Source organism: Malaclemys terrapin, chromosome 10 (genome assembly GCF_027887155.1).
Source record: "Malaclemys terrapin pileata isolate rMalTer1 chromosome 10, rMalTer1.hap1, whole genome shotgun sequence".
In the NCBI taxonomy this organism is placed as follows: Eukaryota; Metazoa; Chordata; order Testudines; family Emydidae; genus Malaclemys; species Malaclemys terrapin.
In genome coordinates this window covers 49,423,707-49,495,257 of record NC_071514.1, presented here as the reverse complement: position 1 = coordinate 49,495,257, position 71,551 = coordinate 49,423,707, and the positions used below count along the sequence as shown (strand labels likewise).

At 46.9% G+C, this 71,551-nt stretch overlaps 2 protein-coding genes across 2 annotated transcripts in view; both read left to right on the top strand.

Annotated features, from left to right (window-relative positions):
- Nucleotides 1-23,523, top strand: part of ATP6V0C (ATPase H+ transporting V0 subunit c) — a 26,034-nt gene extending 2,511 nt beyond the window's left edge. The window contains exons 2-3 of the mRNA XM_054042927.1: nt 20,772-20,955; nt 22,683-23,523. Coding sequence (XP_053898902.1) covers nt 20,772-20,955; nt 22,683-22,887 — 389 coding nt within the window. The 3' untranslated portion in view covers nt 22,888-23,523. The remainder of the gene's footprint in view (nt 1-20,771; nt 20,956-22,682) is intronic.
- A 23,701-nt stretch (nt 23,524-47,224) lies between these two features.
- AMDHD2 (amidohydrolase domain containing 2) lies at nt 47,225-67,331 on the top strand. The gene is made up of 13 exons (XM_054042926.1): nt 47,225-47,547; nt 49,354-49,472; nt 51,960-52,064; nt 52,893-53,029; nt 54,893-55,032; nt 55,675-55,729; nt 56,772-56,984; nt 59,228-59,316; nt 59,837-59,981; nt 61,084-61,191; nt 61,930-61,998; nt 65,464-65,565; nt 66,199-67,331. Exons 3-13 carry the CDS (start codon nt 51,982-51,984, stop codon nt 66,285-66,287), a joined length of 1,230 nt encoding a protein of 409 aa, XP_053898901.1. The 5' UTR covers nt 47,225-47,547; nt 49,354-49,472; nt 51,960-51,981; the 3' UTR covers nt 66,288-67,331.
- Nucleotides 67,332-71,551: the final 4,220 nt, after the last annotated feature.

The window sequence follows — 71,551 nt, the reverse complement described above, 5'->3', positions numbered from 1 at the left end:
TTGCAAGATACACAAGTCATCCTTGTTTAGTTCAAAATATATGCAGATATTCCTTAAGTAGGCAGGTGAATTAACCTCTTTTAAAATGAAGATCATTACACAAGCAGAAACTAGCAAGCCTCTCCATACTTCCATTTGTAGATGAGTGCCTCCAAAAATCTTTAGATAAAATTATGCTTGGAAGGATTAGGTTTTTATTTTTAGATGTCAAACATAAGTTTCACTGTGTACACAAATGGACAAAATTCCATTGATTGAAACTTAGGCAAAGTGGGAGATGCTGCTTGAGAACGTCCTACTTCATTTAAAAATATTAACTGTCTATTTTGACATGATTTGTTAAAGGTTATAAAGCTAACTTTTTGCATTTCATGTGCTGCCATTAAATTCTGACCCCCCCACCCCAACTTTGTACAACTGAATTTAAATCAATAAAAATGCTTAAGTATCTGTTGCAGCTCTTCTGCAATGTACACTGGGCAACTCATTCCTTATTTGGTCACCAACACAACATGATCTGGATATTAAACACCTAGGTCTCTGCTGTACCAGTAGGCTTGTGGAAGATCAGCCTGCTGGATGGGAGGATTTTTGGTATAAAGTCCAAAATGTCATACCTACACTTGCAAGCAGTAGACAGAGATCTTTATTGATTAGGTGGTGTCCTTTAGTTTCCCCTATTGGCTACTTTCATGGGTTCTGCACGTAGATGCTATTCTCTGCAGTAGAGTGTTATGATGTAGATCAGTGGTCACCAACTGGTCAATCACAATCTCCAACAGCACAGTGGGGCTGCCGCTAAAATAGGCTCCCTGCCTGCCCTGGCCCCACACTGTTCCTGGAAGTGGCCAGTGTGGCCCTGGGGGGAGGGGGCAGAGGTCTCCTTCTGTGTGCTGCCCCTGCCTGCAAGCACTGACCCTGCAGCTCCTGTGGGCCAGGAACAGGGAGCTGTGGCCAATGGGAGCTGTGGGGTCAGTGCTTGCAGAGGGGCAGTGCACAGAGCCATGTGCTGGCCCCCCCGACCCCAGGGCTGCAGTGACATGTTGCTCCCTTCTGGGAGCAGCATGAGCCTGGATAGGCAGGGAGCCTGCCTTAGCGGCAGCCACACTGCATCACTGACCAGGAGCCCCAGGAGGGAAGTGCTGCCCGGTAGAAAGCTGCATCCCAGCCCTGAGCCCCCTCCCAGAGCCAGCACCCCAAACCAGCCCCGAGCCCTCTCCTGCACTCAAACTGGAGCCCTCCCAGAGCTTGCACCACTCACCCCCTCCACCCCTGCCCCATGCTCAGTCCAGAGCCCCTCCCACAGTGAACCCCTCAGCTCCAGCCCAGAGCCCATACCCCACCCTCTGCCCCAGCCCAGTGAAAGTGAATGAGGGTGGAGGAGTGAGTGGGGTGGGGCCTTAGGGAAGGGGTGGGGTAGATTTTGGGTTGCCCTTAAATTCAAAAAGTGATCTTGGGTGTAAAAAGGTTGGAGATTACTGATGTAGATGGTTGGTATTGCTCTTCAGTCATTGCTGAGAAAGTGCTGGAGCATAGACTTAAGTTGCCTGCAGGACAGGGTGGGCCAGTAGGTCATCGCCAAGTCTTGAATGCTGTTGTCTGGATCAGCAGTGATAGTCCTGTTAAGGCAGTGGGGGAGGGATAGCTCAGTGGTTTGAGCATTGGCCTGCTAAACCCAGGGTTGTGAGTTCAATCCTTGAGGGGGGTCACTTAGGGATCTGGGGCAAAAACAAGTACTTGGTCCTGCTAGTGAAGGCAGGGGGCTGGACTCAATGACCTTTCAGGGTCCCTTCCAGTTCTGAGAGGTATATCTGTTTTTTATTATTAATGTACTACAGTCTTGGGTATATAGAAGCAACTCTGCCCACAGTCAGACTCCTGCATAATATAGCTCTAGATGGCTGTCTAACCCTCATCTGCCAGAGGATGGCTTATAAGGCTGGAGGAGGAAAATGGTGGGCATGTGGTCTTTCCTTGAGAAAGAAACTGAATTGGGATGAAGAGGATTTCACGAATTTGAATAAACAGAAGGTGGTGGTCTTAACAGCTTGGATAGCCAAACCCTACCAAGTGTTCAGATTCATTTGAAAACCCAATGACCTACCTTTTTAAACCATTGGCACCCATTTTGGAAGAGTAGGTGGTTCTGTTGAGTTGGAAGGAATTGAGCCCCTAACACTACTCAACCTGTGCTTATGCTGCTGAAGTACAACAATGGTGGAAGGCTTCGTTCTGTCTCTATAGTAAATCCACCCCCAGTAGAACCTGTTACAAACTGACCTGTCACCCACACACCTCATTTGGAACCTGATGTATGCAATCAGGCAGCAGCAGAGGCCAAAAAAGCAAATACAGTACAGTAAAGTTTAATGTAAACTACTTAAACATTTTTTTGAAAAGGTAAGGAAACTGTTTCTCTGCTTGTTTCATTTAAATTGACAGTATTATGCAGAAGAAAAATGCTGTTTCAAAGCTTTATTGAGTCAATGTTCATTTGTAAACGCTTGAAAGAACAACCATAACATGGTGTTCAGAGTTGCATATAACCTCCATTCCCAAGAGGTTTGTAACTGTGAGGTTCTAGTGTAGCTATGATGACAGAACTCTTGCATAGACACCCAGGTCAATGGTAAGGCTTAGGTGGTGAGAGAAGCTTTTAAGCTTACGCAGAGCTCTTCTTTGGGTCATTCTGTGTAAGCTCAAAAACTTGTCTCTGTTGGACCAACTTCTGTTGGTGAGAGAGATTACCTCAACCACCCTGTCTCACCAATTCAGGGGTGGGCAGACTTTTTGGCCTGAGGGCCACATCTGGAAATAGAAATTGTATGGCAGGCCATGAATGCTCACAAAATTGGGGTTGGGGTGCAGGTGAGGGTTCCAGGGTGGGGTTGGGGATGAGGGGTTTAGGGGGCTCTGGACTGGGATCAAGGGGTTTGGAGAATGGGAGGAGGATCAGGGCTGGGGCATGGGGTGTGGAGGAGGCTTGAGGTAAGCGCTGCTGGGAGCCTGCGCCCAAGTGACTGCATGCTGCGCCATCAGCAGGCACTGCCTCTGCAATGGGAGCTGCAGGGGCGGCGCTTGGGGCAGAGGCCCCTGGCTGCCCCTACATGTAGGAGCCAGTGCGGGGGCCATGTGGCTGTGTTGTATTTCTAGAAAGCACACCAGATGTTTTTCAGGGGAAAGGGCGATACACTGCATTTATTGAGAATACAGCAGTTAATATATGCTTTTCAGTCTCTCTCGCTCATGCACACAGTCCTGCCAGTCGATGTTTATAGTTTGATCCAGACTCTGGACTGCTATCTAGTGGCCAGCCAGATTGGTTGCAGAGGGAGCTCTGTTGGTCGCGATCCAATGCTCCTGGAGTTGTGGCAAGACGAACCCAAAGTTCCATGGCAAAGTACCCTGTCCTTTTTCTCTGAAGTCAATGGATTTTGCTGTGTCATTTATGACTGGTTACTCCTTAATTGGTATCTTTTTGATGTTAACACTTCCAAGCACTTCAGAGAGGCTCATCCTGTCCTGGTTTCGATTTAATCAATCATCTTGTCTTTAGGGGTGCCAGCCTCCACCACAGGGTGGTCGATCTGCCCTTCCTCAATTATGGATGTGCGTTGATGGTTCTCTTCACTCCTCTTTTCTTCACCATCTGACTTTGCCTTCAGACCTTATCTTTTCCTGATGCATACACTCCTCATTCACACAAAGTCTTTTAGAGACCTTCAAGGGTATACAAACAGCAGTGTTTTATGTTGAGCAAAAAAGACATTGTAAATTAAACCTTAATAAATATTATGACCAAAACAGTTCACATGGGGGCCCAGGCCTTCAACATGCCTCTAATCTCATTAATATAGACACAATACAAGATCCTGTCTTACTAACTAAACCTTAAAACAAAGAAATCTATATTTAACTAGAGGGTCTAATTCCTAATGCATATAGGAAACAAGACCCCATCTTTTATACAACTTCACCTAAAAGAGGGTGACCATAATCAGCCCTAAGGATTGTTCTGGTCTGTCCCTGCCTTAACATCCGTACAGACATTGGCAGTCTGTCAGATGCATTTCTACCAATGTCCTAGAGGGTCATTCCTTTCTGCTATTCAGAAAGGGTGGCTGGCAGGATGATCAGATCATACATTAATACATACTACATTATAACAGTCAATCATAACCTCTTATACAAATATAAAATCCTTGTCCTACAGCTGCTTCTGGGAGCCACAGGGCACAGCACCCAGTCCTGTTCCCCGGCTGGAGTGCTAGAGGGGGTCAAGCAGGAGACCCTGCTCCCCAGCGGGAGCTTGAGGGCCAGAATAAAACACCTGGTGTGGCTGGATTCGGCCCACGGGCCATAGTTTGCTGACTCTACTTGAATTGTTTCACTTTTACACTTCAGCTCACTAGATATGCCTCAACACCCTTCAAGTAACTTGTTAATGCCTAATGTTTGTATCCTGAATGCTAGATACCTACTGCAGGAAGATGATATTGTGGCATTGAGCTCTTCACTTTTACATAATGACTGCGTCTTGAAACCTGCTCTTGATGTGTGAGCATATACAACTGAAGTGAAGGAGTACTAGAGACTATCTGGCTGTGAACTAGTCCTGTCAACAGATTAAAGGGATTACTTTTTGTGAAGACTAGTAATATTTTATTACATCTGATGAAGCTTTATATGAATGAGTCCTAAAGCTAACAAATTCATACTACTGTTAGTTCCCTTCTTTAAGAGATTGGTAAACTAGGCTCTGGAAAGCTGCAATCATTTTATACAGACTTAGGCTGGGCATAGATTTGTCACTCATTCAGAGTTACTTTTCTAGTTCCATGTTTGCTTCTGAACTGCTGGTCGTCAGCTGAGTCTTGCTGACATTCCTGTCAATTCAGGGTACACAGACAGCTCCCCGAGTTATGTAAACCCAACATGTGCAAATCAGAGTTTACGGAACTTTTTCCGTAAGCTAGAAATGGTTGGGTTTTTTTTTTTTTTTTTTTTTGGCATAATGGTTGGAGATGTGCAAAATTAGAGTTATGCAAGGCATTCCGAAATGGAACGCTTGCATAAATTGGGGAGCATCTGTACTAAATGAGGCAATATCTTGTTCATTTGTGATCTGTTACTGAACATGCAGACTTAAAGTTAGCATTAAAATTGACAATGTCATGTAGCACTTCTAACTGGGATGTAGCACTACAGTATGTTCCAGTGCTTCTTGCCTAAGCGTTAATTGTTTCAAAATAAACTGATTTTAGAGGTGAGAAGCTACCAAGCCTCTCTGGGGAGGGAGGTGATGGCTTTAAGACTCTGCATAAAGAACATCTGAGCTCCGTGGCAATTAATGTAGTAGACTTGCTATGTTACACAACTCTTTTAAAGTCATACATTTCTAACTTGAATAAGTCTTGTGTACTGTTTTTTGTGAGGCTTGTATTTCAGAGACTTTTTATTAATAAAAAAAAAAGTTCAAGGCTTGTTCTGTCCTGGCAGGCTTGATGTGGAAACAGTATTGCATATAGTCTTTTGTTTTGGGTTTGAACACTGATTTCTGATTATAGTAAATAGCTAGCAGAACTTGTTTTGGTCAGCTAATACTGTGGTGGCCACTAGCCGCATCTGACAGGCTACTGTGACCTTGATGTATTTGGATATCTTAAGACTGCTTACTTAGTGGTCAAATCTAAATTTCTTGTGGTTTAAATAGCTTCCCCCTCCCCCCTGTTTCCAGTCTGTAAAATGTGTGGGTGGCTAAATGTCAGATGCTGTTGAGTGGTCAAATTCTATAATCCTTTCCATGTTCTGACTCCTACAGCACATCCTTACCCATCAGAAAATGAAATAGAGGGTTGGTTGGTTTCAAGACCAAATGGTCTGCTTCTGCATTTAATCAGTGGAGACTTCACATTGGAGGGTTGCTGTGTTAAGAGTTATTGGGAGTCTCAAACACTTTCAACCCTGATCATAATTTAAGGCCATAATCCTAGATGCAGTTTCACTTAATCTCCTGAATTTGTCCTAAAACAGGATCATGCTTTTGTTAGACTGCAAGCAGATGGAAGATTTCTGATGGCGGAAATACTGCTTTGCTATATCTCAGAAATGGCAGATGGCTAGTCTTGTGCATGTTGGTTCCTTTTATCATTGCTGCAAGACTTGTATCAAACAAGGGCCCATTTACAGAATTTCTCTGCCTGTTGGGTTCTTTCACTACCATAAATTCATAGCATCTATGGACTGCCTTGGAATTATTTTCACACTTGATAGCTAAATTTAAATGACTCTGCCTGACTAACGGTGTGTGTGGTCCCCCCCTCCACCCTCAGGCTCACATTAGAACTTATCTTAGTATTGCCACCAACTCAGAATCCTAGAAATGCAGGGCTGGAAGAGACCTCCAGAGGGTCACTTAGTTCAGTCTCCTGCACTGAGGTAGGACCAAGTAAACCTAGACCATCCCCAATGTTTAACTGTTTAAAAACCTCCAATGATAGGGATTCCACAACTACCCTTATAATTATAAAGTTTTTTCCTAACATTTAACCTAAATCTTCCTTGCTGTGGATTAAGCTAATTACTGCTTCTCCTATCTTCGGTGGATACGGGGAACAATTTATCACTATCCTTGTTGACATCCAATTAACATATTGGAATCCAAATCTGGAGATTTCCATTACTTCAGATTGCATCTGAAGAAGTGAGGTTCTGACCCTCGAAAGCTTATGCTCCCAGTACTTCTGTTAGTCTCAAAGGTGCCACAGGACCCTCTGTTGCATATTGGAAGACTCATTCTTTTCTTCTCTTCTCTCCCCCCCCCCCCCCCAATTTCTTGGGACTAAACATACCTAGTTTTTAAGCTTTCCTCATGGGTTAGGTTTTCTAAATCTTCTCTCATTTTTGTAGTTCTTCTCTGGGATGTCTCCAGTTTGAGCTTCAAGGAAGATCTGGATACCATATTCTAGGTGCGGCCTTTCTGGTGCTGAGTAGAACAGGACAGTTAGGTTAATAAATCCTAGAATGATATAGCCTCTTACACAATTGCATCACATTGTTGATCACAAGTTGCATGAGTCCACCATAACCCCCAGATTCAAGAGTTCAGCAGTATTTCATGCTATCCCCAGTTATCCACCATATTGTATTTGTGCATTTGATATTTTTCTTTCCTTTCTAATTGTAGTACTTTACCACTTGCTTTTATTGAATTTCATCTTGTTGATTTCAGTCTGATTCTCTGACTTGTCAAGGGCACTTTGAATTATAATCACTTTGGGGAGTAAAATTAGAACCTCTTCAAGATCAGTGTCATCTGCAGATTTTATAAGCATACTCTCCACTCCATTATCCAAGTCAGTAATGACAATGTTGAATATACTGCACCCAGGACAGACCTCTACAGGACTGTACTGCCCCTCCACCCCCCTCGGTTATATATCAATAGTTTGCTATCATTTGAGTATGATTTTGCAACCACCCTATAGTATCATCTAGAAAGATGAAGTTACTTCACTAGTTACATTGAGACTGTCATGTGGGACTGTGAAAGCCTTAATAAAATCAGTATCACATCTACAGCTTCCCCATCCACTGCCTTCCAGTATCCTGTCAAAGAAGGAAATCAGGGTGTCTTGGTATGACTGTTCTCGACTTGATCATGTTGCTTACGAACCTATTTCATGTTTCCTACTGTCCATTGTCCTTATCAGTCAAGTGAAACTGATCATGGGTTTTCACTCTGATCATTTTGAAGTGATACTCGTATGGACCCATCACTGTAGTATCTGAGCAACTGATGAAGTCTCTTCCTCCCTTGTCTGTACAGATGAACTGGATTAGTCTGTGGAAGTACTGCAAGTGGGTGTAACTTTTAGAATATTGTTTCTATGGGGAGGATCCTCTAAAGCAGACCAACCTGGGAAAAGTTGAATCCACTCAAAGTAAGATGACTTTGGACTGAACATGGGCATTGGTTCACACCAATTAGAAGTGAATTTACAGTACAGAAATGTGTAACTACTGTAGGAAAACTGAGATTGAAGGAATGGGTCTCATGTCTAGTTCTGAATAAGCTATGGCTGGTGGTAAGCTTCATAGTCTACATCAGGGTGGGCAAACTTCAGCCCACAGGCTGGATCTGGTCCACTAGTTGTTTTAAGCTGGCCCTCAAGCTCCTGCTGGGGAGCAGGGTCTAGGGCTTGCCATGCTCCAGCCAGAAGTAACAGCATGGCCCCCCTCCAACTCCTACGTGCACCAATGGCCCCGTCTGCACACCAATGACACCCCAGTGGGAGCTGCGGACGGGGCAGCGTGCAGAGCCACCTGGCCGTGCCTCTATATAGGAGCTGGAGAAGGGATATGCCACTGCTTCTGGGAGCCACTTGAAGTAAGCGCTGCCCAGTGCCTGCACCCCGAGCCTCTCCCCAACCCCCTGCCCCAGCCCTGATACCCCTCCCATCCTCTGAACTCCTTGGTCCCAGCCCAGAGCACTCTCCTGCACCCCAAACTCCTTATCCCCATAGCCCTCCTCCCCCCAGCCCAGAGGCCCCCTACACCCTGATCTCCTCATTTCTGGCCCATCCCCAAAGGCTTCACCCCCTTCCACACCCCAACCCCAATTTTGTGAGCGTTCATGGCCCACCATACAATTTCTAATCTCAGATGTGGCCCTTGGGCCAAAAAGTTTGCCTACCCCTGGTCTCCAAGTCTAGATGAAAGATCTTACACTTTGCTCTTCCCTGAGGGGGAGCAGAATGCCAGACAAATGGCTTCATGATGGCCTGTGTTACTTAGTAGATGGGCTGCTGTCCTGTACCAGGTACAAGCTGTGAGTCTGCAGGATTGTCAAGGGAAATTTCCAAAGAAGGAAACAGCAAAAGGATCCAGCATCTGACTTAACATACTTCATGGTAGCATATGAAAGTTTAAAAAATTGGGGGGGCCAGTATAATTGGGGCAGCCCGTTTCTGAGACTTGGCTTTAGTTTCTCTTTACCTCATCTGTTGTGTTCAAGTTTACTCCTATGGTGTAACCCTTAAAGCTTTTACCATACCCTGTCTCAGCACTTCCAAGCAGGGCTTTGGAGAGGAGCCTGGAGCAGCTCCAGGGCAGGGGAGCTGCAGGTTTTTGCCTGGAGCTGGAGCACCGCTCCAAAGCCCTGCTTTCAAGCTTATGGTAAATCACATGAGCCACCAAGTAAGCTGTAAAATGCCAGCCCCACTAGAATTTATGCTTTCTTACTAGTTGTGTTGTGTGCATGTTGGATAGGACCATACAGTTGCTATTCCTGAAATGGGAGAGAACTTTGCTTTAAAACACTAACTGGAGCAAGGCATGGTTGCTAGTTTAAAGTCTCTGAGTTGTAAGATTATAGTTACACTACTGTTTTAATTTGTTACTAATGGCATTTACTAAGTGTGCACTGAATCCAAATGATCTGTTGCTTATGACTTTGAATAACTTAATTTAAATACCAGAACAGGGACTGAGGATCTAAATTACTCTGTTTCCAAAATTGAGATTCATATGGAGATACTTCCTTGAACCTAGCTACTGTCCAGTAACAAGACAATATATTCAAGATACCATATCTGCAGGATTCTCACTCTAGTCTCTTCTCCTGGGCAGAAATCCAAAATTCTAAGCAGTACCTCTTCAAACACAACACTCTGGCCTTCAGAGGTGAGGGGCCTTGAGATTGCTACTCAAAGGCAGACTAAGGCCCTCTCCTAGTCCACTCAACTCAGGCTTTTTTAGATGTTTGTGCCCTTGGCAAACTTATTAGAGAACCATGTTTAGAACTCTGAACAGCCTAGGACTTAAGTCAGTCCTTTAGTTTAAAAAAAAAAAAAAAAAAAAAAAAAAGATTCCCTCTTTCTCCTCCCCACCCCATGCTTGCCTCTCCTAACTTCTTCCTTTGAGACAAGTTACTTGTTCTCCATGAGTGAGAATCCTGTATAAAGGGCCTTCAACTGAGTAGAGAGGGGAACATGACGTCTTGTCTTTCTGAAAAGGGGGGGGGTCGATTTAAGATACGCAAATTCAGCTACATGAATAGCATAGCTGAATTCGAAGTATCGCAGCCGACTTACCCCACTGTAGATGGTGGCAAAATCGACCTCTGTGGCTTCCCGTCGACGGCGCTTACTCCACCAGCAGAGGTGGGAGTAAGAGCGTCGATTCAGGGATCGATTGTCACGTCCCGACAGGATGCGATAAATCGATCCTCGAGAGGTCGATTTCTACCCACCGATTCAGGCGGGTAGTGTAGACCTAGCCTAAGAAATAGCAGATGAAATACTGGATAGAGAGGTGTCTGAGGGTGGAGGCTTGCTTGCTTAGTGTGTGGTAAGTGAGGGCCTTTCCCACACTATTGCTCACACATCATGCTTGACTTGATAAGTCTGACTGCCTTTAAATAGAAACTGAGTGTTCACTGACTCTAGTTTAGAAGTAACTAAGTCTGTCACAGATTCCATGACTTCTGCACCCTCCACTGCTGGGCCAGTCTTGGGCCCCCACACATGCTGCCAACCCCCCCACACACACACACACACCCTCCCCAGCAGCAGAGTTTGGGTGTGTGAGGGGGCAGGGGATTGTGGCACAGCACAGGATGGGATGAGGCAGGCTCTGGGTGGTGCTTATGTGGGGGACTCCCAAGAAGCAGCTGTTACACCCCCAAAGGCCCCCTTTCTTTTAGGGTTTTTTTGAGGCGGCAGATCAGTATTGTATGTTAACGCTGTTGCAGGCATTGCAAAGTATTTTGGGAAGTGTTAAGTGTGTGTGTGTGTGTGTGGTGTTTGTTCCGCAGGTTGCAAGAGGGAGGAAGAGAGCAGAAAACAGGTTAACTTAATGCTTTAGCTAGCTTAGTTTAAACATAAGACATGGCCCCAGTTTAAGGTTACGGTGCTCCCCAGAAGCAGCAACAATGACATCCCCTCACTCAGCTGCTAGGTGGAGGCATAGCCAGGCAGCTCTGCATGCTGCCTTTGTCCAGGGCACTGCCCCTGCAGCTCCCATTGACCAGAGACCACCTTGCCCCCTACCACACCCAAACTCTGTGCCCCTCCCCTCCCCCCTCCGCAGCAGCAGGGCCAGGTAGGGAGCCTGCCAACACTAGTGGAGGTCCCAGCCCCCCTCCCCAGCACCTGCAGGGCCCCCAAGCAGCCCCCCAAGTTTTAATCACCAGTGTTTTTAGTATGACTGGTCAGGGGCCATGAATTTTTGTTTACTGCCCATGACTCATGTGACTTACTAAAAATACCCATGACTAAAATGTAGCCTTAGTTACAAGCAACTGGCTTCCACTTCCCTCAGTACTTCAAGGGGGAACTAGTGTGTGTTGCACTCATACTACATTTGAGAAACTCTTTTTAAAACAAAAGTAAATGCAGCAATCTGATTTTATCTAAACCTTGTTAGAGCAAAGGTTGTGATAAATGAGACATCAGGCTTCCAGCATTTTGTGGAAACAAGTCTTCACTTGTAGTCTAACTTACCTACTTACAGGCAGACTACATACTGTCCTAAGCATTCAGGCCTTTGACTGTCAAATCCTTTCCTAGACCCACTTATGATGTAAAACAACCCAAATGTGAAGTGGGATCCCTTCCCTCTAAGTCTCAATATATAAACTGTAATCCAAGTTTGCCTCAGTTGAGTTCCATATGTAGCTTTCATTCCAGAGTCCTGACGAAAATCCTTCATCAAAGAACATAAGTGTGCTCTTGCCTTCCAATGAGCTATTTTGGGGAAAATCTTAATTAGCACTGCTCTTACAAACACTCAAGATTTCTTTACACGTTCTAAAGAAATGAGGTTTCTTCTGGTCTGATTAAATGAGGAACTTGAGACTTGATGACTAGTGGTGGACAGAAGTAAACTGCGGAGTATTGTAATTAGGTCTGATCACATGTTTATACATTAGCAACTCAACTTGCATCCATATTCTGTCCAGGAGAGTAGTCAGTAAGCCTGACTGATGAGAGATATTGCAGCTCTGAGAATTACGGTATTACTACTATAGCTCTGTACAGTTTGTAGCCTATTTACCCATTAGCCTGGACTTCAACTTTTAAATAAGATAATTTAATATAAAACTTCTAAATGGCTGCCTGCCATGGAATTGCTCTTCAATTCACCTCAAACTTGGAGCATTTTGGGGTCTGAGTCCTGAAATCTTGAGAAGTATCTTTAGATCTCTTGACCTAAAACTCAAAATGGTTGCTTAATTGAACAAGTGAGTAGAATGTGTTTGGGATGGCTGGTCTGGCTATGTAATTGGAATTTGTGGTGACTGGCTCCTAATCTTCAAAGTCTGAACATCCTTGCTGAACTTCAAGGTGTGAAGTCTCTTATGCTTCCAGGTGGCCTGTACTGACTATCTCAAACTCTGCAAAATTGAACCTCTTCCACAGATCAATAGAGGCTACCTGTATAAATTCACTGAAGTCTTCAGCAGATCAGGTGAAAAGACTCGAGTCTCAGGCTAGATTCAAACTTCATGTAGCATTAACATGGGATGCAACTAACATTATGGTGACTTCATTTGCACAGTTGGTGAAGAATCAAATGTCTTCTGACCACTTCCCAGAACTGCAAAGTTCTGCAATTCAAACTTAAACTAGTTAAGGTTGTTTGTACAACCTTAATGCAGAGATAATCCTTCCACTTCATACTGCTTATGCTTTCAGTATGGTCTTGCTGTGAATAATTGAACAAGTCACAATGGCCATCTGCAGTCTGATTCTCCAACTACCTAGCTGAATATCTCATCCACCCAAAAGTATACAGCACTTGTAATAGCCACAATGAGATCCCTTAATCACTTGAAATAGTTTTTTAAATATTGGATTATATCTTGTCTGTGAAACTAAGCCAGGACTTTCCTGGCCATAAATATGGATTCAGACTTACGACTTCTTTGCAAGTCACTTTAAGCCCTTGATGTATAACAAGGGCTGATGGGTTCTGCCCCCCCCCCCCCCCCCCCGTGCAACTTTCCCTGGTGTTGAAGATACAGAGGGATATTTGTGTGATCTCAATTAGCAATGGATCAGAAGCTGTGAAAAGCTTCCTTTTCTTAACTAGTCACTGAAGTTCTAAAGTAGGACTAAAAATACCTTCTTCCACCCCACCCCACCCCCAATTGCTGGAATCATTCAGAGTTCTTGACTTGACAAGTTCAAATCCTCTTCCAATATAGCCAGGACCTGAATTTCTAATCTAAAACTCTCAGGAATACCCTTCTTGCATATGCATCAAAAAGCAAATGGCACAGACCACTCCCCTGGCCATGAATCATAAAAGGTGATATGCAGATTGTCTTAATCTGGCCCTAGGCCTGCTACAGCATGGCAGGGAGATGAGGTAAGGCTGTCTCATGGGATAGCCATGCCCATTTGGAGTGGCAGAGGCTCCTTCCAAAGATGCAAGGACAGCAATATGGGACCACCTTTCATCAGGAGCGGCAAGGATGGCAACTGAGTGCCCCCACCAAAAGTAGGGGTAGCAGCAGGGATGTCCCAGATACCTACTCTAGAGCCAAGGTGCTGAGGTAGGCTGGATCTTCTGCACTTCAGCTGCTACACAGTCCTGCCAGGATGGCATTGGCAGGGGCAGAGGTTCCAATCCATCTCAATGGAAGGGAAGTATTGGTCTCCCCCACTCCCTCAGTGCTATCATCTCCATCAATCTGCAGACCTCAGCAAACACTGCTGCATCAATTAGGTCTCACTGCAAAGGCTGGAAGACTTAGAAATGAGAGCTAAAATTTGGAGATTTGAGTGACTTCAGGGCAATGCCTAAGGCCCTAGATCTTGAAGTACCTCTAATATTTAACTTTTACCCTAACATCTTTCTACCCCTCAGCATTCCTGACCAGTGTCCACACTGTGTGGATAATGCAGTGTGACTTTCTTTCTTACCTTATTCTGCTTTAGAACTCTGGCTTTGCCCAACCCTTCCCTGAAGTCTTAGCCCTGTAAAAAGTCTGCAGCAACAGATGAGTTGGCTATGAGAACTGAACTAAGCAGTTGACAAAGTTGTGTTGCAAAACTAGTTTCCAGAAAGAGAAACATTGCCAAACTGTTCAAATACGGAAATGTTCTAAATAGATCCTCAGACTTGTAGGAACAGAAAGGCATATTTGGCTGTCCACTGTGAATTCTTCCTCATTCCCAGAAGCTACACTTTCCTGCAGAAGATGCAAAAAGTCTGTCCAGGCCAGACTCTTCCCCCCGCGCCCCCCCCCCCCCAAATGTTGCTTTTATATAGTTCTTGCTTTCCCCTATTTGTGGACTTGTCATACAGCAATAGGAGGAACTCTTCCTAAAAACTTAAAAAAAAAAAAAAAAAAAAAAAAATTCCTACTTTAATCTCCCTGGGAAGACTGGAGGAGGAAGGTATAGAAAAAGGAACTAGAAAACTGACAGTTCCTCTAAACTTAATCCTAGTTTCAGAGTAACAGCCGTGTTAGTCTGTATCCGCAAAAAGAAGAACAGGAGTACTTGTGGCACCTTAGAGACTAACAAATTTGTTAGTCTCTAAGGTGCCACAAGTACTCCTGTTCTTCTTTTTAATCCTAGTTATGTGCCTGTCAGATATGGTACAATTTACAGTAATTACTTTCACTTCTAGATTCAATACTCTGGGGTTGCAAACAGCTGCAGGAAACAGTTATCTGATTTTAAAATGCAGACTTCCTCTAATGGCTCACACCAAGCAGTGAAAAAACCTAGTGCAGGTAGAACTTATTCCATCTCAAATGGGTAGGAGGGGGAAAAATTTCAATATTGCATCTTACCATAGGTGCAGATTCATGGATGCTCTGGGGCAGGAGCACCCACAGGGGAAAAAATGGTGGGTGCTGAGCACCCACTGGCAGGCCCTGCGGATCAGCACTTCCCACTCTGGCCCCACACCACCTGCCTGCCACAATTAGCTGTTTTGTGGCATGCAGGAAGCTTTGGAGGTGAGGGGGGCAGAGCAGGGACATGGAGGGGGTGAGAAGAGGTGGAAGGGTGGGGCCTGGGGTAGAGCCAGGGTCACGCACCCCCCCCCAGCACATTGGAAAGTCAGCGCCTGTATGTCTCGCTTCTAAAATATCTTTGCTACTAGTTGACTCTCAGTAGGTCTAGGGCCCCAAATTTCATTAATCTGTCCCAGTAAAGGCCTGGGGGTCAGTCTGCCTGCAAAAAGCACTTTAAGCAGTTGTAAATAAATTATCTAATCAACCTGAAACAACTGCTGTACACTGAGTGATATTTGGGCAACTTGTGTCCTGCATTAAAGCACCAGCTTGCAAGTGGCGTGTACAGTTTTACAGCGGTAATAATTTTGTAATGGATCTACTAAATCTGGTCACTTGTGTTCCCTATTCTGGATTAGCTTTGACCCACTCCAGAATCTTTCAAAGACTTGAATGGTTAGACAAAGTTTGACCCCAGCTTGCAGTCCAAGCATAGCCCGCCCCCCCCCCCCCCCCCCCCCCCATTAATTGGCTTAATCGTTGCTGAATCAGTTGAGCCAATGCTGAGTGACTTGGAAGCTGTCCAGGATGTTTCTCCTGCATACAGATTCTTTCAGTATACAGAAGGATGGACCACTCTTACAACTTGAGTATCATTCCAAAGTAAACTTTGATGACCAATATTCTGGAGAAGTTGGAACTCTTGGCTAAGCTGTGCTTTTGCCTTCCTGCTGGAATTGTGCACTGCATTGCAGAAAACATAATTGGACTTCTGCAAGATCAGCACATTCTCAGCCACTGTGTGGCTTAAGAAACTCAGTGGGAAGTCTTGACTAGTAAGCTAGTGAGCGTATCTGCACAACTTTAGTACTCCCTTTCTGCAATCCCATATAAAAGGGTGTTCGGACCAAGTGGAATTCACCCAAGAGTTCTGAAGGAACTCAAATATTCTGCAGTTTCATCTCTCTGGTATGTAACCTGTCACTTAAACCAGCTTCTGTACTAGATGACTGGAGGATAGCTAATATACTGCTGTTTTTATTTAAAAAAGTCTCCAGAGGCAAGCATGGCAATTAGACTGTAAGTCTAACTTCAGTACCAGGGAGACTGGTTGAAACTATAGTAAGGAACAGAATCATCAGAGATAGATCAACACATGTTGGTGAGTCCATGTGGCTTTTGTAAAAGGAAATCATGCCTCAGCCTATTAGAATTCTTTGAGGGTCTCAGCAAGCTTTGATCCAGTTGATATAGTACTTGGATTGTCAAAAATCCTTTGACAGGGTCCCCCATCAAAGGCTCTTAAGCAAAGTAAGCTGTCATGGAATAAGAAGGAAGGGCTCATAGTAATTGGTTGAGGCAGGAAACAAAGGGTAGGAATAAATGGTCCATTTTCACAATGGAGAGCAAAATAGGGTCCCCCAAGGAGCTGTAACAGGACCTGTACTTTACTCTTGTCCAGATCTAGGACTGTTGAAAACAGTGATCTTAAGGGGTAAACAAAGCTTGCAGGTGATACATCTGCTCAATGTTAGCTTTGACTGCTACTACAATCCTAGGAACCACTAGGAAAGGAATAGATAAGACAATCATTATACTAGTGTATAAATCCACAGTACACCCACATTATGAATAGGGCAACCAGCATGGCATGCTCTATGTCAAGATATATTAAAATTGCAAAAGGTGCAGAGAAGAGCAACAATGATTAGGGGTATGGAAGTTGTTTTTTGTACAAGGGGAGATTAAAGACTGGAACTGTTCCCCTTAGAAAATCGACTAAGGGGGGGAATATGATGTCTATAACTATGTGGAAAACTAATCGGGAAACATTTACCCTTTCACACAATACAAAAATCAGGTCCCCCAATGAGGTTAGTAAACAGCAGACTTAAAACAAATGTAAGGAAGAACTTCAACCAATGCACAGTCAACTCGTGGAACTCATTGCCAGGGGATGTTGTGAAGGCCAAAAATGTAGCTAGTGGGGTTTTTTTTATAAACATAAGTCTATGAAGAATATGTCCATCAGTGGCTATTAGCCAAGATGTTCAGGGACACAACCCTATGCTCTACGTCTCAACCTCTGATGTCCAGAAGCTAAGACTAGGGGATGGATCACTTGATAACTACCTTGTTCTGTTCACTCCCTCTGAAGCACTGGCCACTGTCAGGATACTGGGCTAGCTGGACCATTGGTCTGACCTAATATAGCTGTTCTTACTTTCTCAGTCTCAGCAGAAAGTTGTGCCATCTCCTAAGGCATGCCAAAATCAGAATCCAGTTTTGAATACACTAAACTAAATACTCTAGCTTACTACATCCTACCAGTGTAGAATTTTCCTATTACCAGCCAAGGGCTGATTAAATCTAAACCCCTTATCCATCTATAACTACAGTAGCAAGAAACTGACTAGTTCCTGTCCATATAACTAAAAAACCATGCCTTTCAAAAGCACAACTTCATACAATAACATGCTTAAATACTCACATGAGAGGATTCTTTAGTACTTCTGTGATTACAAGAATATGGCATGTTAACTGATCTTGTTAGCAGGTTGAAACTAACAGAAACCTTCGACTCCCTATCAGTGCTTCTCTTCTCTATGCTCCTGCAAAATAGCTACCCCAAAGTATTTTCATTGGGGGGGCGGGGCAGGAATGTATCCTAAAATCATAACACAGCGTGGTTCTAGAAATGCATTAATTTTAAGGCTCTTGGATTGTATCCTAAGGCAACTAGAAACCTAGTGGTGTAATTATGGTTTGAAGCAAAAACCTATTACACCTATGCCTGGGTAGGGGAAGGTCAGAATTTACATGTCTGAGTCTGATAAGTAACTAGTTACAATATTGCTGACTTTTTGCATAAAAAACAAATGTTAAGAAGTGGTGGTATAGCTGTCTGGGTCTATCAGGAACCAACAATCATAAATTCAAAGGTCAGTTACACTATAGGATCAAATGGTCCCAAGCTTTATAATGCAGGCCATAGAACTTCCCCAAAATTACTAGAGCATATCTTTTTAGGATAGTATCTAAATCTTGGACTCAATGCCCAGCAAGACTCAAGGTTCATCTTATAGCCTGCCTAGAACACTTCTAGGAGTATTGATGCGTGCTAAACCAAGAATGTCAAATGCAGTGATGAGGAATTTGGAAGCAAAGGCTGAACAAGTTAATAATGTCTAGGTGCCTGGTGTTTTCCTAATCAAACTTCAGGTTGGCCTCTAAGAGCTGGATTATAGTATCTTTCTGAGTTTGCTGGTAGAAGGCACAAACTTAGTTGAGACTGTTAGGGCCAATTCCTTTTGGATATTACATAATTAAACTTGGCATTGTTTGAAGTTGTAGGTTATGCCTTACAGACTGTAAAAGATGGTATGAACCAAATTACTGTAGACTACATGGACTCTTCAAAACTAGATCTTTAACAAGACCACTCCTTTGTCAACTTGTATACTTACCATGATAAATTCAGCCCAGGGCTTCAGTTGACATTTCTGTAATTTGTAAGAAATGATATTGCAAAGAATAAAGTAGAACTTCTAATGACAAATGTGAAAGATGTTCTTGTAACAACTCACTGGCCTTCTTGAAGTATTGAACCACTCTACAGCATAGCTGTTGCCTAAACCTGCCGCTACACTGAAGCATGAAGAATTTCACTAAAGTACCAGCTCTCTAAAGGTAGAAAAGGACTTTATTTGAAATCCTTTATTCAGAAGCTCTGTAGTACTGAGATCACAATGTCCTGAGAAGCTCCTATGTTAGTTTGTCAAGAGTCAACAAAAAGCTGGAGTGTGGGGAGGCCTAACCCAGAATCATGGACTTACCAAGGCACTAAGTGAATACCAGGAAGATGTCCCATATTTGCATCTTATTACCCCATGAGTTGTTTTTTTGAATAACTATTTGCACTTAATAGAACAGCAGTAAAAAGAACCAACAGCTGTCAGCACCTGACAAGGAAGAGATGTAAGGCAACCTGAATCAGTCAGGGAATTTTAAATAGTGAACAGTTACCTAGACAGCAACTGTTTCTTGTTTGTAAACAGCATGGGATTCCTACAAGCCTCTGTACAAATAGCCTGCTGTTGCAGACACTTGCTCTATAACAGTTTCTCACTTCAAGAGGAAACCATAAAAATCCTTACACTTCTAAGCACAACTGTGCTTCAGTTGCATCAGCCTGTGTAAACACTTGTAGTGCAGTTTCAGGTCTCTGAACAGATGTCTCTGGGGCAATGCAGATAACACCCTGACTTGCAGGAAGCTTCCCCTTAGCAGAGATCCAGATCATCATACTTGGGCAAGTTTTAAAATTGAGTGCAATAGTCTAATGTGAATTAGCTAAGTTAACTTTCCTGCAGTGTGGGTTGGACTCTTCAATTGTATGCACTGTTGAAACATCTGAAGACTACTCCTCTGTAAAGGAGAAATATGATATGGCAGTTGTAAAAAGCAACAGAGGGTCCTGTGGCACCTTTACGCTCCAATACTTCTGTTAGTCTTATTCTTTCGTGGGTGAATGCCCACTTCATCAGACACAAGTAATGGAAATTTCTAGAGGCAGGTATAAATCAGTATGGCGATAACTAGGTTAGGTCAATCAGGGAGGGTGAGGTGCTCTGCTAGCAGTTGAGGTGTGAACACTAAGGGAGGAGAGACTGCTTCTGTAGTTGGATAGCCATTCACAGTCTTTGTTTAATCCTGATCTGATGGTGTCAAATTTGCAAATGAACTGGAACTCAGCAGTTTCGCTTTGGAGTCTGGTCCTGAAGTTTTTTGCTGTAAGATGGCTACCTTTACATCTGCTATTGTGTGGCCAGGGAGGTTGAAGTGTTCTCCTACAGGTTTTTGTGTATTGCCATTCCTGATATCTGACTTGTGTCCATTTATCCTCTTGCACAGTGACTGTCCAGTTTGGCCAATGTACATAGCAGAAGGGCATTGCTGGCACATGATGGCATATATAACATTGGTGGATGTGCAGGTGAATGAGCTGGTGATGTTGTAGCTGATCGGGGTGTCTACAAAGTCTTCAAGCCATAAAGCTACACGGGATACTTTTTAGTATGCCTCTGGCATTAATCTTAAGTGCCTTCCTAGACACACTTAAGTAATTATAGATGTGTAGCACCTGTAACTTCTTCCTATGCCCTTCTACTGAAACCTCATCCTAACCTGTTTAACCATCAGGTTTCAATGACCATACAGTGAGGTCTGAGATTTACTGCTGGTTGTTAACTCAACACATGCTCAATTGTAGTTGCTGGGAGACTTAATTCACTGTCATTGCTTGGGGTGAAGGCTGGTAGCCTGACTAAATGCACTGTGGAGGAGACATTGATTCAAACCTTAGGCATGGTGATGTCCTAATTCTAGAGATGCTAAGTTAAACAGTAAATCAAAGGGAACAGAACACTGATTATGCCTATGTTTGAGCCAGTGCCCTGTAACTAGACCATCCTAAATGTAGGAAATAGCAGTTTCCAGATAACAGCCTTCTGTCCCAAGCATATGCTAACTAGCCTTATAGCCTAGCTACAGTGTGTTGGGTAGAACAGGCTCAATTTGGAAGAACTCTAATCTTACTGTTGCCTTGAGCAAGTCATTCCTACTTCAGCATTCCCCACCAAATGGGAGATCAGGGAAATATTTGAAGTTGGTGCCTGTTTACCTACTAGCAAAGCCCTGTGCAACTTAACAGGGTACAATAGCCTAGAAAACCATGCTCTCATAAGTGAATATGGTCTAGTAGGGATACCACTAACATTGTTTTCCTCTCTTCCAGCTTTGGGAGCTGCTTATGGAACAGCAAAGAGTGGCACAGGTATTGCAGCCATGTCTGTCATGAGGCCTGAACTGATCATGAAGTCAATCATCCCTGTTGTCATGGCGGGTATTATAGCTATCTATGGCCTGGTAGTGGCAGTCCTTATTGCCAACTCCCTTGCACCTGGCATCACACTATTCAAGTAAGTTTTTGCTACACCTGTCAATAGCAGTGTTGGGAGTGTTAACCTGAAACTCTTGACCCTGGTCAAATGACTAGGTACCACTTAAACACTACTGCAGAGAAGCCACTTACTATGGAGTACTTGGAATCTGTGGTGATATGGGCAATGAAGTACCTAGAGAGCATTTTATAGGTATAGAATAGCTTGTAATCCTGTAACAATTGGGTCCAAAGTTCAGATCCACTTTCCACTGTCCTATTAGGAACTCAGTCCATCATACAAAATGGAGAGCTTCAATACATGGTCAGACAACCTTGCCATTCTATTTCTCCATCTATTACTGGCATTTAAAGCTGTCCCACTATGGCCCATAAGCAGTTCAAGAAAGGGGTCATCAGACAGTGAGAGGAACTTAAACAGTCCCTGTTTATGGTACAGCTCCTGATTGAACAAAGACTGTTTAAAATCCATACCCTTTACAAGGTGTGCTAACTTAATTAGGCTGGTCAAATATGCAAAATTTGAGCTTTGGTATGCACCAGTTACCCAGGAGACATTTGTGAATAATTCAAGTTACTGCTTATTTCAGAGCATGCCAGCATGTTGGCAAATCCTTTAGCTATGCTAACCTCAACAGTTGCCTTTTTGCACCTGGAGCAATCTCAGGAAGCTTGGAAGAGACTGGATTTTAGAAGGGCTGGAACTAGCCTAAGACTTGGAAGCCTGCAATAATAACTGAAAGCCCTAAAGGACTGGCTTAATGTGGCAGTAACACCTGTAATTCTGTAACTTCCTAAAATGTCTGTCCTACTAAGGACCACTAAAATCTGTCTTAATCCTAACTGGGTAACACAAGCGGACAGATCTTCAGATACTGAAATGAAGGCATGTCCCCTATCAAGTGGCAACTCTTCTGCCCTAACAAATTAGGAATCTGTTTAAGCACTCTTAGTTTGGGAAACCATCTCTATGCAAGTTAATGAGGGACTGGCAGTCCTCAACTGTCCAGTGTGATAGTGTTTAAACTCCTTGATTCTAGAAATGACTGCATCACAATGCAGGAGTTACTGTGCTATGCTGTCCATCAGCAGTAGAAAGTGAAATTATGCTCTACCTTTATTCTTGGGAGTAGGGAGTTGGCTATGCCAGGTGTCCTGACAAATAGAATTACAACTTTTTCTCTGAATTGTTCTATCTGCAGCACAGTATGGCAAACACTTATATTGGAATAGAACTTAATACCAAAATGACTCCTTACAGTACACATTAGCTGTGCATGTGTTTTCTAGGCAGTTATAGTTGCCAGAGCCTTGAATGTTTAATGGACAGTCTGATTCTTACATAGCTTCATTTGCTACCAGTATTTGGAACTGACTGACTAAATTACTAATGCTCTTTCAGAAGCATGCTTCCAGATAGTGTATGGGCTTGATGTCCTGTCAGGGTCTGCACGCACCCAAAAAAAAAACGCCTGAACATGAGATTCCCAATTATGTTAAACATCCGTCATCTTCCAAGACTACACCCACATGTGTAGTGGGAGACAAAGCTAGGTGTACAGTTGGGAAGTTCCCCGCTGAGGTTGTGATGGAATATCTATCCCTTTAGGAGGGTGTGGTTCCCCCTTCAAAAGTGGTGGTGGAAGTGCTGTATCTACAGAGAAATGGCAGTTACCTTTTTTGACCCAGCCCTTGAACTTGAGATTTATCATTCATCACTAAACGTGTCTCATCCTTGATCTGCAGGAGCTTCCTTCAGCTGGGTGCTGGCTTGAGTGTGGGCCTCAGTGGTCTGGCTGCTGGCTTTGCCATTGGCATTGTGGGTGATGCAGGCGTACGGGGGACAGCGCAGCAGCCCAGGTTATTCGTGGGAATGATCCTGATCTTGATCTTCGCTGAAGTCTTGGGTCTCTATGGCCTCATTGTTGCCCTGATCCTTTCCACAAAGTAAACACCACAGAGTATGATGTAAAGAATTAAACAAACAAACCCACATTTAAAACAAACAAGCTCCAGAATGAAAATGGTCTCTCAACAATGTGTACAGTTGTCTTAATTTGGTAGTGGATCTCTTGTAAATGCGCAATGAATGTTAGTGACTTGTCTGTCCTGTGTATACTTCAATATTAAACTGGATGGGCTGCCCAAAACCTGCTTCAGGGTTTGGCATGACCTATGTGCAACTTTCCACCCATTTGCCATTTAGAGTACTTTTATGTATAAATAGGAACTAGAAATGTAATTTTTTTCTCTTCACTGGATGTTTATTTATGAAAGACTTGACATGTTCATACATTATGGAGCAAGAATTTTCAATTTCCCATGCTATATAAATCATATATGTAGATTATTGCACTGTGGGGTTAATTGTAAGTGCAGAGAATTCCTTGGATGTAACTCGATTCTAAAGATTGCTATAGTGTCCTGGTATTGGAGTGTGAGAATTGTTTTGTCTTTTACTTATACAGCAAATGTCCAACACTCCCATGTTTCCAGTAGTAAAATTTATGCTCTGGCATCAGTCGTGCTCCCAGTGTTGGATTTTGCAGTTATACAATGTTTCCAAATAAAAACTTCCTCCACTACACTACTGTAGCAGATCTTGTGGCTTATTTTTTTAAATCATGTGAAACAGGCCTGCACTCCACCTCCTAGACATCTTCCCCTACCCCCAAACAGTGTCTGAATCATGGGAGTGCAGGCAGGATTCCAATACAATTGAGCATATAGTAATGGAAGAGTTAATGCTGCAGTGCATCAAATAAAGCTTGTACATGAAAGGAGCAATATGTCCTATTACCGAGGATAATGAGCTCTTACCTAATGGCTGGGCACTCTGAAAGCACTGGGCCAGAGCAATGCTTCATGCACTCAGTCCTTCCAGCCTGCTGCATATTAAGTCAGAGCTAACAGGATGTTGTGTGCTGAAGGCCCAGTTTCACAGTGCCATTGTTAGGTCATAGCTGTGGCTTACTTGGTGCAGGTGCAATGGAAAAGGTGCAGGACTAGCCCTAATTAACAATTGATACATCCCTCTACTTCCCAGTGTGCAAGCTACTTAAATTTAGCTTTTCTGCTGTAAACCTGAGCCTAAAAATGGATAATAAAACACAGTACATGCCAAGAGAACAAAATTGTCTGTGCTTGAGTTCTCTCAAAACAAACTTAACAGAGGGAGGCAATAGCCCTTAAACAGACTATCCATGGTTCAGTCCCTGCTTTGTAGAAAGAAATATCACTGGGTAGCTTACTGATTATACTGCAGCACCAGCATGAAATTTGAAATGTACATGCTTCTGTGGGTGGTGGCAGGAATGGCTTGCCCATCCATGCTGGGAATGGGCAACAGGATGGATCACTTGATTGCCTGTTCTGTTCATTCCCTCTGGGGCACCTGGCACTGGCTACTGTCTGCAGACAGGATACTGGCCTACATGGACCTTTTGTCTGACCCAGTATGGCTGCACTTATATTCTTATGCTGTGGAAGCAGCTTTCAAAGAGCATACACTTGAGACTTCTTCGAACTGAGCCAAAGTCTTCAGCTACTTCCTTATTGTTGCTTGCCCTAAGGACAAGCTCTAGTAATTGCTTCTACTAGTGAATGTAGATCAGTGATGGTCAAACTGAGGCTCCTGAGCTGCCAGTGGCTCTTTAATGTCTCTTTGCAGTACATTACTTAAATCATGTTTTACTATCATAACCACTTAAAATACTTAATCAGTTACATCAGTTATATTCTCACAGCAAAATATATAAAAAGCTAAATACGTCCCTGTCCTGCTTTTTTGAATGAGTCTATAGCACTACACTAAATGAAGTCACACAACTGATTCATCTAAAGGTGCAGGCAGCCCTGAGCACCCCCTTGTGGCCTAATGTGGTGCTGCAGTTACCCCATCACCTAGAGTAGGGATTGGCAACCTTCAGCATGCGGTCCACCAAGGTAAGCCCCCTGGCAGGCCAGGCCGCTTTGTTTACTTGCCACGTCTGCAGGTTCAGCTGATCGTGGCTCCCACGGTCTGCCATTCCAGGACAATGGGGGCTGCGAGAAGCCATGGCCAGCACATCCCTCAGCCACCAACACTTCCCGCAGCCCCCATTGTCCTGGAAGAGAAAACCATGGCCAGGGGGAGCAGTGATTGGCCAAATGTTCAGATGCAGCAGGTAAACAAAAGGGCCTGGCCTGCCGGGGTCTTACCCTGGTGGGCCGCGCACCAAAGGTTGCTGATCCCTGACCTAGAACAATCTATTCACTTTACTTCCACTATGGTAGAACGTGTGGTGGCTTCCCAAGGGGGGGATCCCTTTTGAATCAGGTTTGGTACAGGTCAGAAGTCACTACCAACTGTTCAGTTGGAGCCTGGTTCAGGGCTCCCACATGTGCAACCCCCACCAAGTTGCTGATTATCTACATGCTGTAGGCTCCAGCCTGCTCCTCCAAGGAGTAGCATATTTTCCCATGCACTCTTACATCTGAACAATGAGCTAACCACCTGGACCACTTTAATCTTTTAACCAAGGTATCTTAAAATCAGTATCTGCAGTGATGGCTCTGAAGTAAACCTTGCAGGAATTTTGGCAAACCCAAGCCTTTTCTATCCTGCCAATTTAGAACAGTCTGTCACTTGCATGTGTTTCTCATGAAACTTCTGCAAGCTTCTAAAACTTACAGAAAGTTCATCTGGAAAACATCCCACCCTCCAACAAAGATGACAACCCAGATTAGCAAAACTAGAGCTGTATTTCAAGTGTTATCAGCCTTAAATTATTCCAAATTCACCAATTTTCAAAGGTAGAACTTGAGCTAATTTTTGGTTAAAACTTCAACCAAATCTGTTCCTAAACTTCATTTAGACCCAACCTGGGAGTAGAAGCAGTTTCACTGACTGCTAGTGACTCAGCTATGATCCACTTTTAAAAACCAGAACAGTGGTATCACCTCCATTTTTACCTTGGTTGTCAAGTGAATCTCTGAGCTAGCCTGGCAGAACCTCTGCCACTTGAGGGTTTGTCTGTAGTGGGTGTTGTGCACCTATGGTAGCAGTGCTGCACCAGTACAAACCAGATTAAGTTGCACTGGTTCAAACCCTGCTTTTATATGCATGCAGCTAATGTATCAAACATGGACAATCCCTGAGGGTCTGTACATTCTGAATCCAATGTACATAATATCTCTCTAAGGATGGCTGCAGCTTCCCAACTGGCTTGCTCAGGAAGCAGCAGCTATCTGAGGTATTTATCTGGACCCATCTCTATAGTATCTGAACACCACAGTCAATGTATTTATCCTCACAACACACCTGTGAGGTAAGGCAAGGTAGTGCTGCTATCCACATTGTAGAGGTAGAGAAAGAGAATTGAGGCAAAGTAATTTGCATACAGTCACATGGAAATCTGTGGCAGAGCAGGGAATTGAACCCCAGTTTCCCAAGTTAGAATCCTACCCACTGGCCCTGCCTTCAGCCAAGATGCAGAAACACTTACTGCATTTAAAATTTGGAACTCCTTGTACATCCTAACTCGAGGTCTTAAAACCAAGCTCTACTTCATCTAAAGAATAACACAGCCTTATCACAAAGGTATGTTTGAGATTGTTACAAACTGCTCCTGACTTGAAATCAAGTCTTTGCTAAAAGCTGACTTGTGTCTGGCTTCATTGAACTGACCAGATACCCTATAACCACAACTTTAGGGGTATCAGGGGGTAGCCGTGTTAGTCTGTATCTACAAAAACAACAAAGAGTCTGGTGGCACCTTAAAGACTAACAGATTTATTTGGGCATAAGCTTTCGTGAGTAAAAACCTCACTTCTTCTCTATGCATCCGAAGAAGTGAGGTTTTTACTCACGAAAGCTTATGCCCAAATAAATCTGTTAGTCTTTAAGGTGCCACCAGACTCTTTGTTGTTTTTGTAGATACAGACTAACACGGCTACCCCCTGATAGCTTTAGGGGTGACTCCCTTCCAGTTGCTTTCATTTCAATGTCTTTGTTGATTTTAAGACATGGAATGGACAAGTTTTCTACTACCAGCACATGCTTTGTGTGCCTTTCTTGGGGCAAAGTGTGTGCTTTGGCTACATCTACACTGCACCCAGAAGAGTAATGTGCAATGTATATAGGTATACCTGCACTAGCTGTAAGAGACCTAGCTTGCTAAAAATGGCAATGAGGACACAGTGGCATGGGCTCAAGTGCAGGTGAGTAATGAGGGTTATGAATTCAGGGTGGTCAGGTACAGTCCTTGCTGCCATATCCTGTTACTTTCAGAAAGGTAGCGAGATAGTATCTGGCATAGGTGCATCTACACAAGCTGCAAATTATACCTCTGGTTGCAGTGTACATTTAGGCCAGGTCTATACTAGGACTGCTTTGCCAGTATAGCTACACTGATATATTATACCAGCAAAGCACCCCTAGCATGGAGGCAGCACTGTTGCTAACATAGTTTATTCCAGCCCCATGCCCCAGAGCAAAATAAGCTGATATAACTATGTCTACATTAGGGGCTTTTGCTGACACAGCTGTGTTGGTCAGAGATCAAATCTCACACCCTGTTAGGATATAGATATTCAAGCCTGTCTGTAAAGGCCTATACTTTAAGAATTTAGGTATATGTTTATTATTTAGCTAGTTATAGAGGTATAAAAGAAAGAATCTGTGTAAGGGCCTTCTCTCACTGGGTACGTCTATACTTACCTCCAGGTCCGGTGGTAAGCAATCGATCTGGGATCGATCCCAGAAGCGCTCGCCGTCGACGCCGGTACTCCTGCTTGGCAAGAGGAGTACGCGGAGTCGACGGGGGAGCCTGCCTGCTGCGTGTGGACCCGTGGTAAGTTTGAACTAAGATAGTTCGACTTCAGCTACGTGAATAACATAGCTGAAGTTGCGTATCTTAGTTCGAAATGGGGGTTAGTGTGGACCAGCCCTCTGTGACAGTCTGAGGCCCTGGTTAGTCATACTGAAATTAGGCAATCTGGGGCTGTTAGGAAGGTTATCCGATCTATCACCTCCAGAGAAAGGGAAGAGCCTAGAAGATGTAAAAGGGAATTTAGTTTGATAGTTTTCTATCTGGTAAGAACTCACTTATCAATAGACACAGCTGGGAAACCCTTATGTCTTTATAGATGTAGTTGTGAAATCCTCGCTTCTGTATTGTTTTGTATGTTTATTTGTATGATCTCTGTCTGGTTCTGTGATTGTTTCTATCTGCTGTAGAATTAATTTTGCTGGGTGTAAACTAATTAAGGTGATGGGATATAATTGGTTAGCTAATCATGTTACAATATGTTAGGATTGGTTAGGTAAATTTCAGTAGAATGATTGGTTAAGGTATAGCTGTGAATATTACTATATAAATTAGGGGCAAACAGGAAGTAAGTTGGGATTCGAAAATAAGGAAAAAGGAACTTGGATTTAAGCTTGCTGGAAGTTCACCTCAATAAACATCTAATTGTTTGCACCTTCGGACATTGTTGCTCTCTGTTCATGCGAGAAGGACCAGGGAAGTGGGAGAGTGAAGGAATAAGCTCTCTAACACTGACCAACATAGTTGTGCTGGCAAAACTCTGTAGTGTAGACCTGGGGGGGGAGGGTGTGTGTGTGTGTGGGACGGGCAAAGCAAAATGTGGAAAATGCCACAATTCTACTAGGAGCACCAAATTGCATGAGGAAAAATTATTTCTCTGACATTTCTGAAGCCTTCTGAACAGACCAAGTGAGCACAGCAAGACAGAGTCCTAATCTCCAACCTGCTGCTGGACCAATGGTCTTAAAGTTGCACAGGACCTATATTATACATTTCCAGCAGCACAACTGCATCATCTCTTATCACCTTTCTGCACAGAACATCAGTTCAGAGCTGTGAACAAGCTGAATTTTTTTTTAACATTTTCTCATCTGAAGCTATTTAAGTTTTATCTTCCAAATATTAAAATCCTGCAGCCATCAGAGAGAGATTTATACAGGTCACATGGCAGAGTTAGAGGAGGGCCTAAAAGTAATTGGGGGTATGTATGCAAAATCCTCCACATTTACACTCTTCAGGGAATACCCACAGTCAGGCTGGTATCTAGGCAATTGGAAAGCATATTAGCAAATTGCACATGAAATAGCAATAGTAAATGCTGGGAATAACTTTAATCTGTAATGGTTGCATATGAAACAAGCCCCACAGCAAACTGAAGGCACTGGTCTAGAGAAGTCCTAAAACTTAACCACCTCTGACTCAGTTGCACTTTCTTATAAGAGCTTGTAAAGGTTACAAGGACCAGGTATAATAAGTCTATAATATGACTCCTGCATAACTAAACATAGCTGTGATCCTATGACTAACATTTTGGTCTAATGGGTTAGAAAGCCAGGCATCTCCATGGTAGGTAATTGATATTTAACTATGCATGCATCAATAAGACTAGAGAGCAGAGGACACCAGGTGAGGGTAATTTATTTTGAGTACCTACAAATTGTTAAATAGCAGTAAGAAAAACAAGTTCAGAGGAGTGCCTCTGAATTTATATTTTGGCCAGTGCAGTTCCTCTAACTGCCCGGCTGTGGTGATTCTCACTGATCATTCCCAAGCAGGAATAAGCTTGTTCAAGTCCTTCATGTGTTGCACCAGCAGATGTCTCTAGTGATTCAGACCACTGAGAACTATAGGGACCATTCAGTCCCTCTCCTTCCTTTACCCCCAACAGGCTCCAGCAATGTACCCCATCAGCATGCTAACCTACCTGCCAGGGATGGGGCTTGTGGACTCAGGGTTTGGATGAGGTGTTGAGGAGTCTGAGTATAGTTAGATTAATAGATTTCCAGGCCAGAAGGGACCATTGTGATCATCTAGGCTGACCTCCTGCATAACAAAGGCCAGAGACTGCCCCAAAATAATTCCTAGAGCAGAGGTTTTAGCAAAACATCAATCTTGATTTAACAATTGTCTGATAGAGACTCCACCCCGACCCTTGGTAAAGAATCCACAGGCTCTGGAGAGCCCAATTTTAAAGGGGGATATAAATAGTTCTTTCTACCATAGCAGATTGGCTGAAATACAGGTTCACAGGCAGGCATTCTCGGAGTACAGCAGCATGAGTCAACTCTGCAGAGATAGGAGAGAAAGAATAGAACAGATGGATCTGAGGAGATAGAAAATGATAAACATCCATTAACAGTCAGCCCACAATCTGGCTAGGCCAGGTTGAGAGATGATGGGTGTCAGACGCTGCCTACATACATAATGGTCTTGTTTAGCTGACTATCCCTCCTCTCTCTCACCTCTTTCAGGATGTCTGATGGGTTCCTCCCAGAGTGCAGCCTGGAACTGGGGTACCACTGAGCCCCCCCCGACCTACCAGCCTGGGCTCCCTCTCACACTGTATTGCTGTGGCAAGTTGCTAAGCTCTCCAATCTTGCTCTTTCAATCAGTATACACACAGGGACACTGCCCACTGTTGTAAATGCACACAGGCTTTCTGACCAGCCCCTACATGGTAAGGCTATACAGCTAGAGCACTTACCAGCTTCTCAGGCACACACCCTCTCTGGAGGGTAAACCCAACATTATTCCATCTTGTGTTGCACAGAGAACTGTACAGCGTAAGCTCATGAAATTCACCCTCTCCCTCAATGTGGAGAGAGATATGCAACAGCTTCTGCCCCAAGTTATAATAGCCACACACTGGTTTTAGAAAAAACAAGTTTATTACAGAATCATAGACTTTAAGGTCAGACGGGACCATTATGATCATCTATACAAATATTAAATTTATTAAATACAAAAGATAGATTTTAAGTGATTATAAGGTATAGCAAACAAATCAAAGCAAATTACCTAGCAAATAAACAAAACGAAAGAACTAACTAGATAAATTAATTAAATAAACTACAAAATTGGATATGAGTAGCAAATTCCTACCCTAAATGATTATTTAAGCAGTTTGCAGTGATTCTGGGGGCCAACTGCCCTTGCTTGCAGCTTAAAACCCCAGGTATTCCTTTCACAGGCTAAAAAATTTATTTTTTTGGCGTAGAATTTTTAATTCTTTGGTGCAGAGTGCCCTCAGGAGTAAAGAGCCTGGTTTGAAAGACTAAGGGTATGTCTACACTACGGGATTAATCCGAATTTATATAATTCGAATTTGGAAAACAGGTTGTATAAAGTCGAAATGTATGCAGCCACACTAAGCACATTAATTCAGCGGTGTGCGTCCAAGTACCAGGGCTAGCGTCGTTTTCTGCAGCGTTGCACTGTGGGCAGCTATCCCATAACTATCCCTGATGGGACAAAAAAACATCGTCGCAGGTGGTTCTGGGTACAGCCTCACCTCCTCCCTCCCTCCCTCCCTGCATGAAAGCAACGGACAGCAGACAACCATTTCGCGCCTTTTTTCCTGGGTGAACACTGCAGACTCCATACCACGGCAAGCATGGAGCCCGCTGAGCTCAAGACAGCAGTCATGAACATTGTAAACACCTCGCGCGTTCTCGTGGAGTTTATGCTGAGCCAGGACCAGAAAAACGAGGCGAGGAGGCAGCGTCGGCGGCAGCGCAGCAACAAGTATGATGTGGACATGGACACGGACACAGAATTCTGTGAAACCCCGGGCCCCGGTGCTTTGGAGATCATGTTGTTAATGGGGCAGGTTCTATCCATGGAACGCCGATTCTGGGCAAGGGAAACAAGCACAGACTGGTGGGACCGCATAGTGTTGCAGGTGTGGGATGATTCCCAGTGGCTGCGGAACTTTCGCATGCGTAAGGGCACTTCCATGGAACTTTGTGACTTGCTGTCCCCTGCCCTGAAACGACAGAATACCAAGATGAGAGCAGCCCTCACAGTTGAGAGGCGCGTGGCGATAGCCCTGTGGAAGCTTGCAACGCCAGACAGCTACCAGTCAGTCGGGAATCAATTTGGATTGGGCAAATCTACTGTGGGGGCTGCTGTGATGCAAGTAGCCAAAGCAATCATTCAGGTGCTGCTACGAAAGTTAGTGACTCTGGGAAATGTGCAGGCCATAGTGGATGGCTTTGCTGCAATGGGATTCCCTAACTGTGGTGGGGCGATAGATGGAACCCATATCCCTATCTTGGCACCAGAGCACCAAGCCACTGAGTACATAAACCGCAAGGGGTACTTTTCAATGGTGCTGCAAGCACTTGTGGATCACAAGGGACGTTTCACCAACATCAACGCGGGCTGGGCGGGAAGGGTTCATGACGCTCGCGTCTTCAGGAACACTACTCTGTTTAAAGGGCTGCAGCAAGGGACTTACTTTCCGGACCAGAAAATAACCGTTGGGGATGTTGAAATGCCAATAGTTATTCTTGGGGACCCAGCCTACCCCTTAATGCCATGACTCATGAAGCCATACACAGGCAGCCTGGACAGGAGTCAGGAGCTGTTCAACTACAGGCTGAGCAAGTGCAGAATGGTGGTACAATGTGCATTTGGCCGTTTAAAAGGTCGCTGGCGTTCATTATTGACTCGCTCTGACCTCAGCCAAAGAAATCTCCCCATTGTTATTTCTGCTTGCTGCGTGCTCCACAATCTCTGTGAAAGTAAGGGGGAGACCTTTATGGCGGGGTCGGAGGCTGAGGCAAATCACCTGGCTGCTGATTTTGCTTGGGCTGTCCACTGGGGTGGAATGGGAAGGTGTACGGAGCCTTCCCCCCCCCCCCCGCGTTCTAACACATCTGGGTGAGGAGGATATGGAACATGGGGAGGGGGGAGGGGGGTACAGGGGCTGTAGCGGCACTCTGTTTTCCTGCAGCCATTCCTGAAGCTCCACAAGACGCCGGAGCATGTCTGTTTGCTCACGCAGCAGCCCCAGCGTTGCATCCTGCCTCCTCTGATCTTCCTGCCGCCACCTCTCATCTCGAGCGTCTCTCCTGTCCTCACGTTGGTCCCTCCTGTCCTCACGTTGGTCCCTCCTGTCCTCACGTTCACTGGCTTCTTTCCTATACTTTGAAACCGTTTCCTTCCACTCATTCAGATGAGCTCTGTCACTGCGGCTGGATTCCATAATTTCTGCAAACATCTCGTCTCGCGTCTTCTATTTACGACGCCTTATCTGTGATAGCCTTCGGGATGGAGGAGGGAGGCTTGAGGAATTTGCAGCTGCTGTAGGGAGGGGAAAAAAGAGAGAATTGTTTAAAAAGATACATTTTGCAGAACAATGCTTATACTCTTTCACGGTGACCAACACTATTCACATTACATAGCACGTGATTTCTGTGCAAGGTCGCATTTTGCCTCTTAATACTGAGTGCCTGTGGCTTTGCTGCTAGAGATCACAGGTCCGGGCAACAGAATTCGGCTTGCATGCGGCCATGGTAAGCCATTGTCTTACGGCTTCTGCGCCCTCCTTTCCCACATACCAAGCAAAGCCCGTAGAGTGCTGCGGTTTTTCTGTTAACATTCAGCAGCAGCAGAAAACAAACTAGCCACCCCCCCCCCCCGCCATGAATTCTCTGGGATGATCGCTGTACCCCTCCCCCCACCGCGTGGCTGGTATCAGGGAAGATCCCTGCAGGAACCAAACTAACCACCCCCCCCCCACTGACCCCCTCCCGCCATAAATTCTCTGGGATGATCACGGTACCCCTCCCCCCACCGCGTGGCTGGTAACAGGGAAGATCCCTGCTAGCCAAACGCGAAAAGCTCAGGGCCAATTTCCCATCTGCGCTTAGCTAACTGCAGGGAAGGATTTATTTTCAGCCACAGGCAAACAGCCCAGTAGGAACGGCCACCTCTGTCCCCTTAATTAAGTTCCCGTATTTCAACCAGGTTACCATGAGTGACATCACTCTCCTGAGGATTACACAACAAGATAAAGAACAGATGTTGCTTGAATGCCAGCAAACACCGGGACCATATGCTGCCAGGCTTTGTCAGGCAATGATACCAGATTACTTGCTGCAAGCATGGCGTGGTCAAGTGTCCTACCATGGAGGACGGAATAAGGATGCACTGCCCAGAAACCTTGTGGCAAGGCTTTTGGAGTACCTCCAGGAGAGCTTCATGGAGATGTCCCTGGAGGATTTCCGCTCCATCCCCAGACACATTAACAGACTTTTCCAGTAGCTGAACTGACCGCGAATGCATCCCAAGTCCTCAGGGCAAAGTAATCATTAAAAACCGTTTGCTTTTAAAACAAGTTTTATATTTTAAAAGGTAAACTCACCTGAGGTCCCTTCCATGGGGTCATGGTCTTGGATACTGGCTTGGGAGGGTACTTCAGTCAGGCTGAGAAAAAGATCCTGGCTGTTGGGGAGAACGGAGTGCTGTGTGCTCTCTGCAAGCTCATCCTCCTCCTCCTCCTCTCCCCCATCGGCAGAATCCTCAGGTGTAGCTGATGAGACTATCCTCGACCCGGAAGCCACGATCGCAGGTGGGGTAGTGGTGGCGGCCCCCCCCTAGAATTGCATGCAACTCAGCGTAGAAGCGGCATGTCCCAGAGCGCTCTGACCCAGAGCGACCGTTTGCCTCCTTTGTTTTTTGATAGGCTTGTCTGAGCTCCTTGACTTTCACGCGGCACTGATCTGAGTCCCTATTGTGGCCTCTCTCCATCATGCCCTTGGAGATTTTTTCAAAAGTTTTGGCATTTCGTCTTTTAGAACGAAGTTCTGCAAGCACTGAATCCTCTCCCCATATAGCGATCAGATCCAGTACCTCCCGTACGGTCCATGCTGGTGCTCTTTTTCGATTATCGGCCTGCATGGTTACCTGTGTTGATGAGCTATCTGTGGTCACCTGTGCTCTCCACGCTGGGCAAACAGGAAATGAAATTCAAATGTTCGCGGGGCTTTTCCTGTCTACTTGGCCAGTGCATCCGAGTTTAGATTGCTGTCCAGAGCGGTCACAATGATGCACTGTGGGATAGCTCCCGGAGGCCAATACCATCGAATTGCGGCCACACTATCCCTAATTCGAAATGTTAAAATCGATTTTGGCGCTACTCCGCTCGTCGGGGTGGAGTACAGAAATCGATTTAAAGGGCCCTTTATTTCGAAATAAATAGCGTCGTTGTGTGGACGGTTGCAGGGTAAATTCGAATTAACGCTGATAAATCCGAATTAAAGTCGTAGTGTAGACCAGGCCTAAGAAGTGCATAGGACTAACTGCTATCTAATTTATCTAATATAAATAATTGTGCATTGCAGGGTCCCTTAATTTTCCTTGATACATTTATTCCCAGTTTAGGAAATTTTCAGACAAGAAATCATTAAGATGAAAGTCAGGTAATTTACTTAAGGAAAAAATCATTAGAACATTCTAATTTGTACAAATCAATGTCTGCACACAATATTTTAAAATTCTTCAAATTTTATTTGTCAAATAAATGTGGAGGCTCCAGAATGGCACTGGGGAGCACAGGCCACTGGCTGCACAGAGGTAGGAGATCATTGTGCAGCCCCCCTGGGACACAGACTCAGCAGTGAGGCTGCACACAACTGACACACAATGAAAGGACCAGGCCTGTCCCAGAAACACCCCAGGGCCCTGCCCCTCCTTCCCAGGTGTACCAGGTGTGGGCAGGCAGGCTCAGCAAGGTAAGGTCCAAGTGTGGAGGGGCTTAGTGTGGGGGGAGCCAGCTGTGGGTTGAGAGGGTTCTGTGTGGAGCAATCTGGGTGCAGGCAGCTCAGTGGAGGTTCTGGGTGTGGACGGGATCTGAATGCACAGGGCCTTGTTGGGGGGTTCTGGGTGCAACAGCAATGGGATTCTGCAGGTGAAGGTAGTCCAGGTGAAGGTGGCTGGGGCTCAGCAGGGTGTGTGTGTGTGTGTCTAGTTGGGGGGGGGAATAGAGCTCGGCAGGGGGGTCTAGGTGTGGGGGGCTCAGTGGGGTGGGGATCCAGGTAGAGCTGGTTGGGGCTCGGTGAGGTGGGGATCCGGGTGTGGGTGGCTCTTCAGGGTGGTCCAGGTGTAGGGGAAGTGAGGCTCATCATGGGGGGTTCTGAGTGCAGGGGGGTGAGGCTCGGTGCAAGGGTCTGGGGATTAGGGTGTCTGGATGCATGGGGGTTGGGTGGATGGGGGAGCAGATCCCTATACAGGGATAAGTGGCGTAGCCAGGTTCTAAGTGCAGGGGGAGCAAACATAAAAAAGGCACCCCCCCCTTGGCTCCTCCTCCAGCCGCTCCGCGCCCCCCACCCATGGCTGGCTCCTCCAGCCGCGCCGCGCTGCGCCCCCCCTTCCCCTTGGTTCCTCCGGCCATGCTGCGGCCATGCTGCACCCCCCCTCGGAGTGGCTCGGTCCAGGGAGGGGGTTGGGCACATGGAAGGGGTGGTGGGCGGGCGCTGCTCGCTTCTCCCGGGGGCTGGGGGGAGCGGAGCAGTGGGGCAGACAGCAGCTGGCGAGATCCCCTCTCCCTGGCAGCTTCCTGCTTCCTTCAGCCCGGGCAGCCCAGCATTTTTTTCAAAAGCGGCACCTGCTAGGCCCGTGCTGGGCTTCTGCAGGCAAGGGGGAGGCGGGCAGCACGGCCAGACTCTGGAGGAGCCATTGGGGGGGGGGGGGGCAGCGGGCACGGCCGGAGGAGCGAAGGGGCCGGCTCCTCAGTCATCGTGCCCCACGCTCAGCGCGGCCCCAATATCGCCGCGGCCGCCTCCTGCGGCAGCTCAGGGCTCGGCGGCCGAGCGCTCCGCAGCTGGCGGGCAGATCCCCTCTCCCCGGCAGCTTCGTGCTTCCCTCGGCCCGGGCAGCCCAGCATTAGCAAGGGACGGGATTAAAGATGTTAAGTCCTTAAAATTTTTGAATGTGTCTTTTCTTGGTCAAGCTGGTTTTGGTATTGATGTTCCAAATCCAAGACTGTCAGCTCTTTGGAGCAGGGACTGGCTTTGCTGTGTTTTCACACCACCTCTCACAACAGGTTTCTGGTCCATGACTAGGGTTCCTAGGTGGTATGATAATACAAATAATAAATGATAAATAACATCAATAAAAGCATTAGAAAACCCTGAAAAAGCTTTATAATGCAACACCTTGCACCTAGTATGTACAGCTATTCTTATAGGTCCCAATCCTGGAGAATCTAAAATGTCTTCTGCAAAATGCTGAGCATCTGCAACTCTCATTGACTTTGAAGTATCAGGCTCTTGGTCAGGGGTCTCAAACTCAAATGACCATGAGGGCCACATGAGGACTAGTGCATTGGCCTGAGGGCCGCATCACTGACACCCACCCCTTGCTGCCCCCGGCCCCGCCCCTTCTATGAGGCCCCACCCCTACCCCACCTCTTCCCTGCCCCCATTCCAACCCCTTCCCTGAAGTCCTCACCCCAACTCTACCCCCTCTCTGCCCCCAGGCGGTGCAGGAGGGGTGCGGGGTGTGATGGGGGCTCAGGGCAGGGAGTTGAGGTGCGGGGTGCAGCAGGGGGTTGGGATGCAGCAGGAGGTCGGACTGCAGGGTGCGGCAGGGGGCTCAGAGCAGGGAATTGGGGTGCAGGAGAGGTGAGAGGTGCAGCAGGCAGTTGGGGTGCAGGATGTGGCAGGTGGCTCAGGACAGGGAGTTGGGGTGCGGGAGGGTGTGGGATGTGGCAGGGGCCTCCGGACAGGGGGTTGAGGTGCAGGAGGTGTGCAGCAGGGGGCTCAGGGCAGGGGGCTCCGGACAGGGGGTTGGGGTGCGGACTCCGGCCTGGCGCCGCTTACCTAGAACGACTCCAGTGTGGCAGCACCTCACTGAAGAGAGAGGCTCAGGACTAGGGCAGAAGGGCAGGGGAAGGGCAGCCTGCCCTGGCCCTAGTGCAGAGGGACACTAGGACCTGCCGGAAGCCTGCAGAGCGGAGCGGATTCAATGTGTGCTGTGACCCATGTGCTGCAGACTCCAGGGTCCGGGGCAGCAAGTGGGTGCCGGGAGACACTCCGGGGGGGCGCGTGGGGGTGGCAGGTGCCCCAAACATTGGGGAGCAGTGCACGGGGAGCTTAACAGACACAGAAAATAACTCGGGGGGGGCGGGGGTGAGGGGAGTTTGACGGCGACAGGAAGTAACGGGGGGAGGCGTGGGGAGCTCCACGGGCCGCAGGGAAGAGCTCCGCATGTTTGAGACCCCTGCTCTTGGTTAAGAGTTGGCTCAGTCCAATCTTTCCTAGAGGTAACCAGGTGCATGTAGCGTAGACTGAAGTCTTCTCTCCATTCTCACTTGCCTAGCAGCCATGCTGACTGGTTCAATCATGGCTCTTTGTCAGCACTTCAGGCTGCCATGTTTATGCCGTTCCCTCCATAGGGGCTGCCAATTTGACTGTCAGCCTCTGTTCCTTTTGTGGAGGCAAGGGGTTAAAAATTATAATTACTGCCTAAAAAACCTCTTTCCTCTTTGGGTCGTGCATACTGAGATGAAACCCCATGAAAGCATGAGAGTCCCAGACTGATGTATTCTCCGGGTCATCCATGAAACCAGTTTCAGACCAGATATTAAGGATTAAGACTATTTTTTAGATACCTGAGTGAGTGTACATGAGAGATCAGAAGCTGAGATCCCTTTGGCATGTTGGTTGGTTTGGAATTGTTGAACAATCTAGAGTGTACATAATGCAAACTGTTTAGAGATCAGGTCACAGCTAGCAGCTTTATCAGTACCTTTTGGAGATGAGCCTTCCCCATACTTTTGATCCATTCTCACACTAGCATCCTTGTCTCTCATTGGCCTCCTCTGATGCATTAATCTCGGGTCTTTCAGAAACTTCCAATAACAGTTGGCAGTTCTGATCCTCTCAAATAAAGTCAATGTGGCACTGAAAATAGAGAAAATTGAAACGGACAAAAGTTAAGCAGAATTAAATATTCTAGAAACTGGGCAAAGGTAGGTTGAATCCTGTAGTTACAGCCTAGTGATTAGGTAGGATTCAAAGTCGTACATCTAAGCACAGACTGCTTTGCTCTTTCCAGCAGCATGGAGAAAGCTTCAAGCTATTATGCATGCATCCTTCAGCAGGTTCAGTGACTCACCCTTTGGCTTGCAACCTCTTCATAGAATCATAGAATATCAGGGTTGGAAGGGACCTCAGGAGGTCATCTAGTCCAACCCCCTGCTCAAAGCAGGACCAATTCCCAACTAAATCATCGCAGCCAGGGCTTTGTCAAGCCTGACCTTAAAAACCTCTAAGGAAGGAGATTCCACCATTTCCCTAGGTAACCCATTCCAGTGCTTCACCACCCTCCTATGAAAAAGTTTTTCCTATTATCCAACCTAAACCTGCAACTTGAGACCATTACTCCTTGTTCTGTCATCTGGTGCCACTGAGAACAGTCTAGATCCATCCTCATTGGAACCCCCTTTCAGGTAGTTGAAAGCAGCTATCAAATCCCCCCTCATTCTTCTCTTCTGCAGACTAAACAATCCCAGTTCATGGAATCATAGATTCTTAGGGTTGAAAGGGACCTCAGGAAATCATCTTGTCCAACCTCCTGCTCAAAGCAGGACCAATCCCCAACTAAATCCCCAAATGGCCCCCTCAAGGAGTGAACTCACAACCCTGGGTTTAGCAGGCCAATGCTCAAACCACTGAGCTATCCCTCCCCCTGAGTTCCCTCAACCTCTCCTCATAAGTCATATGCTCCAGCCCCCTAATCATTTTTGTTGCCCTCCACTGGACTCTTTCCAATTTTTCCACATCCTTCTTGTAGTGTGGGGCCCAAAACTGGACACAGTACTCCAGATGAGGTCTCACCAATGCGGAATAGAGGGGAATGATCACGTCCCTCGATCTGCTGGCAATGCTTCTACTTATACAGCCCAAACTGCCGTTAGCCTTCTTGGCAACAAGGGCACACTGTTGACTCATATCCAGCTTCTCGTCCACTGTAACCCATAGGTCCTTTTCTGCGGAACTGCTGCTTAGCCACTCGGTCCCTAGTCTGTAGAAGTGGATGGGATTCTTCCATCCTCAGTGCAGGACTCTGCACTTGTCCTTGTTGAACCTCAAATTTCTTTTGGCCCAATCCTCTAATTTGTATTGCTCCCTCTGTATGCTATCCCTACCCTCCAGCATATCTACCACTCCTCCCAGTTTAGTATCATCTGCAAACTTGCTGAGGGTGGAATTAATTAATCCCATCATCCAGATCATTAATGAAGACATTGAACAAAACCAGCCCCAGGACCGACCCTTGGGGCATTCCGCTTGATACCAGCTGCCAACTAGACATGGAGCCATTGATCACTACCCGTTGAGACCGACAATTTAGCCAGCTTTCTATCCACCTTATAGTCCATCCAGCGCATATTTCTTTAACTTGCCGGCAAGAATACTGTGGGAGACCGTATCAAAAGCTTTGCTAAAGTCAAGGAATAACACGTCCACTGCTTTCCCCTCATCCACAGACCCAGTTATTTCCTCGTAGAAGGCAATTAGGTTAGTCAGGCATGATTTGCCCTTGGTGAATCCATGCTGACTGTTCCTGATCACTTTCCCCTCCTTTAAGTGCTTCAGAATTGATTCCTTGAGGACCTGCTCCATGATTTTTCTAGGGACTGAGGTGAGGTTGAGTGGCCTGTAGTTCCCCAGATCCTCCTCCTTCCCTTTTTTAAAGATGGGCACTACATTAGCCTTTTTCCAGTCATCCGGGACCTCCCCCGATCGCCATGAGTTTTCAAAGATAATGGCCAATGGCTCTGCAATCACATCTGCCAACTACTTTAGCACCCTCGGATGCAATGCATCCGGCCCCATGGATTTGTGCTCATCCAGCTTTTCTAAATAATCCCGAACCACTTCTTTCTCCACAGAGGGCTGATCACCTCCTCCCCATGCTGTGCTGCCCAGTGCAGCAGTTTGGGAGCTGACCTTGTTCGTGAAGACAGAGGCAAAAAAAGCATTGAGTATATTAGCTTTTTCCACATCCTCTGTCACTAGGTTGCCTCCCTCATTCAGTAAGGGGCCCACACTTTCCTTGACCTTCTTCTTGTTGCTAACATACCTGAAAAAAACCTTCTTGTTACTCTTAACATCTCTTGCTAGCTGCAACTCCAAGTGTGATTTGGCCCTCCTGATTTCACTCCTGCATGCCTGAGCAATATTTTTATAGTCCTCCCTGGTCTTTTGTCCAATCTTCCACTTTTTGTAAGTTTCTTTTTTGCGTTTAAGATCAGCAAGGATTTCACTGTTAAGCTAAGCTGGTCGCCTGCCATATTTAGAACTCATGTCATGCAGGTGTCAAAAAAGTCTTAATATGCCAGATCAAGTCAGAACATCCTTAATCAATGGATATTAAACAGAATCCTAAAAATGCAGGGCTGGAAGGGATTACAGCTAGTCTGTCCCCTTGCGCCAAGGCAGGATTCAGTATACCTAGACCATCCCTAACTGCAGTTTAAACATCTTTAAGCAATGAATATTTACATTTTAAATAAATTTCTCTTCCATAATCTGGGAAGTTCTCCCCAAATTGGCTCTGGAGGTAGAACAAGCCTATTCACATTTATTTGCACATACCAACATGTCCTTTTGATCTCATAGTAGAGTGTGAGGCCCACACTCACCTTTTTATGCATACACACAATATTGCACCTTCAGAAGGCACTCTCCCTCTTGAGCAAACAGCCTGGCATTGGAATGTATTTGTGGATGGCATTTTCTCTCTTCCAAATGGCCTCCCTGTTTCTTCAGCTTATGACCATGCTGGAAAATGAACCATTACTGACAACAGCTGGGCTCAGTAATGGGTTAAACTCCAGTAAAAGTCCCAAAGGGTCAGTGATGGGTGCCGCTGAACATGGTTTAACTACCTATTAGGGCAGGAACAACCTGTGTTCCACACCCTTTCAGAAAAACTGTTCCAAACCTGCTCTGAGCAATTCTTAACTAAGGATTTCCGACACGCTGCTGAGCATGGCTTTTCCTTGGCTGAACTTGCAGCTGCCCTGCTGCTGTCACCCATTGGCACCAAGGGGTAGTTTCCATAGTGTAGATGAGGACTTTGACATCATTGTCAGCTACTATGGTGCTGAGTGCAGTATAAAACCTTACCTATATTAGATTGCTGGCCAGCCTGAGATGTTACACACACGTAATTCAATTCCTTATTATTTATCTGTGTGCAATGTGATTCACCAGACAGCAGATTGCATCAGTGCCCTGCCCAAATACAAAACTTGATAAGGAACTTGTCTTTCTATGCAGTGTTGCTGGAGTGTGAACCAACAGGCAAGTGGACAAGCAAAAATTACATATTAAAGAATTCTTGAGAAGGAAGAACCATCTCATGCAGGGGACCATCAATTAAGGGGCAAGAAGAACATAAGCAAAACGAAGGAGCTAGCAGGTGGACTATTTGAGACACTTGCTTAAACTGAAGGGAAATATGGATGATGTCCCCAGCTTGTAATTTATCTGTTTGAAACATTTGGGGCCTGATCCAACTCCCATTGAAGTCAATGGGAAGATTGAAAACATTATAAAAGTGAACCTTTTTGCTGTCATCATCATGATCACTGGAGAGGAAGAAGCAGGTAACTAGCAGTTAGAACAGAGAGTCAGAACTGGATTCTATTTTAGATTATCACTGACTCACTGTGTGACCTCAGGTAAAGTCACTATTAAAGGGACACAGTCAGGTTAAAAATAATATTGAAAAATAACTTGCCTTGCCCAAGTTCCAGACACCACCTGTGGCCATGATTTTCAAAAGGTGTGATATTTTTCCTAAGGACCTAAAATTCTTGGAGAAACGAAGTTAGACGTTCTGGAATCACATATTTACCTCTGCTCCATAAACAAAGAAAGGGCTCACATTTCACTGAATTATGTTAGTTCATTAGTGGGCATAGCGAGCCAGCTCTCTAGGCATTTACATGATATAAAACACATATAGATGGTCAGCTTTTTTTTCTGTATTTGTATAGTGCCTAGCGCAATGGGGTATGCCTGGCGCTCTATAGGGGCACTACCACAATACTAATGATAATTGGCCAAATTAAACAAGGTCCTATGCTCAATCCAATGGCATTTCTCTGTTTGTCTGGGTGTAACATGATAACTTTTGAAATCATATCTGATCAATCCAAAATTTTCAGGGGATGTTCTAGGTATCAGTGGGCCGAACTCTATTGATTCTGGTGAAAATCAGGAACACTGATCTGACGGATTGCCCACCTTCAAGGTGCCACCTGATGTATTGAGATACTACTGAGCCCCCTTTAACCTGTCTTGCTGAGCCAGGCTCTTAAGCCTCCTCTGCTACACCCAGCTGCAGAAAGACAGACATTGAGATTAGCTCTGGGAAGACTCAGCTTAAGGGACTTGCTCCAGCACTCAGGTGCCCACCTCCCTTGGAGCGCAGACCCTAAGGTATATTGTCCTGCACAATATGTCTTGTGTATAAGGCAAGCTCATAAAAGTTCGCCCTCTCCCTCAATGTGAAGAGAGATATGCACAACTTCTTGCCTCCTCCCTCCCCCAATTAGAAATTGCACAAACTGGGTTTAATAATAAACAAAACAAATGTATTGTTAGGATATAAATTCCGGCCCGTCTGTAAAGGCCTATACTTTAAGAATGTCAGTATATGTTTATCATTTAGCTAGTTATAAAGGTATAAAAGAAAGAATCAAAATCACAGCCTGTGTAACGGCCTTCTCTCATTGTGACAGTCTGAGGCCCTGTTCTTAAGCTAAGGACTTTGGCTTAGCAGTGGGAGCAGCCATAAGCTGGAAAGCGTACGGTCATGTCCTCACACATTTGTGCATGTCCAGCTTTTCTAAGTAGTCCTTAACCTGTTCTTTCTCCACTGAGGGCTGCTCACCTCCTCCCCATACTGTGTTGCCCAGTGCAGCTGACTGGGAGCTGTCTGACTTTTTCATTGTTGTACCTGAAGGGCTAGTTGTGGGTGTCACCCAAAGTAGCACATTTGAAATACAGATACATGGTCAATATTCCTAGCTTCAGATAAAAAAAATGATAAATGCATACAAATTAGATAAACACATTCAGTAGATCATAACCTTTTCAGTACCTCACATGACCCCTTGTAGTGAGGCGACCTGCTCCCAGCCACCCCAGAGAGGGATGAGCCACTCTGGATGCCAAAGTGGGCGGAGCCATGGAGCCTGCACCTGCCTCCCAAAGGTCAAAGCGCAGGACCGGAAGTATAAAAGCCGCATCCCAGGGCTCAGAAGCTGCCTGGCTGCTGGAGAAGCCAGACGCTGGGGCCCTAGCTCCTACTGGGGAGACTTCTGCAGTCTGTGACCAACCTGAGGATTGTCCATACCATTCAAGGCCTGAGGATGACCAGACCCCGGAGAAGCTGTTAAGCCTACTGGAGGGAAGCGACCCAGAGGGGCTGCCAAGCCTACCGCTCGCCGAGTACCCTGAGGAGCCCATGGTGCTTGATTCCATGGAGGACACTGACCAGATGCAGGTACTGCTAGAAGGGGAGGTAGGAAGTAGTCCGGGGGCAGCCGACCCTAGTCTGGCTGCGGCACACCCAGAGCCGATGTCAGTGTGTTGCGGCCAGGATCCCCACTGACGCAGCAGCAGGCTGCCTGTTGCTGTTAGGGCCCCGGGCTGGGATGCAGTGGAGTGGGTGGGCCTGCGTCCCCCCTGCCACCCCACTTATGGGTGGCAGTCTCTTCCTCGCCCCAGATGCCAGAACCGGGAGTCTGGGTTTGTTCCTGAACTATTTGCTCAGCCCCTACCTGAGGGCCTGAGCCCTTGACTGTTTCCTGCTTCACCCGGCTAGTTCCCTGCCTCAGCGGACCTCAGTAGTGAGGCGGCCTGGCTCCCAGCCACCCCAGAGAGGGGAGACCCTAACAAACCCCTTTACACCCCTCTTCCATAAAACATATCTTAGTCATGCCATATTCATATAAGAGAATATGGAATAAGAATATGGGGTGTAAATTAATTTAAATTTAAATGTCACAACCGGAAAAGCTGTTTTCACTTAAAAAGTTGCTCTTGGCTCTGCCTGTGGAGAGCTAAGAGCTGGATGCTCAGCCAGCAGGGGAGCCAGATGGAAAGGGGTGTAAAGGAGGCTTCATTCCTTCCTCCATCTGAGTGTGCTGCCTCCCCCCAGGCCTTCTCCATAGTGGTGGAGGCAAAGAGAAAGAGAGATGGCACCAACCACCTGCCCATCCCTTCCAATCCGCAGGGGAAGAAAGGTATAAGAGAGACATGCCCCGGCACATGGGGAGTGGAGAATGGGGGACCCCGTATGGGGAGAGGAAGGACTGGGGAACACACCGAGCCCCTGGCATGGTAAGGAGTGGGGGAGTCAAAGACAATGGTATGGGGGAAGGGAGTGGAGGTGGTTCCCTGAAAGAGGGGGATGGGAGGGTGTAGATAAATCTCTAATAATTTTCATATGACTTTACATTGTGCCTCTTCATATAACCTTGTGGTGGATCTACCCACGTGTGACCTCTGTTTTCATGGGACTTTGTATCAAAGCCTCATTTAGAAACTTTGCATTGCCCTTGGTATAATATTATAACCCCTAAGGATAGAATAAGATAGAAGAAAAATTTCTTTCTGCTAGCAGTAGAACAAGAGCTCTCTCCCCCCCCCCCCACTCTTAATCAATTGCCCTGTTGAATGAATGAGGTGTGGATGAGCAAGGCATGGAAGGCAGCACCTCCAGACAGCCTCAACTGTTGGCGAGGGGCTGGGAGCCAGACCCAAGGACAATAAAACGTGTCAAGTGGGCTCATTAAAAACAAGCAGACATACCGTCCGCCTCGGGGGGGTTAGAAGCAAGCACCTTTTTTTGGAAACACCCTCTTTGCAGCATTGGGACAACACTCAAAAGAAAGCACCACAAAGGACCAATGGACACAGACACAGAGTTTGAATCTGGTATAGATTTGCATAAGAGGAAAGATGCTATAAGAGTGAGGTGTCTTGCAGAGGACCCCGGGTCTCGTCTTGTCAACATGGGAGCATCGATCCGGATCGGCAGAAGCCCGGCTCCACCCCCTCCCCCATCTAACTCACCTGGCCAGTGAAGTTAAGGGGAGCAACTAATTGGTAACAACAAGACGGAGTGTTTGTGTGTGTGAGTGTAAGTGTAATAAATTATATATGCATTTAATACAGTGTTCATGAATACATGTATTACTAATAAATGTGGCGTTTTGTCTTATTCCCCCTGAAAAGATCCTGTGCAGTACTTTAAGTACAACAAGGGCACCAGAGAGGGCTGGTGGGGTGGGATGGAGGAATGCAATGCACACAGCCTATAGAAGTAATGAAGTGTACAATGCCCTAGTAATCCCCTATCAAAAAAGCTTTTAAAAAGAAATTTCTCCAAACAGCCCATGCAGCCTCAGGCAAAATCCCCTCCTGATAGCCACCCCGCATAGCCCTGGCTATCTGGCGATACAAAATTACCAAATAAATTCAATCCTCCCCACATCCATGGCCTGATCTCCACAGGAAGTGAGCAGTCATAGATGGGTCGGTAGAGGAGAGTTTTCACGGAACTAACTGCAGCCATTCCAAATAGGGTGACCAGATGTCCCAATTTTACAGGGACAATCCCGATTTTTGGAGCTTTTTCTTACATAGGCTCCTATTGCCCTCCACCCCCGTCCCAATTTTTCACACTTGCTATGTGGTCAACCTAATTCCAAATACTTTATTTACATTTGTGAAGTGACTGGCACGGTAGCACTGATCTCTGAGGAGGTACAAAATTAAAGCCTACTGACTTGTCATGTGACTTTTGGCCAATCATTATATTGATAGAACAAAAATACCTACCTCACCAGGGGCTGCTTGCAAAGGGCGTTGAGATGAGGGCAGGGGACCATTCCAGATCCTGGTAACAGGATTGCATTTGTAAAGGCAAAGGTAGCTTGTCCCTATTCTAGTCTACTGAGAAAAGTGAATAAAGATGTTTTTAAAAGCAGAGCATTGTATTACAACATGCTGGCAACTTGATTTCAATTATGTGACTTCGATGCCCCTCATCACATTGCGTTATTGTGACCGGTGACACAGCCTCTTCTCATGGCAGCAGAGCTCACCCCACTCACAAACTCAGAAAAGGGTCAAATGAACCCAGGTTCCCTCCCCCACATCCCCTGTAACCCCAAAACCCTCTAAGCCCAGCCCCCTGAGGAGCTCTGGCTCTGCCTGGCAGAACCCTGCTGGCAGCCCATCACAAATCATCCCCAGTGATATGCCCACAACTAGCTGCCCTCTAAACCGGCCCCCAAGCTACCCCGCCCAAACCTGTCCCAGCTACCTGCCCCCCAGTGACCCACCTGCCTCCAGCAACCCACCCGCCCGACTCGCCCCCCAGCAACCCAACCGTCAAACCTGCTCCTAGCGTCGAGCGACCCGTCACTCACCCTATCTGCTCCCTTCGGCTTTACGCGCGAGCGACCTCCCTAAGATGGCGACAGCAGCTGACTACCCTCCTTTTCTTCGCCCTTCCCATCATGGCAGTCCCTCGCTGCTGATCACGTGCTCAGGGTAACCTCGCCTTCCTGCCCCTGCCCAATCAGCTGAGCAGACTCACCTGACCGGGCGCTGCGGCAGCAGGAGTGGGCAAACCGTAGGGGTAAGGTGGGGACCTTGCCCCCGCGCCGGGGGTAGTATGGCTGGGCGCGGGCTGAGCTGCCCGTGCACCCGCCCCCGGCCCGGAGAACCGGGCCCGGGCTGAGCTGACCCCGCCTCGGCCCGGTAAGAACCCACAGAAGCAAGGCCCGGGCTAAGCTGTCTTAAGGATCTCCATTCTCCCCCTCCAGCTTGCTGCCCCCTCTGCCCTGCACTGGCGGGGCTTTAGGGAGCCGGGAGATAGACATGAGCTCAGCTGTGCTGCACCTCCCACTCACACTCGTTTTCTGCTAATGCTGCCTCCTGGCTACGCTACCAGAGCTATGGGGTGCCACCAGCGAGGAAGCATGGTCTGAGCTCCTTCCACAGTACCCTCTCTGTATCTGCCCCCAGCTCTGTCGTCTGCTGCCTTCTCACTGTGCTGGCTCTTTGCGGAGACACTGTCTACCAATCAGTGCCTGGATACAGAGGGGGGTGGATTTCTCCCCCCCCCCCCCCCCGTAGGACAGCAGTAGTGGGACTTGCGCTGAACTGCATAATCCCTCTCATCTACCTAGCGGGGTATCTCTGAAAAGAAGAACTGGTGTAATGCCACTGAAACTACCTGGGGGACCCAAAAATATGGAGAGTGGGGAAAGAGAATAAAGGGGCAAGGACTACCTTTTCATTATGTGTTGTCAGTGCTAGCCCAATGTGTCCCTGATGTCTTCCAGGGCCTCTAGACCGTACCGTAATACAATAGTAAATAATAGCATTAACCTGAAAGTATCAGGTTTCAGAGTAACAGCCGTGTTAGTCTGTATCCGCAAAAAGAAGAACAGGAGTACTTGTGGCACCTTAGAGACTAACAAATTTATTAGAGCATAAGCTTTCGTGGACTGTGGGCTGTAGTCCACGAAAGCTTATGCTCTAATAAATTTGTTAGTCTCTAAGGTGCCACAAGTACTCCTGTTCTTCTGAAAGTATCAAATTCCATTCATAAGTAGTCTCCGACAGGTATAAAGTTTGTAGTAGGGTAGCTGATTTCTTTGATTCTTTCCCCAGTGCAGTGTAGTGCTATCATGTATTCAGTTACTACAATAGGAGTCTGGCCTAACTGACAGTCAAAGAGTGGGATATGCAGAGACTCTCTGCTTTCATTTCCACTGTGTTATACTCAGGGGTGAAAGTAACTTACAGGACTTACCTGTACTGCCGGAGTCCTGGGGGGGCATGGCCTCATCCAGAAAAGGCATGGCCTCAACCAGAAGAGGCGGAGCCTCTCAAGATTTAAAGACCCTGGGGCACTGGCTGTGGCGCCCAGGGACTTTAAATCAGCCCGGTGCTCCCAGCTGCACAGGGGGCTGGGAGCCCCAGGGGCTCATGGGCAAATTAAAGGGCCTGGAGCTCTGGCTGCTGTGGAGCTCTGGGCCCTTTAAATCCCCACTGCAGCTCCAGCTGGGATTTTAAGGGCTCGGGGCTCCCGTGGCTGCAGGGAGCCCCAAGCCCTTTAAATCCCGGCCCCATCCCTGCCGCTGGAGCTGTGGGCGGGATTTAAAGGGCTCTGGGGTCCCTGCAGCGGTGGGGAGCTCTGAGCCCTTTAAATCCCAGCCTTAGCCCTTCTGCCAGAGCTGTAGGTGGGATTTAAAAGGCTCTGGGTGCCCTGCAGTGGTGGGGAGCTCTGAGCCCTTTAAATCCCAGCCTCAGCCCTTCCGCCGGAGCTGTAGGTGGGATTTAAAGGGCTCTGGGTGCCCTGCAGCGGCAGGGAGCTCTGAGCCCTTTAAATCCTGGCCCCAGCCCTGGAGCTCCCCACCACTGCGGGGAGCCCAGAGCCCTTTTAATCCTAGCTGTGGAAGCTGGTGCAGTCCAGCATGGTGTACTGGCTCTTGGCGGTACACCAGACCGGACCGGCTTACTTTCACCTCTGGTTATACTTAACAGTTTCTTCCACAGGTACCAGCAGACTGTCAGTGCAGTCCTCTTCTAAAGTCAGTATGGGATGCTGAGCGAGAGGAGCAATTTCACAAGTTGAAAAGGTTGAAAAGCTCAGAGTGATCTTCCCAGGAACTGAGGTTAGTTGAAAAGAAATCAAATTACTTCTATTCATTATCCTCACTCTCTGTGCTTGACTTTCCTATGGTATCGTGTTGTGTTTCAAAATCATAGAGTTTGGGGCAGTTTGGTTGCATTGTCAGCTTCTATGTCCTGTTCACAGAATCCTAAATTGGAGAATCTTACTTCATTATTTCTAGCAGCCCTTAGGGGTAGTAATATGTTAGTAAAAGGTCTGTTGTGGTCTGATCTGAAGCTCATTGAAGCCTGTGAAAAGTCCTCCATTGATTTCAATGGACTTGCATCAGGCCTGTATCACTTCCATTTAGTGTGACCAGATACCAAGTGTGAAAAATGGAGACAGAGGGTGGGGGGTAATAGGCACCCATGTAAGAAAAAGCCCCAAATATCAGGACTGTCTTTATAAAATCGGGACATCTGGTCACCCTACTTCCATTAGACTCCATTTTAAGGGCATCTAGACTGGCCGTTTTAAATCCCACCTGGCTGAAATGACACAAGCTGTGCCCACAAAAGTGTGTGTTTAACCAAAGAAACCACTCTAATTTGGTGTGACTATTGAAGGGTGTTTTAAGATTAGCCTGGATCAATTGTTTGTCAGCAGGGCTTTAGGATTTGGGGTGCTTCTAAACAGAGACTCATTTGAAACAAAACATGTGTGTTGGTGACCATCGCCTCCCCTCCGGCTGCTGGACAAGTGGAGCCAAGCTGCAGCTGTGAAGGTCCTGGTGGAGTTGCAAACACCTGAAACCTTTCAGTGGGGAAATGCTCTAAATAAATAAGGAGCCCTGCAGCAATCAGACCCCCCCACCTATCAGGGCATTTTATGTGCAGTTTGACAGAGATCAGGTTATTTTCTGTCTTCCTCCAAATATTTATCTCTAGAATCCAGCATGGTGAGCAACTGCAGCCTAAGGGCTCTGAGTAACTGTCCCATCCACTGTTCCATATGGATGAACCAATGCTTGGAGCCTCGTTCTTCTTAGCATATTCACAATGTGCCTCAGGTGGCATGTGACCAGGACTCATCACTGAATTTGGTCCACTGGTTGGATCTTTAGCTTCCCTGGCCTGGGCTTGGTACTGATGGGGAGCATGACATGAATGCTGAGCCATGCCCCCCAGAGCCTCATTGACTTCATAAGAGCTCCATGCAGGTTTAAGGGTCTGTGGAGCAGCTTGGAAAATCATGGTCCTGGAAATACAGTAAAACAAAAGAGCACAAATATTCACTAAATTAAGTTGTCTCTCTTCTTGCTTTTCCCTCTCCCCTTTTTTTCCTACTTCCATCTCCAACACATTATCTCCACTTTTGCCCCACAATTATTTATTTGTGTCATAGTAGCACACACAGGCCCCAATCAAGATTAGGATCCCACTGCGCTAGGCACTGTCCAAACTCTCTGATGATCCCTGACCCATCCGGCTGACCTCTGTCTACTGTATTCTCGCTCTGTTTTTTTTTTTTCTTTGCAAAGCAGCACCTCCTTGCTCTCATTCTGCACCAACCCGCCCCAGGTCTCCTGAGTCTCAGCCCTGTGTGCTAACCACCCTTTCTTTCTCATTCTTCTGTCTATGCCTCTATGAGGGTTACTGGAAGTATCCCATCCTCTGCCTCATTCCCCTTCCCTGTGAAGGACATAAATCCACACCGTGTAGAGGTCAAAGCATAGGGGTTTATTACACACAGCGCTGGCGGAGTGTCACCTGGCTTATCAGGCTCAGAGACACTGTCAATCAATTGATTACAATGAAATATATAGATTTTCCATGGGCGGGGGAAGATGACGGGGTAGGCAGTTCCACACCCCGGGATAGGTTTTGCAGCAAGACAAGATAGCACAATAGCCGATGGTTAAAAGGTTACACAATGTCTCCGCCCATGGTCTCAAGTTAGCAAATTAACATTTGATTAATACTTTGATAAAATGTTATTAGTATAAAATATATATGTTGAATTCTGATTTGGGGTCCATAGGAATGGAGTAACTCCTTTGATTGTCCGACAGGTACATATCTAGGGGATAAAGCAAAGAAACAGTGAAAGCATATGGAAATAGAGATTATCTCCTCTATGTCTTAAGGCAGGACATTGGTCCCTTGGAAGGGAGGTGGAAGGGTGCCATATCATTATAGTGACATGTGCCAATATTTCATAAACTCAAGGTTGGATCTGTGGGAAGACTGTTCTCCCTTCAGGAGAAACACAATAGGAACAGGGATCCTTTGTTCAATTTGAAACATTGGATGAAACATAATTATTCAGTTATTGCTTCAACATCTGGCATTTCTACTGACCAAGCATATCTTAGCAAAGGCAATGTTATTTTGTTTACCCCAGCTTTCTCGTAGCTGATCACTATTAGCTAGGCCTCTGGTCTCCAGACCAAACTCTGGACTTTGGGTCTGGAAAAGAGCTGGCATAATTCATATACCAGGTTGTTTATATAACATGCACATGGATTTTAACCCTTCACCTGTTTCAGGTGTTTTCTCAAGGCCCCGACGATGCCGTCTAATAAGTCTGTCTCGGATGCGCCAATCTTCCAGTTCACTAACTGCAGGATTCTGAGGAGTCACCAGCTGCAAAGGTGAGCAGATGCGTCTATTTGCCCTGGGATGGCTGCCTGCATACCAAAATGTGCTCCTCCGATGCCGTGGAATGCGAGGTATAGAAAATATTGGACCTCAAAGTGCTGCTCTTTGGAAAAACCAGGCCTGGGAGTTGAACCTATGCAGATCTCTTGCATGGCAGCAAAGAATACCAACCACAGGGCTGCTGGTTCTAGGGTGACCAGATGTCCCGATTTTTATAGGGACAATCCCGATTTTGGGGTCTCTTTCTTATATAGGCTCCCATTACCCCCCACCTCCGTCCCGATTTTTCACACTTGCTGTCTGGTCACCCTAGCTGGTTCTGACAATACCCCAACTTCCCTTTGTTTTGTAAAGCTGCAGTTGTTCCCTGTAGCACAGACCAAGAGGTCTCAACTATGTGTTAGGCTGCCACCTAGGTAACAATCAGAACAGGCATAGACTCTTACCAGGCTCATTTGATCCACGCTATCCTCTTCCCACATCTGTCCTCTTCAGGGAGAGAGGAAGGACTCTGAGGATGCCAGCATTCCCAATGAGACTGTATAGGCATTGTTCATGTTTGGGTGGCATGTGGGAAACATCCTAGAGGTGACACATGCAGTTCCCTGGGGCAGGAGTGCCTGGTGCTGATTTGGTTCTTGCCCCTGCTTGCCAGAACAGCACATGGTGGGTTAGCCGCCAGTCCCTGTGTTGGGGTGGTCTATGTGCTGGGTTTCCTAATACGTAAAGGGGGACTGAATAGTGTGGAAAGCAGTCAAGGCCCCCTCCCCTGCTGCTGGGAGGAATGGTTGATCTTTTATTCTGCATGGTTCTTCTGTCAGGGAGGATCTGTGGGTGCGAGAGGGGAAGATCCTCAACCCAGAAAAGCTGTTCTTTGATGAGAAGGGATCTGCTGATATTCAGTTGGATTGTAAGGACAGCATCATCGCCCCCGGATTCATTGATGTGCAGATTAATGGTAAGGCATTCCAGCTGATCTAGAGAAGATCTGAGTGAGAACCAGGCTCCACGTGTGCCATTTAGAAACAGACTGATGAGTTCCAGCACAAACGCGTACCCTCCTGCCGTTTGAACTCTGACTCACAGTGCGCCTGTTTCCTGAAAACGGACTTTGTTGGGAGATCAGCTGCGTCATCAGATAAGATTTGCATAACTTCTAGTTTAGCAGTCTGTGGCTGGCTCTCTGTTTTAAGGCCTTGTCTACACTGTACAATTTTGTCGGCAAAAGGCAGCTTTTCCAACAAAACAATGGAGGTGTACACACTGCAAAGCTACTTTTGATGCAAAACTCTGCTGTTTTGCCAATAAAATAAAACCACCTCAACAAGAGGCATAAAGCTTTTTGCAACAAAGTTAAAGTGACAAAGACCCAGTGTAGATGATGCCTTTCATTATGTCGACATAATTGGCCTCCTCCAGTATCCCACGATACCCATCATGGCCGCTCTGCTCACTGTTTTGAACTTCTCTGCCCTACAGATATGCCTCTCCCCTTTCAAAGCTCTGGGAAGCTTTGACATTCCTCAGCCTGGAGAGCTCACAGAGCTGCTGTAGGAGAATGCGGAGAAAGCCCTGAACCATAGGCATGCAGACAGAGCGGGCTGCTGCTATGTGGAGGAGGAGGGGGAGAGACTGCTGTGCTGTGCAGAGCCAGGGGGGTGTCCCCTCCCAGAGCCAGGGGCTGATATGGGGTGTGTGTCCCCTCTTCCGGGATTGGTTGCTCAGGCTGCTGTCTGAACTTAGAGACAGCATGCAGACACACTCTCCACCAACACACACACACACTTCCCTAACACACACTCTTTCTGTCTCTCCTTTCCTGCCCTCCCCACCCCCCCACCAACACACACTCCCTCCTCCCCCATGCATACACTGTCAGTCACTTTTCAACTGAAATCTAGTAGGATGCCCATGGAACATAGGATTGAGAAACCTGCATCATGTGATGCTATACTTGTCCCATGAGGCATTGCAAACCTTTCTCAAAGCACCCTGTGGCCAGTTACACAGTGGGATAGCTACCCTCAGTGCACTGCTCTCTGTGTCGATGCAAGAGCTCCTAGTGTGGATGTGCTCCGCCGACACAAGGAGCATAGTCTGGGCAGGCAGCAGCAGTTTAATTAAAGCAGCAAAACTTTTGTTGACAGTCCATGTCTACACTAGAGTTTTAAGTTAGGAGGTAGCAAAGCCAGGTGGGTTGCCATTGGGAGAATTGTGGAGATGGGCTGGGTTTTGAGGAGGGATCTGAAGGATGATGTGTAGTGTGGCATAAAGGATCAGAGAGGAAGGATGGTCCAGTGGTTAGGGCACTAGCCAAGGACCTAGGGGTTAAGTTCCTGCTCCAACACAGATTTCTTGCATTATCTTGGGCCTCTCTGTGCCTCAGTTCAATGTGAAGCAGGTTAAGACTCTGATCCCAGGTGTGTATAAGGTTAAATGAATTACAGCTCATGAGGTGCTCATATACTGTGGGAATGGGGGCCATGTAAGTACCTAAGAAAGAGTACAGGGCAGTGTGGGGGAATGAAATAGAGGGATCAGGCCCCTTCTGGTGGGTTTGCCTGCTTGCCCTTGGGGATTAGTTCCCAGGAAAGCTAGTGCAATTGGGTACTCCACATCTCCTTTTATAGGGGCTTGCTGTGCAACCAAAATCTTCCCCCACCCCACTTGCTTGTAGCACTCCCCTTATTCTCAAAGTTAATCTTCAGTTGCACATTATATTAGGTATCATTTACAGTGCCGCCTTTAGAGCTGGCCTCCCTGGTTTCTAGAGCCAACTGCCATGTCACCACTTGCTGTCCTTGTTTCCTTTATGGTGCAGGGGGCTTTGGGGTGGATTTCTCCTTGGCTGCGGATGACGTCCAATCAGGGATCTCTCTGGTGAGTCAGAAGATTCTCTCCCATGGTGTGACCTCCTTCTGCCCAACCCTGGTGACCTCCCCGCCATCCGTCTATCACAAGGTAAGGGGAGCCCCCCAAAACACTCACGGCAGTGGGGATGGCACCGTTGGATCAGGTGGCTAAGCCTTGGGGGCTTCACCACAGAAGTGGAATGTGTGGGCTCTGTGATGGCAGTGGCCAGTTGGGAAGGGGTGTGAGGAGCTGGGTTCTAAACCCAGATGGCTTCTCTGCACATTTAGGCAACTGATGCTGCAATATTCCCAGGGTCCCATGAGACAAGTTATACAGGGCTTGGGACCTGCTTTTTCTTCGAGCACAGTGTATCGCAAGTCATGCACAGTGATCTGTTTGGGGTTCTTTTGAGAACCAGGCACTGGGGAGCTGGGGTACATGGGCCCACAAGAGGGTGGGTTCTGAAATAGTGTTCCCCTCCAGCAGAGATTAACCCTTTCTGCTAAAGACCAACTCATCAGTCTGCCCTACCACTAGGAGAGTTGTACAGGCCATGCCCAGCAGGAAAGCACATCTAACCCTGGGGCCAGTTTTTACCATTCCAGCAGGGGTAGTTACCTCTCTCTCACTGCCTTGGGGGCGAGTGGGTGAAATAGTTCCCTTTGGCACTCATAGGCATTATGCTAGGGGTCCTAATACAGGCAGGCTGGGTACTGTGTCCGTGAGGCTTCTAACACATCCCCGTCCTAGGTTCTTCCTCAGATCAGCATAAGAAATGGAGGGCCTCATGGAGCTGGTATCCTGGGTAAGTGAACAGCAAGGTCCTGTCCTCTTGGCCCCTCTCCTCTCTGTTGTGTGGAGACTCGCTCCTCTGTGGAGGAAGGAGAAGCAGCTGCTGTGGAAAGCATTCACTGTGGCTGGGAGTGTTGTGCCATAGAGAAGTGGGGGTGGTGTTGAGATTTTTACTCTGTGCAAGGCCAGGTGCAGCCTGGCCATGACTCCCAGAGAGCTCCGTATGCTGGCTGCCATGTTCCTCCCGCAGCTCCACCCCATGGCACTTGCTACTGCACTCCTCTCTACTGGTCTCTGCATCCAACATGTCGGCCCTGCTGGAATTGGGCAGTGTGTGGCAGTGGGTCACTGTGAGGGGGCAGACTGCCCATGCTGGCAGCAATGCCGTCTCTCGTGCCATGCTGAGGAGAGCAGCCCAAGGGCCTCCATCATTCTGAGGAGTGGGGAGATCTCTGACTGAAAACTGGGGGTGAGGCACCTCAGGGAAGGCTGCACCTTAGGGACCTCGCTTTGGTCCTTAAAACTGAGCTGCTGGCATTTGGGGTAAGCTCATTGAGAAGAAGAGAGTGGGAAACAGGCAGCAGGAAGGGGCTGTGGGGAGGTGTGAGCTGGGGCAATAAAGATTATAGGTGCCAGAAGCTGGTGAGGTCAAGTAAAGCCAGGCAAGAGTGGGATGGTAAGGGGAAGGAGTCTGGGGCAGGGGATAGAGCAGGATAACAGTTTCAGGGAGATACGGTGACCAGATGTCCCGATTTTTGGATCTTTTTCTTATATAGGCTCCTATTACCCCCCCCCTGCCCCCATCCCGATTTTTCACACTTGCTGTCTAGTCACCCTACAGGGAGATACGAAAAAGCCTTGACTTTCTCCTACTCTGCAGTTGCCTGTTTTTTCATTCTCAGAGCCAGCTTGATGGGGGAGGGGTTTGGCAAGTTCCAGGGTGGGGCTGGCCAGGAGAGGGGATTGGCTGGGCTGAGGTGGGGCGGTGGGTGTCCTCACCCTTGGGGTAAGAAAGGGAAACAGTTGTGGGTATTTTTTCTCTCCCTGGTGGGCAGGGGCCCATTTGGAGGGGCCTTTCATAAGCAAAGAGAAGAAAGGGGCGCACCCAGAACACTACCTCAGCACCTTTGAATCGGGAGCTTTCCAGGACCTGCTTGCCACCTACAGGCACCTGGATTGCGTCCGGATCGTTACCCTGGCCCCTGAGATGAAGAGGAGCAGTGAGGTGATCCAGGAACTCACCAGACGGGGCATCTGTGTCTCGCTGGGTAAGGGTGTCTGCTGGCTAGGGCCTGGTAGGCTATGTGGGTGGGTCTGGGTAGTCCCTTAAAGGCCCAATCTGTTTGCTCACATTGCTCACCCTGGGCCTGATCCTCTGCTCTGTCACACTGGTCTCATGCCAGTGCAGGTGCATTGAGGTTAATGGACAGTTTCAGAGTAGCAGCCGTGTTAGTCTGTATCCGCAAAAAGAACAGGAGTACTTGTGGCACCTTAGAGACTAACAAATTTATTAGAGCATAAGCTTTCGTGGACTACAGCCCACATTGGCCAAACCGGACAGTCTCTACGCAAAAGAATTAATGGACACAAATCTGACATCAGGAATCATAATACTCAAAAACCAGTGGGAGAACACTTTAACCTGTCTGGTCATTCAACGTCAGACCTGCGGGTGGCTATATTACAACAGAAAAACTTCAAAAACAGACTCCAACGAGAGACTGCTGAGCTGGAATTGATATGCAAACTAGACACAATCAACAAAGGATTGAATAAGGACTGGGAATGGCTGAGCCATTACAAACATTGAATCTATCTCCCCTTGTAAGTATTCTCACACTTCTTATCAAACTGTCTGTACTGGGCTATCTTGATTATCACTTCAAAAGTTTTTTTTCCTCTTACTTAATTGGCCTCTCAGAGTTGGTAAGACAACTCCCACCTGTTTATGCTCTCTGTATGTGTGTGTATATATATATCTCCTCAATATTTATTCCACTCTATATGCATCCGAAGAAGTGGGCTGTAGTCCACGAAAGCTTATGCTCTAATAAATTTGTTAGTCTCTAAGGTGCCACAAGTACACCTGTTCTCTTTGAGGTTAATGGAGTTACTCTAGCAAATCAGGCCACTGTCTGTAGTGCAAAGTGCATGCAGTGTCTTCAAGCCAACCTGGATATGAGAACGCTATCAGCTGCATAGTAACCATAATGGTGCATTAGTGCAAGCTATCTGCATTGGATTTCCCTTTGTGTCTTTTTCCAGCCTCAAAGGAAAACCTTTCTGCTTCCACTCCTCATGTCCACAACTGTGCAGAGTCACTGTTCTTCATCTATGTAACATGGCTCTAAACTGGGTGGGCATATCTGACGGTGTGGGTATCTTAGTGTTTCAAAGTGCTTGTAAATAAGGACCAAATTCCACTTTGATAAGAGTGAGCAACTCTGACCCCAGCAAGATGTAGGAGTGGGGTGCGTGGGCCATCTGTATTTGAGGACAGAATATGATCCTGACCTTTACTTGTCTTAAACTTAGCTAAGACCCCAGTGAGGGCCAACCACATGCAAAGGTTCAACTTCTAAAGTTAACCTGTTTGAATTCTCCTTTCACAAAAAGGCTTAAGTGTCCAGCTGTAGCCACCTTAAATGGGACTGCTTTCTAGACAGTGCAGAATACCTGCCCTCTGAAAACTAGGGCCTCTTACTGTGTTTCAAGTTACACACCCAAAAATGGAGGCATCACTAATCTCTGGAAAATTTAGCACAGTCCATTTTTTTTTTTTTTTTTTTTAAGTGGAAGCCATGTGCACAGAGCACTGGCTGTATTTTTCTCATGTTCTCCTCATAAGCTCCCCTTTGGTGCTGAGATAAAGGATAGAAAAACTTAACCCTTCCCCTGAGTTGTTCCTCTTTGGGCTGAAATTGATGAACTATGCAAAAGAAGGGTTTATGCAACAAATCTGTATATAATCGGCCATAGCGTTCGCTGCCCTACAGGCCATATAAAAAAAAAAAAACAGAAGGGCAAATTTCTGCCTCCAGTGAGATTCGGGGCCCCTGGAAAGGACTACGGTTCTCATCTTCATTGGGCAAAACAAAAGCTCATTCCATCGCTGTAACAAAGCCCCGAGGTCTCATCAGCACCCTCAGCACCTAAAGAAGAGCTCCATGTAAGTTCGAAAGCTTGTCTCTCTCATCAACAGAAGTTGGTCCAGTAAAAGATATTACCTCACCCACTTTGTCTATCTTCTGAAGTCTTTGGAAGCCATGGTACACTGCAGTAGGGATCCAAATTCATCTCAACCACTGGCACTAGCACTTCCATGCTCCAGCTGGGTTCTGAATGGGGCTGTCAGAACTGGAGTGTAGCATGATTGAATAATAGGTGGATTTCCAGCAAACTTCTAGTGATTTGTGGACTGAGCACACTTGCCCCTGGGTGTTGTTGGAGTAAATAGAGAGAGTAAAGGGGGAAATAGCCAAAGAAGTCACCTAATGCTCTTTGTTCGCAGGACATTCTGTGGCTAATCTGTCTCAGGCAGAGGAAGCTGTCCGACATGGTGCTACTTTTATCACCCATCTCTTCAATGCAATGTTACCTGTAAGTAACCGAGGGAGCCCACTGCCTGCCCGTGGCTCACTCTGGCTTGTCTTCTCCTCCACGGACATTTATTCTCTGCCACGCATCTGGGTGGGTTGTCGGCAAGGGGAAGTGACTCTGGGTCTAAACGCACAAGCCCCTGTTGCCAGAAATGAAGACACAGCTCTGTTAGCTAAGACTGTAGCAGCCTCATCAAACTTTATACATGGACCAACCACCATTAGTGGGGGATAAAGTGCCACCCTGAGTGGGTCTGGGTTATATCACCATGCATGCCTCTTCATTGTCACTACGTCCAGCTGCTACCTTCATGGCAGCACCCCCTAGCCAGGGCACTAGGGTGACCAGACAGTAAGTGTGAAAAATCAGGTCAGGGGGTGGGGGGCAATAGGCATCTATATGAGACAAAGCCCCAAATATCGGGACTGTCCCTATAAAATTGGGGTATCTACGGGGCACTAGCAGCCTGTGGGTTTCTTCGTGGCAGGTATCACACCTGTTTTCTCATCCCTTTGCACAGTTCCACCATCGCGACCCTGGGATTGTGGGGCTGCTGACGAGTGACCAGATTCCTGCCAGGCGGAGGGTGTTCTATGGCATGATATCAGATGGGATCCACACCAACCCTGCAGCTCTGAGAATTGCGCATCGAGCACACCCCAAAGGTGAATCACTGGGGATCCCCTTGGTCTGGACAGCACAGCACCTCTGAACCCAAATGCTGTGCCCATCTGGATTGCTTTTCTCCCAGCTGATGTGCAGCATCCTCCTCAAATGGTACCAGATGGGATTACTTCCACTTAAGAATGGTGTGTGTCAGGGGCCTGGCTGGCTCTGGATAGTGGGAGCTTTCACCTCTAGGTTACTGGTTTCAGACTAGTACGTCCTGTGCATCATTTGCTGATCACATGGTGCTGGTTTCTCCTCCTTGTTCCTGCTAAAAGAAGCTGAAAACCCATGATTCATTGCTATTGTTTCCATGTGAGCAGTTGTTGTAGCTGCCCAAAGGCTGTTCTATAGTCAGGAGTGTGGGGAGGAGCAGGCTCCCGGAGTATCTCTGAGGTATGGCCTGTGCTGTTGGGGCTCCCTCCAGCTCCCAAAGAATGGGTGTCTGCATAGCACACGGTCATGGAGAGTGGGGCTAACTGCACCCTTGTTGACCATCTCAGGAGAGATGCCCAGAGAATGTCCCAAGTTCTTGCCCTGGGGATGAGGCCTCCCAGCTTGGGGGAGGCCCATTGGTAGCCCAATGTGAGGTGAAGAGTGGCTCTGTCACTGCCCATGCTCTACCTGTTCTGCGGATAACCAGGGGACTTCAGGCACCAGAGCACTCCTGCACCCTTCTCCAGTGCTGTGTGAAAGGAATCCTGTGTGTCAATGGCCCCTCATGAGTAGAGTCCAGTGTCACTCCCCACCCACTACTGCACTTACACGTTCCCTGTGGCTCAGAATTACCCAGTTTATAGCCTGGTCCTTCAGCCTAAACCTCTGTGACCAGCCCAAAGCTTTGTGCTTGTCTTGTGAAACAGTCTGTCTTCTCCATCTTCTTTTCCTCCCCACTTTCCTAAGCTACAGTCAGCCCTGCACCCAGAAGGCGCAGTGCTCTCGGGAGAGTCCTCCTTGCTGGGTCACAGACATCCTGACTGCTGCCATTACCACTCCCAGCAGAGCGAAATGCCTGGGACTTGCACCGAAGAACTGGAGAGAAACCCCCTGCAAAGCTGGGCTGAAGGCTAGAGCTAATGTGGCCCCTCCTTGTCCCCTTAGGCCTGGTGCTGGTGACAGACGCCATTGCTGGAATGGGGCTGGCCCCAGGGAGGCACACCCTGGGCCAGCAGGTGATCGAGGTGGACGGGCTGAACACATACATTGCAGGTGAGCACTCCATACGCAGCCTGGTCACCTTCAGCCCCCACCTAGGGCCGTGTGTGTTTTAAGGTAGATCCCTGGGCCTTCCAGATGGCTCCACTGGCTGCAGAGCGGGTGTGAGCCCTGTGTGTGCTGACCTAGCAAAGGCTGGCAGTGCCATGAGGGAGCCCGCTGTTGCCTGGCCCAGAAGGGAGTGCCCTTTGGCTTGTCTCACCTGCTGCTGGCTGATTGAAATCCTGACCCCTGATGGTGTGGTACCTTGTAAGGGGAAAGGCTGGGGAGGACATATGAGAAAATGGTGCCACATCTCAAGTGGCACTGGGCACTGGTATGAGGCACACCCTCTGCCATTATGGGAGGTCTCCTTGCATTATGTGGGACAATAGCATCTACTTCATCCCTCATTAAAGCCCAACCCACTCCCAGGGTTGTGGTGCCCATGAAAGTGAGGTGCCAGGAGCACAGGGCAGAGTCAGGCATGGGGTGAGCGGGAGCTGGCCATGCACCTCTAACAACCTGTAATTTCCAGTCCAGAACCTCCCTCCAACCATACTCCTCAGTCCTGCCCTGTCATACCCCTTGCGACCCCAGCCTATTGCCAAAATCTGCCATGGCTTCTCTGGAGCTGAGGCTGAGAGCCCATAGACTCGTTCCACTTGTGGAATAGGATTGAAACCCTACGGGGACCATTGCTGTTAGATGGCTGGTGGATCTGCTCAGTTTCCTGTCTTTTCTCCTGCTCAGGGACGAAGACTCTGAGTGGCAGCGTAGCAACCATGGACTCCTGTGTTCGGCACTTCCTGGAAGCCACAGGTGAGCCCAACTCACCTACTCTCTGCCTGCGGGCTCTGGGTTGGAGAACAGTGCCCCTTGCTGTTATCACTTCTCCTAGGGCCAAAGTCTCTACACATATCCAGAGAGCGTAGTAAGGAGATCCTCTCCCCAGACAAGGCTGACTATGGGCATTCTTTCCAAGCCCTCTTGGAGTCCCAGGTCAGCTAGCAGGCAGAGCCACACTGGGTGCCAGCCAGGGAGAGATTAGGCTTTATTTTTACTGCAGTGAGAACAAGCGAGCTCCTCCATAGTCACAGGTGCAAAGGGATCAAAGGTGAATAATCTTGTCCACAACTTCTGATTCCTCCCTTCCTCCCTCCAGCCACACCACAACTGCTCATCCCTCTCCTGCAACCCCTCTGGGCCTTTCCCCGCAAGCACCATCCAAGAGTAACTATTAAAAAGCTATGTCTGAGTTGCTCACACGTGTGTCCCTTGTGTCCCCAGTGGTTCAGCAAAGTGTCCATCTCTCTGTATGATTGTTCACTCTGCTCCCAGAGAAGGGGGTTACCAGGCTGGGTTGGGACCTGTCATATTAACTTCAAGGGTCAGAAGAGATAGTGTTAAACTCTTCCACTGTCCAACATAAAATGAGTGATGCAAAGAGGTCCAGGGTCTCTCAACCGGGGCCTTGGTGTAGTCAATTTCTTGGTAAACACGCAAAAGCATTCATTCTAAAACTGAATGTTTATTGATCACGAACAAGAAAGAACAAGAAATAAAAACAAGCGTTTATAGTGAAACTGAAATTGAGTGATTACGCAAAACAAGCTTAATCAAATCCTTTAAAGTCGCTCTCCTTTGGGAGAAAAATATTAGTCTCATTTTCAGAACAACCTTTCTTTGAGAAAAGAAAAGGGTTAAATTTACATTCAGTCCTGATGTGAAAAGGGTATTCATTTCTCCTGTGTCTGATTGACAGACCCACACAAGGTGGAGGGGAAGATAGGACAGAAAAGGTGGGGAACGTACGGCTGTGATGGGTTCAGTCACAGAGACCCCCTTGGGACTGCTGAGACTATCTCTGAGTCCATTTTCTCTGCCAGTTTGGGCTTCCAGAAACCTGCCTTGTTGAGTCAGACACGCCAGTCTGCTCCAACACAGACCCAGGGTCAGAATCACACACCCCAAAGCTGCAGACTTAACTGAAAATGGCTTAAGAAGTGCTCCTGTCTCTAGCACCCAGACACCCAGCTCCTGGTGGGATCCAAACCCCAAATAAATTTGTTTTACTCTGTATAAAGCTTATACAAGATAAACTCATAAATTGTCTGCTCTCTATAACACTGATAGAGATGCATAGCTGTTTGCTCCCCCAGGTATTAATTGTTTACTCTGGGTTGATTAATAAGCAAAAGTGATTTTATTAAGCATAAAAAGTAGGATTGAAGTGGTTCCAAGTAATAATAGAACAAAGTTAGTTACCAAGCAAAATAAAACAAAACACGCAAGTGTAAACCTAATACACTAAGAAACTAATTACAGATAAAATCTCACCCCAGAGATGTTCCAATAAGCTTCTTTCACAGACTGGACTCTTTCCTAGTTTGGGCCCAATCCTTTCCCCTGGTAAAGTTCTTGTTCCAGCTCAGGTGGTAGCTGGGGGATTTCTCATGACTGCAGCCTCCTTTGTTCTGTTCCACCCCCTTCTATAGCTTTGGCCCAAGGTGGGAATCCTGTGTCTCTCTGGGTTCCCACCCCTCCTTCTAAATAGAAAAGCACCAGGTTTAAGATGGATTACAATATCAGGTGACATGGTCACATGTCACTGTAGGACCTCATTCTTCATTACCCACAGGCTGGCCCCCACATCCACAAGAAGGCTTGCAGGTAAATAAACCATCTACAGCCAATTGTCCTAGTCAGTGGGTGCCATCAAGAATCTAAACCACCATTAATGGCCCACACTTTGCATAATTACAATAGGACCTCAGAGTTAACTTCATATTTCTAGTTTTAGATACAGGAATGATACAATACATACACACAAGTAGGATGAACGCACTCAGTAGGTTATAAGCTTGGTAATGATACCTTACAAGAGACTTTTGCATAAAGCATATTCTAGTTACATTATATTCACGCTCATCAGCATATTTCCATAAAATCATATGGAGCAACGTCACAATGGCTTTTGTTGATGTCTTTGGAATCCTGGATGGCTGGTCAGTCTCAAATGGATGCTTTGGCTGGCAGGTTGACCACAGCCCCTGTTGCTTGGACCCTGGTTCACTTTCCGGTCAGGGATGTCATCTGGTTGGGTCTTTTCTCCTTAGATGGGGCAAGGCTGTGGTCAGCTCATCTCGCTGTGCTGATGCAGTGCAGCTGATTTCAGGATGATAGAAAGCCAAGAGAGTAAGAAATAGGACAGGAGGAGGGATGGTGCGGGGAACAACCTGAAAGGAAGGAGACAAAACAGGATCTTGTGCATCTCTGCGATGCTGGCAATCAAGTATCCCCACTGATGGACTGAGGACTGGGTGTCATAATGCTGTGATTATTTTCATCTAAGAGTTCTGAAAATCAAGTTCCTTAACGGAGAGCAAGGCCAGCTGGCATTCTGCCTGGAAGAAAGTATTTCAGTCTGGTTTGCTGCTTCTATCTTGGGGTGAGGGGAGATGAACTGAGATGCACAGGGGAGGGATAGCTCAGTGGTTTGAGCATTGGCCTGCTAAACCCAGGGTTGTGAGTTCAATCTTTGAGGGGGCTATTTAGGGATTTGGGGCAAAAATTGGGGATTGGTCCTCCTTTGAGTAGGGGGTTGGACTAGATGATCTTCTGAAGTCCCTTCCAACCCTGATATTCTAGGGTGGGGTGGGGAAGAGAGTCTTTTTTTTTTTTTTTTAAGGAAATCCCCAAAGGGGAAATGTTGGTGGCATAGTTCATCCCCCCCACATTATTTTCTCTACCAATTAGACCCAATATCTCTCACACCAATTTTGGTCCATTAACTTCTGCTTCCACATCTTCTGTTTTTACCAAGGATGATTTCAACACAGTCCTTGAATCATATCGTCAGGTCTCCTTATGTTTGGACTAGCCTAGCTTCTTTGTCTGGTTCTTTTGCACTTGTTTATAATCATTTATTGGCAACTTAACCTATTGCTCATGGTTAATTTCCAAGTAGGCAAAAATTGTTGGTTAGCGTGTCGGCTTATGAGCTTTCACGTGCTTTTGTACGTTTCAGCTTCCCACGGGGGTAAATGTTATGGGCCCAGTAGTCACAGCAGACCCTGTGTGTCTGATTTCAGCATGTGGCTGGCTAGCAGCCAGTAGCCCCCTGCTGTTCCATTTCCCACAGAGATGGCTGTCAGTATCTTGGCAGGACCCTGATTCAGCTGGCCCTGCCTTGTCTGAAGGGCTGCCCGGTGTGGGAAGCAGTGGAGAGGTCCTGAAAGAGGATGTCTGTTAACTGCCATAACAAGGTGCTGTTCTTCCCCAAAGGATGCACTGTGGAAATGGCCCTGGAGGCAGCATCCCTCCATCCTGCCCAGCTCCTGGGAATTGAGCACCGAAAGGGGACCCTGAACTATGACACCGATGCAGGTATCAGCACGATTGCAGGTTGATGCACCACTTCACCATTCTCCACAGTGTCGTCTGGTGGCTGAGGCTAGGGCTGGAGTAGCAGTGAGCTCCCCAGCCCACCATCACCATTCCCCATGGGGGTGGCTCCTAGAAGGAGCTGAGGCTGACGTACCTATGAGCTCCCTCACCATTGGGGCTGCTACACCATTCCCTACAGCGCCTCCTACTGATACAGGATGGGGCTGGCATAGCTGGGGTCTGCTGGCTGAGGCTCAGTAACATGCCCTCTCAAGCTTGGCCTTGGCACTTGGATTGGGAAATAGCTCCTATTGTCTCTGTTTGAATCTAGTCCTCTTGTGCAGTCTAGTCCCTGTGGCAGTCTGTAAACCAGGGGAGGTCACTCCCCCTGTACAGACTCAAGATGCAACTGCCCCTCCCCAGAATGGCAGAGTTGCCAGCCTGGGTAGGGGCAGTTCTACCACTGTTTGGGGTACATGCCTTACCGTAAATCCTCTGCGGTCTCCATGGGTTTTGGAATGTCTCCTCCATCAGCAGGAAAACCCTTACAGTCCTTTCCCATGGCAACCCCAACAGATCAAGCACCCCTCCTGTTGCCTCTGATTCCTGCTTCCTCTCTTCTGTCTGTTGCAGATTTCCTGCTGCTGGACAACAGCTTACAGGTGCGAGCCACGTACATCGCAGGTGAACGGGTCTGGAGTCAGGACACCTTCACTATATGAAACCAGAGACTCACCTGGGACTGGCAGCACTCCCCCCAACCCTGGTGCCAACTACCAGCTCCCCCAAGCGCCATGCTCAGTGGTCGCTGGCAGCCGCATTGTCCACTCCCTCTCAAAGAATGCTTTTGTAAGACCTTGGTGTTTCTTCCTCCTGGGTCACCCTTGAAAGTACCAAAGAACTGCATGTTCCAGAGCAGCCCTTGCTTTGTTGCCAGCCCTGCCTGCAATGAGTTTGTCAGCTGTCTGCTAGACAAGAGGTAAAAGAGTGGGTGGAGCTCTGCTGCTGGGATCACTCTACGATGGAGCCACCTGAAGGACAAGGTGCCTGTCTGTCTCTGTTCTCTCTCTTGAGCACTGGATTTGAGCCCTGCTGTAGAGGAAAGGGAAGCTACTCCATGCGCTGTTCTGTTTCGATATGTGCCCACATTGGCCTATGTGCATATCACAGCATACACACAACACTAACTTCACTTCCCAGAATAGGCCTCTGGCTGTGCCCTTTGTCTCTCACCATCAGGCCTATTAATGCCAGTGTGTTGACTTCCCAATGTTCATCTGCCCATTTTCTAGAGAAATCCCAGTGGCCTTGAAGCAGCTCTGCTGACAGCCTGCAATCTGGCTGGGAGCCTGGGGAGGAGGCGATGTCTCTACCTGGCACTGTCAGCCAAGGGCCGTGAGTTCATGTCACACCTTTGATCTCCTGTACCCCGAAGCAGAGTACTCACCACCTCGCTCAGGCCGTGGGCAGCCCTAGTGCCTTGTGTTGCTCCCTGGGATGAGACCCTCACCACCAATTTTCCTCCTGGGCTGAATCCTCAGGGCTGTGTACAAACCCATGAAAAGCAGGAGCTGCTGGTTCCTTGTGCTGTCTTGCTGTGTGGGCAGTGATTTTGTCTGCTGGGTGCATGGACTTCATTCTGCAGCAGAAAGCAGTGTTGTTCTTGAACTGTATACACATGCAAAGTGGGTCTTACAGGCTCTAGTATATATTCCCATCTGTATTAAACTAATATGATTGGAAAGCTTCCCGAGGATGCTACACAGCTTGCTGGTCTGTTAGTTTCTTTGTGTCAGTGATGAGGTGAGATACTTTTGCTGTAGGGAATGTATCCAAAATGGCAGTGATGTAACTGGACACCATTCCATCTTGAGGTGCGGGGTTCTCTCAGGGTTTATGTCCTCACTAGAAGCTCTGGATGGTTAGATGATTGTTTATCTGCTCATTCTCATAATTATCTTCACTTGATGTGTCCGTTAGCTTTCGGACTCTACAGAAGGCTGAGAGAGTTTCCATTCTAATCCTGATCTTGATTCTGGACTTGCCAACAAGAAAATGTATCTGAAATGCCCCCTCATAGGTAGAGGAGACAGTGTCTGAGATACTTTAGGTCAACCAGACAATGATAGGACTTAAACTGTGGTGAAGCTTAGCAAGTTTGGCGTTCATAAAGAAACCTTAAATCTGGTAGGTTTCAGTTAGGTTTGTTCTTCCTTGCAATACCTTTTTATAAGTTCACTGGAAACAACATCTGAATGAGCCCTCATTGTAGTTGTAACCCCTGCTGGCATCACTGGTCTCCTCTGAGAATTTCTAACATCTGCTGCCTAGATGAGCAGATACTCTGCCCTCCCAGACTGCAACATTTGAAGGAGATATCAAATGTTGTGCTAGCATGTGCAGCACTCTGGGGTTCCACATCTCACCAGTGGCACTTCTGACAGCCATGGAGCCTCTGTATAAAAATGGAGGAAACTTCAGGACAAAAAAAGTTTGATAGACCCTAATTTTGAGAATGTTTTACTTATTTTTTTTGTAATTGAATAAATGTTATAGATTTAAGTGCTCAAAAGGCGATATAAATATAGTCTGACTTTAAGGTAAAATATAAAATAGATTAACTACAGAAAGATAGACTTTAAGTGATAGAAAACAGATTAAAGAAGATTACTTAAACAAAATGCAATCTAAATCTTATACACTACACGGGATTTGAATCAAACAGTGTCTCACCCTGTTAGAATCATAGAAGATTAGGGTTGGAAGAGATCTCAGGAGGTCATCTAGTCTAACCCCCTGCTCAAAGCAGGACCAACACCAACTAAATCATCCCAGCCAGGCATTTGTCAAAACCTCTAAGGATGGAGATTCCACCTTATAGTACAAGCAGTTTGTAGCTGTTTTATTCACAGGTAGGAATCCTCTCTTCCCCCAGTTCAATCTCTGTTTCAAAGGTGTTTCCAGATGTTCTCTTGGGTGGAGAATGAGGCCTCTTGGTGATGTCATTTCCCCCTTTTGTAGTTTCTTCCATAGGGCAGGAACCCCTTTGTTCCAAGCCAAGTTCCCAGCCCAGTTTGTGGAAAAATACAAATACCAAAATGGAGTTCAGTATCATGTGATCTCCTCACATGGCCTTGCATGCTTTACTGAGTCAGAGCAGGGGCCATTACCCATATTCCAGATAGAACTTTCTCTGGAAGGTCCATCAGGTGTAGATAGGCTTCTTTCATGGTCCATTGTGAGTTAAGTGTTCTTTGATGGGCCATTCAACTTGAATAGTTCCTTCACAATGTGCTGGCCAGACTAGAAGTAAAGCTTTGTGGGTGTTACCCAGAGCAAGCACATTTGAAATACACATGCATAGTCAATATTCATTACTCCAGATACAAATATAATTCATGCATACAAATAGGATAATCATATTCAGCAAATCATAACTTTTCCATTGACACCTTATGTGACACTTTGACATAATTATGATGCACCGTGTACAATCATACCACAATAGTGAATATGGGGTGCAGTGTATCCAGTCAGTTGTTGGTGTGTGTTGATATGGGATGGTTGAATTGAAAATGAGTATGTTCAGGGGAGTTGGCATGCTCCAGTGACTGAATATTTGGAGAGCAGTTTTGGTGAGGGGAGTGACTGTTTTAACCTATCAGAAGGGTAGTCGTGTTAGTCTGAATCTGTAAAAAGCAACAGAGGGTCCTGTGGCATCTTTGAGACTAACAGAAGTATTGGGAGCATAAGCTTTAGTGGGTAAGAACCTCACTTCTTCAGATGCAAGTAATGGAAATCTCCAGAGGCAGGTATAAATCAGTGTGGAGATAACGAGGTTAGTTCAATCAGGGAGGGTGAGGTGCTCTGCTAGCAGTTGAGGTGTGAACACCAAGGGAGGAGAAACTGCTTCTGTAGTTGGATAGCCATTCACAGTCTTTGTTTAATCCTGATCTGATGGTGTCAAATTTGCAAATGAACTGGAGCTCAGCAGTTTCTCTTTGGAGTCTGGTCCTGAAGTTTTTTTGCTGTAAGATGGCTACCTTTACATCTGCTATTGTGTGGCCAGGGAGGTTGAAGTGTTCTCCTACAGGTTTTTGTATATTGCCATTCCTGATATCTGACTTGTGTCCATTTATCCTCTTGCGTAGTGACTGGACAGGACCAACTGTCCGTCCCGTCCCCCCCCACCCCCAGAGTGAGGTGAGCCTTACCTCATCGCACTCCCAAACTGACCAAAGGAAGGGGGTGACTCACTCAAGAGTCCAACAGATCCTTTGTTGTTGCCTAAGCCAGTGTCCTTTGTTCCTGTGAGGCTGGGCTGGGTTTGTCCCATGCATGCCCTGATGAGGTGTGAACTGCCCCTCTGCTTCTGGAGAGTTTTTGCCTGGGCTTGCTTTAAGCCATGAGGACACATTTTCAGCCTCATAACTATATACATGAAATTACAAGGTATAACATTACTATAACAATGATTGCTATAATATTACCATAACAACAATACTCAGTGCATCATGAGCCTTCTGAACTGACAACAAACTTTGCATTAGATACCACACAATCATATTATAAGGATGAACATGAGTGTGCTGGGTGTTCCCCCGAGGTACAGAACGTCACAGTATACAGTACCATGGTAAGTGGACCTAAGTTATGCTACTGCAGTTATGTGAATAACGTAACTGAAGTCCATGTAGCTTAGGTTGATTTATCGCAGCATCTACACTACGCTGTGTCGATGGGAGACACTCTCCCACTGACTTCCCTTATGCTTCTTGGGGAGCTGGAGTCCCAGAGTCCACTGGAGAGCACACTCTCCCATCGATTTAGTGGGCCTTCACTGCATTGATTGCAGCCCCCCGCTCAGGGCCGGCTCTAGCTTTTTTGCTGCCCCAAGCAGCAAAAAAAAGCGCCGCCCGCCAGGCCCGCCGCCGAGCACCGCCGGAACCCCCCCCCCAGAGCGCTGCCCTCCCACCGAGCACTGCAGCCCCCCCCCCACGCTGAGCGCCGCTGGAAAACCACCCCCCCCCCCCCCACTGCCGAGCCCCACGACACCCCCCGCTGCCGGAGCCCGCCCCTGTCAAGCGCTGCCGGAACCCCCCTCCAGTGCTGCGCCCGCGCCGCTCCCTCGCCGAGCCCCACGCAAGCGGAGCCCGTGCCGCCAGAGCGCTCCCCTCCCCTGCGGAATGCCGCGCCACGCTCCCCCCGCTGCCCCTTACCAGGTGCCGCCCCAAGCATGTGCTTGGGTGCCTGGAGCCGGCCCTGCCCCCCCGCTGCCCCCAATCTACTGGTAAGTGTTGACATGGCCTCAGTATTGCAAACATTTTCACATGTGCTTAACTTTAAACAGCTGAGTAGCTACAGTGCCCTCCTGGGGCTACTCTTTACTGAAGCAGTGGCAAAATTCAGGATCAGGAGCTTAATATTTGCCTCCCCATCTTCAAATTAGATATTACTGCTTCACTTTCTCATCCCCAATACAATGTTCTTATTACAGATTTCCCTTTAATAATTGTGCTGACCTGGTCCAGTGCTAATAAAATCAGCTCACCCTTCTGCCCCAGAAGGAAGGGAGCAACTACTGCCAGCTGAGGGGAAAATGAGGCCGTGCACTTGGGCTGTGGTGTCCAGCAGAGTGCAATAAACTGCTTTTGTTTTTTCACTGATCTCTATTACTGGTCTAGTAATAAGGGGAGAGACAGAATCCCTCTTAGGAGTAGTGTGTTCTGAGTTACATGCATACAGGTTGGATAAACACAGTCAATAGGTCTTAAGTTTTTCAATGATACCCCACATCAGCCATCTTGCATAAAGTATATATTAGCTATGTCATATCCATATCATAAGCATATTTTCATAAAGAATGTAGAGTATAATGTCACACCCCACATGTATGTTTGCTGATCTGCAAATACTAAAGGAGCATGCATCTTTGGGTGCAAACGCTCTTGACAATAGTGCAGAGCCATGCAAGCTCCATGATTCT

Bases quoted from the DNA above. Each gene is read 5' to 3' on its own strand.
- AMDHD2 (XM_054042926.1), top strand. From the start codon at position 51,982: ATGCCGTCTAATAAGTCTGTCTCGGATGCGCCAATCTTCCAGTTCACT. The intron at 52,065-52,892 runs GTGAGCAGATGC...TTCTTCTGTCAG, and splicing joins AGGAGTCACCAGCTGCAAAG to GGAGGATCTGTGGGTGCGAG. The intron at 53,030-54,892 runs GTAAGGCATTCC...TTTATGGTGCAG, and splicing joins CATTGATGTGCAGATTAATG to GGGGCTTTGGGGTGGATTTC.